The following is a 72089-nucleotide window of genomic DNA, read 5'->3' on the forward strand; positions in this document are numbered from 1 at the left end:
AGCCTGAGCTTGAACCTGTGATCTTCTTGTCCCAGCCTCCCAAGTACTCAAATTACAGGTGTGTACCACCAGGCCAAGCCTATATATGTTTTCTTCTAATATTTTTATGGTGTTATGTCTTATATTTAGGTCTGTCATCCATTTTGAATTAATTTTTTGTTTGTTACATACATAGTGTAAGGCAGAGATAGTTTCATTCTTTTGAATGTGGATAATCAATCTTCCTAGCATCTTTGCTGAAGTAGATTTTTTCCCCCATATAATTCAGGTGTCTGATAATGAGGTCATGGATGAAGGTGATGGGATCCGCTGGGAAAGCCTTATAAAGAATAAGGATTTGCGGCCAGGATATACAGAGGCAGGAGAAAGTACAGCTAGATTACCTGTAGAATAATATGAATGCCATTAATATAAATAGAAAAGTCAGGAGAAAAGTTTTTAGAAAAAAATGGACTCTATTTGGACATCTGAGTTTACACTGTCCAGATAAAAAAGGACCAAATAATAAGAGAAGATGCTAAATGATGACGTAACACCAGAAGTATTATTCATGGAAATGCAAATTAAGTATTTTAAGGAAAAATTAGAGATTAAGCGATATGAGATGAATAATCTCATTGAGAGAAAAACTGAGGCAGAATCAAGCAGATTTTTTTATTGTGTGTGTGCACACAACACACACACACACACACACGCATGCTGAGAACTGAACCCAGAATACTTAAGTGATACTAGAGATTAAATTTAGGGGCATTATGCCTCTTAACTGTACTTAGTGCATGCTAAGTATATACTCTACCACTGATCCAAATCTCCAGCCTTAAAATAGTTTTTTAAAAGAAATTTATTAGGTCACTTATTTATGCATTCTTTCAACAAATATTAATGGTGCCCTTGATATTCACCAGGAACAATGCCAAGCACTTGGATATGGAGGGAGTAACAAATAACGTGGTGTATACTTTCATGAAGTTTTCCATCCAGCATGGAGAGAGAAAATGAAACCAGCAGTCACAGTGTAGTGAGAAGTCCAGCTGAAGAAAGTCAAGGGTGAGACAGAGAGCGTTTGCCTCAGGCCAAGTGGACCAGGAGAGGTCCTGGATAAATTTTTGTCTAACCTGAAACCTGAAGGTTGAAAAGACAAAAAGCCCAAGAAAGAGCCCATGAGTGGAAGGGAATATTTTAGTCAGAAGAAAGAGACCACACAATAATGAGAAATAAGAAAATGATGTTTACCTGAAGAACTACTGAAAGACATCAGGTCTGGCTGGAGTACCCACACCTGGAAGAAACACGGTAGGAGAGGGGTGGGAGAGATGAGCAGCCAAGTCATGAAGGCCAGGAAGGGTAGATGCATGCCTCCTGAGCTTGCTTTCTCCCTCCACTAGAAGTCTCGTCATTTTGGCTTTTATCATTTCTCACCCACCTGAACCAGACCTCTTCAGCCTCAAGCTCTGCCTCCTTCAGCACCAGGCACTCCCTCAGAAGCCCCTCTGCTTGCCTAGATGTCCTCGCCCACTCCATTCATTCTCCTACTACTGCTGAAGAGTAGCAGGGGAGCACTGTACATTTACACTTGGCCCAGGGAAAGGGCTGGCCCGCTCTCCACAGCAGATTCCTGCTACAGTGCTGGATTTGTAGTCTTGGCTTCCTTAGCAGCTCCTGAATTGCTAGTCCCACTGCAACACAAACCCTTTCTCTCTCCTGGCAGAAATACTGACCTCCTCTATACTCTATGAAATAGAGTTCCAAAGGGTTGAGTAGTATGGGGGAAAGAGCATCAGTTTTAAACCAAAAAGGCTGAATCCTGACTCCAGCTCTGCTACCCATTGGCTGGATACTCATGAGTGACTAACAATTTCTTTGGGTCTCAGTTTTCTTACTTGCAGAATCAGGGCGATACTTACCCAAGAACTGAACATTTTATTTTATTTTATTTTATTTTATTTTATTTTTGCATGAGGAGCTTGGTGTCCTATACACTTGATTGGAGGGGACTCGGATCCTTACAGTGTGTTTCATGGGAGCTGAAGATGGGGGAACAGGAGGATCCAGAAGAAGGCAAAATGTAGTTTAGACAGATGGTACTGGTGGGTTCTGAGTGAGTGGACTAAAGGTAAACTAGTCTTGCCACATCCTGCTGGGCACATAGGCTGTGTCTTCAGAATAAGTTATCATCGCCCTTTGTGATGCTCATTAGCTGTGCAATGTCAGGTGCAGAGGTTTGAGGCCTGCCTGTCAATGCCCAAGGAAAGTCTGTCTGAGCCAACATGTTCAAGGGTCAAGTTACCTCACCAGAGTAATCAGAAATTTTAAATGGGAGCCCAAGCAGACACAGCAAGCAGATGGACAGATCAGAAAAGATTGTGAATCCAAGATGTGGACACAGGGAGGAAACAGAGTTTAAAGGCTGTGGTCAGCATCAGAACCAGGTGGTGATGTGTTCAGAACACTGCAGTCCTAATACAGTAGAAAATGTAATGAGCCAGGAATCTGAATATCTGGGTGCTAGGCTAGATTCCATGATGATCTTGGACATTACACTTAGTTCTTAAGTAGAACCCCCTTTTGTTTTTGTTTTCAATTACTGAAGTTTTATGTTTATTTTCTTTTTTAGAAATACTTTTATTAGTGCATTGCAATTATATACTATAGTGAAGTTCAATGAAATAAAATATGCACACAGCTCTTAATGTCTTCTTTCTCTTTTTTAAAAACTAAGTTCTTAACTTATCCAAGCCAAAATATTTTTATCTGTAAAATGAATAAAATAACAGAACATTTTTGTTGGAATATTTTAAGAATTAAATTAAACTGGGTGTTGTGGTACATGCCTGTAATCTCAGTACTTGGGAAGTAAAAGTATCACAGGTTTAAGACCAACCTCAGCATCTCAGCATACTCTCAGCAACCTAGCAAGACCCTATTTTGAAACAAATAAGCACCAGTACCAAAAAAAGAATTAAGGTTAAACCTTAGAATGGCCCCAGAACATGGCAAGCATTCACTGATATGCCTGTGGTCACTCTCAGCATTATTTCTATCTCATAGGGATTGCACACAACCCATTCAGATAAAATTGTTCTCACCAATACCAACCAGGGTTTGACTAGACTGTTATGTCTCATCGTTCTGGACCCTTCACTTTGCTGCTTGATCTATTCCATCACTCTCATCTCTCACATGATGTCTAAGGAGACATCAATCAGAAGCCACATAACAAGCTGATGGCAGCCTGACACTGATGTCATCAGCAGAGGGTTGTCTAAAAAGAAAAGGTGGTGCTTATTTAGGAGAGATGAAAGTGATCAGAACACCAAGGGCCACAGAGACTACCTAGCCCAGAGACCTAATCACCCTGCTAACACAAATCAAGTGTGGCCAAGAACAATATCTGCCAATTGAAAGTATGATAACATATACAAAAATATATGAAATATTTTTCACACACAATGAAGAGTAAAGAGAATTATCTTTAAAATTTGGCAATGACTATTCCTGTCTTAAAGATAGATTTTATTTTACTTTTATACTTTTTTTTATTTCCAAATGTTCTGCAGTACTCAGGTATTGGTAAGATAATCAGGGAAAAAAAAAGCTATAAAGTATAGAAACGAAAGGCTGAAGTCCCTCTAATTTGACTCTGATGACATCAATATTGTTTGGGGAAGAAGAACAAGAGGGAATTCAAGGCTGTATCCAAAGTTGTTTTCATTTCTGAGTCCCATATTTCTGTTTCCAAATATCTCTCCCTAGTGTGGTTCTCTATCACTAGATATTATAAAACTGTCTATCTTACGATGTATTTCCTCAGTTTAAAGCTTTATTTGAGACAGTGTCTTACACAGCAACAGTGCATCTCCACTGCAAACTCCATTTTTGCTCGTTAACCTCCTGTTCAAGTAGCTTATAAAGAATGGTGTCCTGCCATTTCTGATTTCACTAATTTCATTAATTAAGTATTCCTTTACTATATTTGCTCTCCTTAAACTATTTTTCACTAAAGCTTAATGAGATCTCTATGTTTCAGCTAAACCTATGATTTTCAAAGCATGGTCCTCGAGCCAGGCATGGTGGCGCATGCTTGGAGGATTGAAGGTTCACAGCAAGCCTTAGCAGCTTTCCAAGGAATTCAACAACTTGGTGAGACCTTGTTTCAAAACGAAATATAAAATAGGGCTGGGAGAATATATTGGAGGTTCAATGCCCAGTAACACACATACACACCCAAACACACACACACACACACACACACACACCAAAACAACACACACACAAACATACACACACACACACACACACACACACACACACACACACACACACACACCTATGTCTTGGGACACTTGGAAACTTGGGAACTTGTTAGAAATGCCCCTTCATGTTCTTGAGTCCAACCTTATGCCTGCTAAATCTTGAGCTCTAGAGTTTAACAAGCCATATATGGCTTGTTCCTGGTATGTGTTAATGTTTGAAAAGCACTGAGATAAACTGACCTGTGGATCTCTTCAAATAATCTCTTCAAACCCAGTTATCTTTAAGCCAGTCGTGGTGGTGCACAGTTGTACTCCCAGCATTAGGGAGGCTGAGACAGGAGGATCATGGTTCGCGGACAGCCTCAGCTACTTAGTGAGGCCCTCTGCAACTCAGTGAGACCCTGCTTCAAAATAAAGAATAAAAATAGGGAAGGGGGTATAGCTTGAAGGTCAAAAGCCCCTGGGTTTCATCTCCAGACCCACACAAAAAAGTTACATTTATATACATTATGGGGGCTTGTAATATGTCCACTGTGGTAGGATGAACTACATTTTCCAGAATTTCCTTACCTGGATGTTTCTGGTTAGGTCCAAATGCAAGATATTCTAGAGCAATATTGGGAGGGTGAAACTAAAGCCACAGCCATTTCTTAAAAATAACATAATTTTCTTTCCTTTTTAAAGACACATAGGGAGACCTCTGAGCTACACTCCCTGCCCTACTTTTTTTATTCTTTTTTTTTTTTTAACAGGGTCTCACTAAGTTGAGGAGAGCCTCACTAAGTAGCTTAGGCTGTCCATGAACCATGATCCTGTAGTCTCAGACTCCCGAATGCTGGGATTACGAGAGTGGGCCATCACGCCCGGCTTGGGAGACCTAATTTTTAAAGCTGTGGAAGATACTTGTTATGAAGAATTCTTTTTAATACTTGTGTTAGTACATTGTAATTACACATCACAGTGAGGTTCAAAGTGATACAAGCATGCATACACACATCACTTGTATATTTCCCTCCTCATCCCACCTCCAAGCTCCCACCTTCTCCCTCCCTGTACATTAGTGAAATTGGTAGCAACACCTTCAGATATGGACATAACATTATTTGAACTGTTTTTTTTTCCTCAATCTTCCTATTTCCCCTTTCCACCTTCCTCTTCCAATCTCCTTCTACCTTTCCATTGATTTCTCTCCTCATTTATCTAAAGTCCATTCTGTTTCTAATTTTTTTCTCTAGCTTTCACATTGAAAGAAAGCTTAAAAAGTGTGGCTGTCTGGAACCAACTGATCTCATTCAGCATAATATTCTCTAGTTCTGTCCATTTTCTTCCAAGTGACAAAATTTTGTTCATATGGCTGAGTAGGATTCCATAGTGTGCACATACTACATTTTATCAATTCCTTCATCTACCTATGGATACCTAATTTGGCTCCAAAATTTAGCTATTATGCATTGTGCAACAATAAGCATGGCTATGCATGTATCACTCTAGTATGTTGACTATAATTCCTTTGGAAAGAAAGTGGTATACCTGGGTCATATGGCGGTTCCCTTCCTAATCTTTTGAATAGCATCTGTGCTGATCTCCATAATGTTCATACTAATTCACAGGTGAGTACCACAGTGTATCAGCATTGCTATTACTCCAATCCTTGTCAGCAGCTGTGATTGCATTCTTGATGATGATGATGCACAGCCATTTGTACTTCACACAGGTTGTTGCTCACCTGCTGACTCACTTCGTGGTATGGAACAGCAGCTGGGTCTACAACGGCTCCATATTTCCCTGAATTCACCTTCCCTGACTCCTAGGCCAGATGAGCACTCAGCTCCTAGACAAAGGGCCCCAATTTTTGCCATGGACACTCATGCCACATACAGACAGTGTGTGGGTCCTGAGGTGCCTTTGCTAACTCTATTTCACACCCATCTTTTCCTTCCCACTGCGTTTCCTAGGGACTTCAATCTCCACATCGGATGCAAAGACAAAAGTCTTACAGCCTGAGCTGTACTGAGGTAGAAGTCTTCTCCAGGGCAGAGCATGTAAAGTGAGGCCTGGGGCGTGACTCCCCCTGCACCCATCACATGCCTCCGCCCTCATTTCATCCCCATTCCTCCTCCACACCTTTTCATGCTGGTGGAAACCCAAATTCCAGCTCCAGGAAGCTTTCCAGATGAATCCTATTCCAATTCTGTTCTTTCTTTTCCAATTCAGAAAATCATGCTGCCCTCCTTTGCATTCTGTCTGGCAATTGTTCTCAAGCTGTTCTACATATCCCTGTTTTGTCTTCATGTCTAGACTTTGAGCAACTTTGGGCCTGCAATTATGTGCCCCAGCTTCCAGCTTCTAGCAGAGCAAGTCCTACTGAATAAGCTTCGTAATGGGACACCTTCTCTCCTCACTATCTTTCTGAATGTCCTCCTTCTCTCCCAGTGTTTCATTCTAGCCTAATGACATTCATATATGCATTTCCTATATTGTCCTATTTTCTAAACTTCAAAACACATATCCATTTGCCTGCTGGCCATCTCCATGTGAATGTCCCTCAAGCAGCTCCTTTTCATTTAACACAACCCAAACTGAACTTGTCATATAGCCAATCTCAGTGTCCTTGTTTTTTGTGTCTTTTTTTTTACCTAAGTAAACTATATCTTCATGTACCAAATTGGCCAAATCCAAAATATGATGTGGGTGTTATTCTAGATGCCCAAGTCTTCCTTTCTCTAAATCCAATTCTATTATCAAATCATTTAGGTTCATCTTCTTTTAGTTTCTATATTATTTTCCTTGTTAACAGGTACAAAGTGCATAATGGTTAAAATCATAGCCTACAGATATGTCAAGCAGACTTGAACTCTACTTTTGTTCATTATTCTTTCAAAACCTCAGTTTACTCATCTTCAAACTGGGAAAATAATTGTGTCTATCTAAATAATTGTTGTGTGTATTGATATAGGCAATTCTTATGAAGCCATATACACCCTTGTCACATGGCAAATACCCAATAAGCATTAGCTATTTGGATTCCTTTGCTACTACTTTAAGCCAGGCCACTACCTCTTTCCTTGATCATATGACAGGTTCCTAATTGGTTTCCTTGCTATTTAACTTCCTTTTCTCTCTAAATTGTAGACAGAAAATCATCAAATGCCAAAAGAATGTTTCTAAAGTACCACTAATTATTATTGAATTTTATGTATACAAACTCTTTAGATGTGACAACCCTGATTAACAAATGTATATTGTCTGAATACCAAGAACTAGTAAGTTGGCACTATCTCTCAATTCTGCCATTTGAAACTTTAACACAAAGAAGCACCACTGCACACAGATTTCCAGGAACATTCCTGAGGATCCTCATGATTCCATGAGAAGTGCGCAGTATTGCTACTGAGCTATAAAATAAGTCTATTTTTCTAGGGCCACCTCTAGATGTTTTTGCCTTTCCAGCTCTTCTTTGTCACTCATACTGGAATGTCCTAGGATGGCAGAAAGAAGGTTCCCCAAACCTTTGTGAAGAGCTATTCCTTCACATAGCAGTAAATGACTGTGACTGAGACAGACAGACTTAACAGCTGCACAGCAGATGGCCCTCAGTCATGTTTTAGGTGACTGCTTCGATTGAATATTATAAAATTGGATGAAATTCTGCCAATTTTTTTCTTGCAATTATACAAGTGTGGAGTGAGGAAGTAAAAAGATTTAGTATTCATTAGAGTGAGCATCTTTAATCAAATCTTCCCTTTCTCTTTTGGAAAAGCTGCATGTTTTCTTAGGGCGCCAAGGCCCTTTATCCATACCTCTGATGCGCTCTGGCCTGCTATTAGAATGATTTATACACACTACTTACCCTCCCCACTAGACTGAGAGCAACTTGAAGGCAATTCTGTGTCTGATCCATCTTTGTATCTCAGCACCTCGCACACGCTCTTGCCTACAGTATTCAGTGATACTGAATTAATGAACAATCGCATGAATAAATATGCCATTGAAACTTTCATAATTAAATCATACTTTATAATGAAGTGGAGCAAGTCACTATTTAAAGGTAGTCTGTGGAAAATTATTATGTATAATGCCAAATCTCCTCTTTGTTTATCATATATTTCATATATTAAGTTTACTTAATTTAATACAATTCAAAAATGCACAGATTGAGCATCTGTTACCTTCTATTGACTGCTAAGTTGCTGAGTGAGACACAAAAAAGAATGAGATATGGTCCCTCTGGAAACTTTTATTTTCTGCTCCTTTTATAGTGTAGTTTACAGATTTTCTTGTGGAGCAGCAGGGTTCATGTGCCCGACCCCATCCCTGCTCTGGTTTGGAATGTATCCTCCAATTACATGTGTTGTAAACTGGTATGGTTTGCATATGGACTGTCCCTCAGAAAAACTCATGTTTTAGATGTGTTAGCAATGCAAAAATGTTCAGAGGCAAAATAATTGAATCCTGGGGTCTCTAACCTTATTATTGAATTAAACAATTTGAGTGATTTATAATTTGAATGTAGCCTGGTGTGGTGGCACATACCTAGTATCCCAGTACTTGGGATGCTGAGACAGGAAGATCACAGGTTTGACCCTCAGCAAGGGATAGAAGTGGTATGGGAGAGAGAACACCCCTGGGTTCAACTCCTAGTATAAAAATAAACCAATAATGGGTCCTTTGCGTGGGGAATCTGTAATCTGTTCCTACTCTTTCTTCTCTCTCTCTCTCTCTCTCTCTCTCTCTCTCTCTCTGTGTGTGTGTGTGTGTGTGTGTGTCTTCTGGTGGGCATGACCTGGATAGCATTCCTCCACCATGCCATATACCATGAAATTTCTGCCCTGGAGCTAGCCACCATGGACTAGATCTCTGAAACTGTGAGCCAAATAGACATTTCTTCCTCTAAGTTGTTCTTGTCAGGTATTTCCATCACAGAAATAATAAAGCTAACTAATGCAGAAACATAATCCCCAATGCAACTGTGTTGAAGAATGGGATCTTTAAAGGGTGATTAGGTCATAAAGTTCTTTCCTCAGGAGTATACCAATATTGTTATTGTGAGAAAGGGCTAGTTATTGTATGAGCATCTTGGTGTAAAAAGAAATGCATTCCTTTCTTGCTCTCTTACACCAATGTCCCTTTCCTTTCTAAAGGCTCTCACCTGAGGCTAGGATCCTGATATGGGCTTCCTGGTCTCCAGAACTGTTAAAAGTAAATGTGCTTTCTTTATAACTTACCAAGAGTATGGTATTTTGTAACCACAACACAAAAGAGAATAAGACAATCCCCATGGGAATATTAGCATGAGTGTGTGACTCCATCCAACAGGACAATCTATGTGGCTTTTGAAGCTAACTCACATAGAAGACTCAGCCCCTGCCAGATTTTGTAAATCAGGACACTCCTGTGCTTAGAACCCAGTCACCATGCTGTGAGGAAGCCCAAATTAGTTTCCATGGAAAGTGGAGAACCACATTTGAGAGATACATATAAAGAAAAACTGAGACCCCCAGTGACTGAACAGAATCAACCACCAGACCTTTGAGTGGAGAAGCCATTATACCAGAATTGGCATGATTGACATCTTGGGAAGGATAACTCTTTGTTGTATATTTGTGGGGATGGGAAAGATCCTGTGAATTATACAGCATATAGTGATATTCCTAGTTTCTACCTACTAGATGCCAGTAGCACCTTTTCTCCAAGTTGTGACAACCAGAAATGATTCCTGATACATCCAAATGTCTCATAGGAAAGAGCCAGAGTTGTTGCCAATTGGGGACCATTGCTTTAGATAATTCTAGTACCCATCTTTTTTGAATGGTTTTTTAGTCCATTAACTTCAAATGGAATAAAGGCAAGCTCTTCTTACAAGTCCTGCCTGGCCAAATTGGAGAATAGAAAGTAAAATAAACGTTGTTGTATAAGCCACTAAGATGGTTTGTGGCAAATATTAAAAACTAAGTTGAGTCCCTGACCTCAAAAAATGGTTTTTCCTTCCAGGGTGAAAAGTACTACATATCCAAATAATCCCAATTTGGGAAAATTATAAAATCTACTATAAAATTTTACTTGTGAGGCACAGCTCAGGTGTGTGTGTTTGAGAGAGGTTGTGCGTGTACAGGGAGGGATAGCACTCATATTGAAGACCTGGTCTGTGGTCATACTGAGCTATTAGAGCATCTATGTTAACCTAATTTCAGTATATGAAATTATACAATTTCCTAGTTTACTTATGCACTTTCAACTGGAAGTGGTAAACACCAGATTCTTAAATAACTCCACATCATTAAGGTCACCTACAGTAACACATGGCTTGTTTTCCTGTAAGCTGCATTAGATGACTCAGTCCCAGTGTATTTGGAGCAATTGGGAGATAATGGTTTAAACAGAGCAGTGGCAGGGTCATGTTTGGTCTGCATGGCACCTCTAATTTATCTTCAGATATCAAGGGGGAAAAAAGCATACAAAATGTGGATGTGCCATGTCTTGATGTAAAATATATATGCCATGTTCTAAAATTTAGATGTTTTTTAAAAAATTAAATTAGGACACAATCATACCTACACCTAGAACTTACGATTTTACTTCATTAAAATTGCCAGCTCCTTAAGGATGAAAGTTATGTCTCAATTGGGCTAATGACGACAACTCATTCAGTGCTTTCTCCTGGGCCCTGTGCAGTGTGTGCTAGGCTGTTAATCTTTGCAATAGCCCAGCAACTGGAGTTCAAAGAGGTTAAATGACTTCCCCAAAGAGCGATGAGATTGGAAGACTTATCTCTCTGGCTCCTAAGGCTGTTGTCTTTGTGCAGCACCAGCTTCCTTTATCCTTGTGCCCTCACTAGTCTACATGGTATGTAGTATATAGATATTCAAATGAGAGTGTAGTTATTGGTTTAAAATAGCTTTGCATCACAAATGTAACAGTTCTGTACAGAAAAGTAACAATATGGTTTATTGGGTTGAATCATTATGATGGTCAATCCATATTTGTTGATTGCCATACAATAGATGAGTAGCCAAATAAGTGATCAATCTACAAGGTAAGCCAACCGAATCAGCTTGACTCAGTGCAGCATGATGGATTGCCTAGCAATCAGTCACCGAATGGCAGAACCCATCTCCTAGGTAGACACAGTCTTAAAAGGGCCTGCTGCACTGTCATTATTTCCCTTTTTATGGAGGCAATGTTGTTTCAGGAAGGGGAAATAGAAGTCAGCATAAGCTCTTTCTCATAAGGAAAGTGATAAACTGGTTATGAGACACAGGCTGGGTCTGATAAATCTAGGCATAGAATATGCTGAATGTATAAGGCTGATTATAAAACAATCCCACTTGTGTTGTGGGTTATTATTAACACAACGACACCCACAAAAGGTGAGTAAATGAATGAATGAATGAATGAACAAATTAATTATATAAATATATTGGAAATAGTAGACTATACTAGTCATAGGCATTTGTCAACTGATACCCAATAATATAAGTGCCAAATGGACATGCCATGAGTTTTAAAGGTACACATAGGCCAATTGTATATAACTGACTATTAATATTCTGTACTGATAATAACTGGCTATTTGTTTAAGATATCTTTGTCCTCTTTCCACTTCTTTCTTCACATGGTTTGCTGTAAACTATAAATTCAACCTTAAGAGCCATGCTATGTACCTGTGTATGAGAGTGAAGGGGGAGAGTAAGACAAAAAAAAAAAAAGACAGAGGGAGGAGTTAGGCTGAATATGTAACTTCATAGATACATTCTTAATTTTGTATAACCTTTGTATGCTTTTTGGTAGTTTATGACCCTGATAACACAGTTTGGAGCTGCACACACCATAATCTTTTCACCCTAGCTGGAAGCAGTATCTAAATCTGACCCCTCTTCCTCAAATGGAAAAAAGTTTTGAAAAGGAAAGACAAGCTCAATGGCTCCCAGCAGGGGATGTCAAAGCCCTCTTAGGGGGTGTTAGGCACCTTCTAGATGCCATAATACAGAGGGCACCAATGACACTGACTGAATGACAGCAGGTCAGGAAAATATTCTACAACATACATCACCACTTTTCAAAAGGAAAAAATTTCCTGCCCCAAATGACAATACCATTGAAGAATATGAGCCAATTCTCTTTTTGAACTGCACAGGCTACTTGCTCAATATCAGCAAGGAGACCTAAACTCCAGCCACAATTACGTATAGAGAGCTTGCCAGGATTTGGATGGAAAAAAAAGTCCCGATCTGACAAAGAAAATTCCTTATGACAGCTTCCAACAATAACTTCTAAACTCTTCTCAACATGGAGAAAGCACCTCTGAGACCCGGCAGGCTTCAAATTTTTCAAAAGAAACAAACCCTAAGATTCTATTGTATCCCAGAACTATTCCCTGCTCAGACAATAGGCTTGGTTGAGCATATGGTAGATTTAACAAAGGGGTTCAGGTGGGTTTGCAGGGTGCAAAGCTCACTTAAAGGTGCTATAACTGTCTCCTGCCTCCTACCCTCAGTCTTGGGGTAGATTATGGTTCTTGCACATTTCTGGAAGACAATTAATGTTTTTCACTATGCAGGTGGGCAAAAGATTTTAGCAGATGGCAACAGGATGGCTGTAAAAAAAGGAAAGAGCTCTTGCAGATGGCACTTACTCCTTTCTGTGTTTTTCCAGTTGGAGGGGGAAGGGAGAGAAATAGTTGCAAAGACAATGCAGTAATATTGCCAACTTCCAAAGTATTATTCTCATACATTTTCTGAAGTCACCACTTTATTATCTTTAATCAACAGAGTACAGAAGGGAAATAAAGCAGGAAATTGAGAGAGGCCAATAGGAAAAATCCTTCAACATGCACAACGATAAATTCACCATCTTCTAAAATTACCTTTCACGGACATGAAGCTTGTTAATGTCGTAAATTTCCTCTGAATTTTTATCCAGGTGAAATAAGCTAATTACTGTAAGTTTTTTCTCATCGGGCACTTTTTACCAGTGCTGTGCAATTATTTTTGGTGCTTGACTTCCAGATATACACATTCTGCTCATCCTGTGACTCTGAACTACTACAAGTTGGTCACAACATTCTGGTAATGGTTTATGAGGTAGCAGCTGCTTTGCTGGTGATCTCCTGTTAAATGACAACACTGTCTCCCTTGGCAGCCTCATCCATGAGAGGAAAGGTAGTTAACGAAGACCCTGTGATGTGGGCAGCTTCTGCTGCTGTGCAGTGTGGGCACAGGTTTCCTACCATAACGAGCAGCCAGGGCCACTAATTAGGACCCAGATCTCTGAGTCTTCCAAGTTCCCTTTAGCTCCTGTTGTCATTGAAAAGATGGCAAGTGGCAAGTTACCTGCAAAATCCTGTCTCCCACACATCCGATCCTGGAAAGTCAGTCCCCAACGAATGATGTCTGGTCCCTTTTCCTATGCTGTTTTTAATGCTTTTATTGGGGCATTATAATTATACAGCATAGTAAAGTTTAAAGTCAAATAACATGCACATAGGTCTCAGTGTGTTTTCCCTTCAGGTTCTACTTGCTACCACCCCTCCTTGAACATAAGCGTGAGATTGGTAGTGACACCTTCATACATGGGCACAGCATAATTAGAATTGTTTCTTTCATCAGTCTCTTACCCTTCTGACCTCTCTCCCACTATTGCACTATTCTGCTGGCCACTGACCTTATTTATCTAAACTCCCTTTTATTTCCTATTTTCTCTCAAGCTCCCATATATGCAAAAAATCTGACTGCCAAGCAATTATACATGTATATCCATGTTTTATAGCAGCCCAAATCACAATAGCCAAATTATAGAACCAATATAAATGTCTTGTCAACAAAGGAATGGATAAAGAAAATATGATACACACACACACACACACACACACACACACACACATACACAATAGAATTTTACTCAGTCATAGGAACAACAAAAATGTGTAATTTACAGGAAAATAGCTGGAACTTGAAAATAATATGCTAAGTGAGATCGGCCAATTTCAGAAAGTCAAATATACATGCATGTATCACTATAGTATTCTGACTTTAATTCTTTTAAAAGAATGTCAAGGAGTGATAAAGCCACATTATATAGTGGTTTCATTCCTAGTCTTTTGTGGAACTAACATACTGATTTCCATACAGTTTCACTATTGTAGCTTGCAGTCCCAACATTGTGTAAGAGTTCATATTTCCCACATCCTTGTATTGTTTGTTTTCTTGATGACTGCAATTCTAACTGTAGTTATATGAAATCTGAGTGTAGTTGGTATTTATATTTCCTCGATATGCTGGTTTTATGTGCCTAGCATCACGTTTCTCTGTCTGTATTTTGATATTGGAAAAGGGAGTAAATGATGTAAATGCCTTTTAATTTTTACTTGATGATACTTAAATATCCATCTATTGATCAATTTAGTAAATATATACTGAAAACCTACCATGAGCCAAACTTGGGATGGTTACTAGTTGCAAGGCAAACAGAACAAGCTGTGATCCTGAAGTAACTCTAGTGGTAGAAGACAGAACAAGAAGTCAAGAGTTACAAAGACAGGCATGGTGGTGCATGCCTGTAATCCCAGTATTTGGGAGGCTGAGACAGGAGGATCACATGTTCTAGGATAACTGCAGCAATTCAGCAAAACCCTCAGCAAGTTAGAGATACCCTGTTTCAAAATAAAAGATAGCAAGGGCCAGGGATGTAGCTCAGAGGTAGACTGTCCCTGGGTCAATCCCCAGTAACACACACACACACACACACACACACACACGCGCACGCACGCACACACACACACACACACACACACACACACACAATTGCAGTGCTAAGTTGGTGAGGTGGCGGAAATGTTACTTAGATTGAATAGTTTTATAATGTATACATATATCACAGTATTGTACCATATATATATGAAAAATTATTTGTTAGTTAAATATTTTAAAACATAATTACAATGCAATATAAAATGTATGGTTCTTTTTAAAACGCACAGAGTTCCATGGTAATACTATTTCTGCTTATAGATTCAGAAATAGCAAAGCTCGTAGAGTGAATGACCTTTAAATAGTCATGAAAGATAATTAGGAGTGACTCCATCAGGAAGCCAAAGATGGCCGTAATGTACCAAAGCAAGACAGAGTCCATGCACAGGCACAAAAAGATAAGAGATTGCTAAGAAGACCAGGCAGATAGAAACCTGTGGAAATAGGTGCTATGCAGTATCCATGAAGCTAGAGACAGATAAAAAGGCCAGAGGAGTTAGAGCTAATTGGAAGCTAAGTAAGGATCAGAGTGACAAGCTACCACCCAAGTCCCAGTCACTCATGGCCTTAGTTTAGGGACCTGGGTGCAGAAAGGGAAGATGGGGCAAGAAAAATAGACTTTACTTCCTTTCAGTTTAACTATGTTCTCTCTCCCTTATAGTGAGAAATAGCATGAAAAGGTATAGTGCCTAGCAGACAATGGAATTTGTTTTCAATAACACTTTCCATTTTCACAAGCAACTAGAGAATAAACTCATGAACTTAAGTGCTGCCTTATGGAGCACAGTATTTCTTTGGCCATAGCATTCAGTCCCCTCTTTCCTGATATTCTCACACTACATTTTCTTTGGAGAGCTATCCCGTGCCCACTTTCAATTTGTGTGAGATCTATCCCTACTTTCAGAGAAGAAATCTATTAATCAGCTTATTATATCATCATACCACAGTGAATGGTCACAGTGACTGGTTCTACATAAGTAGATGACCAACAGTGGTCCAATCAGAATAAATCCTGTGGCTTATTTAAGAGTCAACGGGAAGACTTGTTCACTCATGTCCACTGGACCAAAGCACTGGAATGCTTAACGGCTGGAGTTATTGCCAGCTATCTTGCTATATTGGTAAACTTGATGCAGAAAATGAAGAAAAACTAAACCCCCCTCATATGTGTAGAACCCCTGGATCAAGCCACAACTGAATCCCAGACTGCCCTAGACATATATGTCAACAAATTCACATTTTATAAAAGCCAGTTTAAGTTAGATTTCCTGTTATTTGATACTGAAAAAAATCACTATTAACATAAGACTATTTTTTAATTGTCTTTTTAAAACATGGAAAGTTTTACTAAAAATAAATTTACTTCTGTAGTGTCATAAGGGAAAAACCATGCTGAATATTGAACAGGCAAAGAGTAATAGAACAGGATCTATAAAACCTGCATACTGGGCCTCAGGCGTGGTGGCGCACTCTTGTAATCCCTGCGCTTGAGAGGCGGAGACAGGAGGATCGGGCAAGTTCAAAGACAGATTCACTGGCTTAAGAGACCCTGCTTCCAAATAAAAATATAAACAATAGGTCTGGGAGTGTAGCCCGGAGGTAGAAGGGTTTCCAGGAACTCCAGTACCACACACAAAAAACAAAAATCAAACAAACAAACAAAAAAACACCTGCATGCTGGGTTGGATTCACCAGTAACTAGTTAAATATTTAAGAGCAAATTATTCCCTTTGAGTCTTAAATTATGAATACAAAATATAGACAATAATTCTAACTTTCTAACTCCCTCTCTATATTACAGCCATTTTGTGATAAAAATTAAATAAAATTATGAAAAAGTAATTTGTCAAATCCAAAGAGCTAAACTAATGAAATAGCTACTGATATGTTATTACTTTTTGTAATCCCTCAAAGATATTAATTTTGCATTAGCAATCAGTTTCCTTTTTCTCAGTTGTATAAAATAGGTCTAGAGATGTTGCTATCTAACCAGCACATGCTATAAAACATCAGGTTCCTAAAAGCTAAATGGAAGTCAGCATTACCTCAGGTCAGGATGCAGCTAAGCTCTAAAACGTGCTGTGCCCATGGAAACATGGTTCATGTTAATTGGCATTATGTTGGCAGTCATTTGGACCAAGAAAGAAAATGCTAGAAAGCTATGCCTTGTATCTACTTTGACCCCTCAAAGGTCCAAAAATAACTAATAAACAAAATAAAAACCAATATAATTGACTGCTTTCCAAGTTGTCAACCACATTTTCACATTTCACCTGGTTGCTGTGGTGACTTACATGGAATTAAAAATTAGTTGGCCTGTGCTAAGTGACAGTTTTGCTTCATTCCTCAATCTGAAATATATGTTATGTCACTAAGAACTACAAAAAGCTCATATGCCTTATATGCCTTATCCCCTTTCTAAATGACCTGCCCATATAACTGATCATCTAATCCCATCAGTTCCACAATGGAGATCTCAGAGATCTTAGCAAATCATTCATGTACCATGTAGTCTTCCTGAACACTTCTATAAACCTTACCTGTTCATTCATCTCCTCTATTTCACATAAAAAGCCCGGTGAAATTCCTAAACACAACAGGGAATAGCCACAGTATATCTCCAAAACTTTACTCATGTTTTTCTTCTGACTAGAATGTCCTCTCCACTAATCCATTCCATTTCCCTTCTCTTCCTACAAAATTCTATTTTTTAAAAATTTTAAATAGTAGATATATTAGAAATTATAATGTCAGTTGGACACTGACAAATGACAATATGACTAAGTCATTCTGGTTAATATAATAAAAATCATATTATTGTCCCATTATATTTTGTCTTTCATTTCTGTTACTTCTAAAAGAAATATTTCTCTAAAAGAAATTAGGTCAAGATTAATCAATTATGCCAGGCGTAGTGGCATATGCTTGTAATCCCCGCAGTTGGAAGGTGGAGACAGGACAATCGCACAGGTTTGAAGCCAGCCTTACTGGCTTAAGAGACCCTGTTTCCAAATAAAATATAAAATAGGTCTGGGAGTGTAGCCTGGAGGTAGAAGGGTTCCATCCCCAGTACCACCAATAATTAATTAATTAATCAATGATAAGAAATAATTGTGCCTTCTTGTAGAGGACCAATAAGGAGTGGAGTGGACTTTAAAAACCAAAGATCACAACTTTTCTCAAGTGGGCAGAGAACTTTCATATTTATACTATTATTACTCAGCCAATATTGAGGCTCTATATTAACAGATTTTTCAATTTTTCAAGATAAGACATAAGTACTTTTATGTGACATCTCCTGGATTACCATATTTTATTGGTTATATCTAGTCCAAAGGCAAAAGTATATAAGTCTCAGCCTCATGACCTTGTTCAAATATGATATTTTCTGTGATGCATTCTCTTATGCTCTGGCACAGTACAGTGCTCCCCTTCTCATCTTTGGTAAGCTGAATAGGAGAGTGCAATAACCACCATCTTGAACTACCAGTGCCAAGGTGGAGCATGGTGATATATGTGAAGAGAAAGGGGTGGGCTGGAGCCTATGCTGTATTTTCTTTACCCAGTTTCCCCAGCCCATCTTATTTCAGGATCATTCTGATAGAGTTCCCTTGCCAGCATCTCATTGTAAGTGGATCCCAGGGCATCTACTACTTTGCCTTCCAGCTATTGTGTAGAAAGCAGCTTACTCTATGCAGACACAGTCCTCATACATTGAAAAATTAGAATAATGCCCCAACTAACATATCTTTTAGCTGGACAATTTTGTCTTGCTAGCCCTCTGTTTATACAGATGTGTAAAGAAAAATGTCTTAAATAGATGATAAATAGATAATAAACATCATTCTTTAAAGACAATGCTTATCTTAATATTTCTAGAAAACCATACCCAATAGATGAGACAGTTACAGTAAGGAAACTGATAGTGCTCTTTACAAAACTGCTGTGGCAGTTTCTGCTCAAAATCTTTTTAAAAGAATTTAGAAAAAAATAAAATTGCTTCATTTCAGGTTGCAACCATTTTACACATACATTTTTTAAATATGTCACAGCAAAACCTAGTATTATATACAATTAATAAACACCAATTAAGAAATAAAACTACCATAGCAGTATGTCTAGATAACACTCATTAAAATCTTTTCATACAGGCTGTTCTCTCTTTGATCTGAGAAGAATCATTCTGGATTTTGGAGTCTTGAGTCATCCAACTTCAAGTTCCTACTCACTCCCAACTAGGCAGGCCTGGACCAAAATGCAAATGCTTCAAACCTGGTGTTAAACTGACTTTTAAAATAGTATCACAGTATTTTAACCATATAAAGATGAATGTCTGGGGTGTTTATTTAATACTGGCTTATTGTGTGTTTCTTCTGTTGAGAACCCTAGACTGGGGTAAGGAAAGAGTGAAACTGGAGTAAACCTCTTTGGAAGGACAATCAGATCAGAGGATCTGAAAGTGATCCAAAGGGTCAAAGGAGAGAAGGCCAGAGCCCTGAAAGAGCATGTGAATACTGGACCAGAAGAGTGAGTATACCTAATATTTAGTGTCAAGTTACCCTTCTCTGCTTTCAATTTCTCTTAGTCTCTAAATTGAAATCATTTTAAATGACAGCTTTTACTGTTAGAAGTGAGCTATCACAGCACAAGTAAAAGGTGCAGTGGATACAATTGGAGACAGAGCAAGAATAGAAGTTTATATGAGCAGAGCACAGTCAAAGCCAGTGTGGTATACACTGTAGGTTGATGTGGTATGTATTGTGGGTTGAAATGCCACTCAATCGATGTTTAAGTCCAGACCCGAGTACCTATGAATGGGACTTGTGATGGTTAGTCTGGATTGTCAACTTGAATGAATCATGAAACACCTAAGATTGTGAGAGACTTTGGGTGTATTGATAAAATGATTGATTTATATAATGGCAAACTGAGGTGAAGTCCTTCTGTGATGTAGGCAGCACAGTTCTGATAGGTACAGAACCTGGATAAAAGAAAGACAAAGTCATATGAACTCACATTTAGTTCTTCCTGAATAAAGTGTCAGCTCTTATCTGAGATATTGACCTTCATCTCCTCAAACTGAACCTACACCATTATTTCTCCAGAGAGTTTCCTGTATGTTCCATCTTGAACTGGGACTAAACTAGTGGTCTCTCTAAAGCTTAGACTCCAGCTCTTCAACCACTTGACCAAAGATGGTTCCCCCAGCTCTCCATGTGCAGTTGTCAACTTGCAACTACACTGCTTTGGACTGTAAGCTGATAAAACTTCTTTTACCACATCTGTGTACTGAGTTCTGTTACTGTAGTGAACACTGACAAATCCATGGCCTCGTTTATAATTGGGTTTTGAAGATAGTCAAATTAAAATGAAGTCATTAGTGTGATGCTAATACAATAGGAGTACTGTCCCTATAAAGAGGGAAGTTTGGACTCACAAAAGGATCCATAAAAGGAAAATAATGTGAAAATACCAGCAGAATGCCACATATGAGTCAAGGAAGACCTGAGGTTGCCAGAAGATGGGAGAAAAGAATGGAAGAGATGCTCCCTCACAACCCACAGACAGAAGGTTGATTTGGGGCTTCCAGCATCATAAAACAGTAATTTCTATTGCTTTAAGTTATATGGTTTGTGGTATCTTGTCATAACAGCCTCAAGAAACATTCAGTATTCCACTAGCTAACATCAGACATATCTGTGGGCTTGGCTTCTTGCAGTCACACAGGAAAGATCATACATACAGATATTACATGAACCTAGCCCCACATTTGTAAATTAGTAGGACTGTTTATTTTATTGTTGTTACATTTTTTTCTCTTCTTTTATTTGAGTTTTTTGTTGGTTTGGTTGTTTGTTTTGCTTTGTTGTCTCACCCTATCACTAGTTCTCTTTATTTTATTTTATTCTTCTCCTTTTTTAATTTTATTTTTTATTTTTTCTCTTCTCTTTGTTATTTATTTTCTCTTTTGTTATTTGTCTTTGATATATAATTGTTAGCTTATGTATCTTGTTTTGTTATTTTATTCATGTTTGTTTGCTCCTTCTCCCATTTCTTTTACAAACTTTTTCACACTAACCTATATACTCAATTCTCTCAAAACGTTGTTTTCCCTTACTCTAATTCTGTGTTTAACATTCAAGGTATTTCATATCTCGATACTTAAATACTGTACTAACTATAAGAGTCCTACTAATTAACATTCTCTCATTCTCAACCAGATACTACCTTAATAAACTTAAATTATTACTCAATTTAATCATATATTCTACCTTACCCAAACCCTGTACCCATCACCCCAGCTCCTCCCCCATTACCCGACCCTCACCATTTGAAAAATCACTGCTTACCTGCTGACATCTCCAAATCCCTATTGCTAAGATTGTATTAAACATAATACCCATAAAAGATGCAAAGACATTGGAAAAACAAGGCTGAGATCCTTAAAACTATGAAAAGTAGGAATGGTGAAGAGACAACAGAAATCATGAATACAAACCTACAAGAAATGCAAGAAGGGGACTGAATCCTGATCTACAATATGATGAAAGGCCTCAAAACAAGTGTATAGGAAATGGAGACACTAAAAAGGAATCAGAAAGAGGTCTGGAATGAAATGAGTCAGTAGTAAATGAAATGAGGACAGCAATAGAAAGAAATTCTGGAAGATAGATTGAATGGAAAGTAGAATATCACTGTTAGAAGACAGTTCATTCAAAACTGAAAACACAGTCAACAGCATACAGAAGTCATTAAAGCAACAAAATCTATAATCCAACAACTATGGGACAATATGAAACACCCTAACTTATGGATAAAAGGCACTGAAGAAGAGATGGAGGTACAGACCATGGGCATTTGTAATCACTTCAGAGAAAGAATTTCAGAGAATTTTGCAAACATGGAAAGAAACTTGGACCTAAATGTCCAGAACTCATGTAGAACACCATTAAAACAAAATCAAAGAAGGGCATCCCCATGCATTGTTATAATCAAAATGACCAACATAGAGGTCAAGGAAAGAATCTTAAAAGCATTGAGAACAAAAGGACAGGTGACATATAAAGGCAAAATAATAAAAATCACCCCACTATACAACCCAAGTCATGAGTGCCAGTAGAGACTGGCATGATGTGATTCAGACCCTGTAAAAAAACAACTTCTAATCAAAACTTCTATATCCAGGAAAAGTATTATTAGAAATTGATGGAGAAACAAAAGCATTTCAAGATAAGCAGAATCTCAAAACATTTATGAATTCAAAGCCAACACTAGTGAAAATACTTAAAGAAATAAACCACAAAGAAGAAAAAAGACACAACTTTCAAAACAAGAGAAGAGATGAAGTTGATCAGTGGGGCATCTAAGTAAAGAAGAAATAACAGGATACCAAACAGAAGACAGAACACAAAATGACAGGAAACAAAAACTATATTTTAATAATAACTCTGAACTTTGTCAAAGGACTTAACTACCCAAACAAAAGACATAGACTGGCGATATGGATTTAAAAACAATCTAAATATATGCTGTTTGAAAGAAACTCACCTTAGAGCCAAAGACATTCACAGACTGAAAGTGAGAGGATAGAAAAAGATGTTTCATGCTAATGGAGGCCAAAAATGGGCAGGGGTAGCAACGCTGATATCCAACAAAACAGACTTTAAGATAAAACACATCCGAAGAAACAAAGCAGAGCACTTCCTTTTGTTAAAAGGAACAATTCACAAGAAGACATAATGATAGTAAATGTTTATGCTCCAAATGGGTGCATCCACAATTGTAAAACAAACACTTTTGAACATAAGATCTCAAATATACACAAATACAATAATATTGGGAGACTTTGATACACCTGTCACACCAATAGATTGATCTTCAAGGCAAAAGATGAGTAAAGATTCATCATATTTAAAGAAATGGACCTAAATGAACCTAAACAAATGGACCTAATAGTCATATACAGACTATTTCAACCAGGAATAAGAGAATACACATTTTTCTCAGCAGTCCATGGAACCTTCTCCAAAATAGATCACATCTGGGCCACAAAGCAAGCACCAGAAAATTCAAAAGATATAATATAATCCCCTGCATCTTTTCAGACCATAATGGAATAAAAGTAGAAATCAACAACAGGAAATCCAAACAAAACTATTTAAATAACTGGAGAATGAATGATACACTATTGAACAATGAGTGGGTAAGATCAGAAATTAGGGAAGAAATAAAGAAATTTCTGGAATTAAATGAAAATAGAGAAACAACTTACCAAAATTTATGGAACACTTTGAAGGCAGTGTTAAGAGGAAGTTTCATAGCATTGAGTGCCCACATAATAAAAGAGAGTCACCGAGTAAACAACCTAATGACACATCTCAAGGATCTAGAAAGACTGCAACAGTCTAATCCTAAAGACAGCAGTAGGCAGGAAATTATTAAAATTGGAGCAGAAATAAATGAACAGAGAACAAAAAAAGTCAACAAAACAAAAATCTGGTTCTTTGAAAAGATTAACAAGATTGACAAACCCCTGACCAACCTAACCAAAAGAGAGAATCAACTCATATTATTAAAATCAGAAATTATAAAGGAGACATCACCACAGACAGTGGGGAAATTCAAAGGATTATCAGAAACTACTTTGAAAATGTATACTCCAATAGACTCAAAAAAATGGAAGAAATTGTTAGAAATAAGCATATATAACCTACCTAAACTAAACCAAGAGGACATAGGAAGCCTAAATCAACCAATAGCAAGCAAAGAAATAGAAACAGCAATCAAAATTCTTCTATCAAAGAAAAGCCCAGGCCCTGATGGATCTCCAGCAGAATTCTACAATACTTTCAGTGAAGAATTAATCCCAATACTTCACAAATTGTTCCAGGAAATTAAGAGATGAAATTCTCCCAAATTACTTCTATGAAGCCAGTATCACATTAATACCCAAACCAATTAAAGATACCTCAAGAAAGAAAAATTATAGACCAGTATTCTTGATGAACATAGAAGCAATAACTCTAAACAAAATACTAGGTATATGCATTCAAAACCATATCAAGAGAATTGTGCACCACGAGCAAGTCGGTTTTATCCCAGAAAAGCAAGGTTGGTTCAACATACACAAATCAATACATATTATTCACCACATAAATAGAACTGAGAAGAAAAACCACATGAACACATTGATAGATGATGAATAAGCATTTGACAAAATCCAACACCCATTTATGATAAAAAAAAAACCACTGCAGAAAACTGGAATAGAAGGAACATATTTCAACATCATTAAGGCAATATACAATAAACTCAAAGCCAACATCATATTGAATGGGAAATAACTGCAAGAATTTTCTCTAAAATCAGGATCAAGACAAGGATGCCCACTATCACCCCTCCTTTTCAATGTAGTCCTCAAGATTCTTGCCACAGCAATAAGACAAGAGAAGGAAATCAAAGGAATTCAAATAGGAAGAGAAGAGTTAAAACTATCCTTATATGCAGATGACATGATCCTTATTCCACAGGCCCGCCGGGTGTGGTGGTGCACGCTTGTAATCCCAGCATTTGGGAGACTGACACCGGAGGATCATGGTTCACGGACAGCCTCAGCTACTTAGTGAGGCCCTCTGCAACTCACTGAGACCTGGTTTCAAAATAAAAGATTAAAAAATAAATAGGGCAGGGGGTGTATCCCGGAGGTCAAATGCCCCTGGGTTCCTTCCCCAAACCCCCCCATACACACAAATACATACATACATACATACATACATACATACATACATACATAAAATTAAAAAAAGAAAAAGCCCAATGAACTCAACAAAAAGACTACTGGAGCTGATTAACCAATTCAACAAAGTTTCAGGATACAAAATTAATCTAAAGATATCAATTGCTTTTCTTTATGCTAACAATGAATCCACAATAAAAGAAATAAAGAAAAAAATTCCATTCACTATAACCTCAAAACCAATAAAATACCTAGGAATAAACCTACCCAAAGACGTAAAAGACTTCTACAATAAAAACTCTAAAACAGTAAAGAAGGAAAATGAAGAAGACCTTAGAAGATGGAAAGATTTCCCCTGCTCATGGTTAGGCAGAATAAATATCATCAAAATGGCCATTCTGCATAAATTGACCCATAGATTCAATGCAATTCCTATTAAACTACCAATATCATTCTTAATTGACCTAGAAAAATCAGTGATGAGTTATATATGGAGAAAGAAAAGACCCAGAATAGCCAAAGCAATCCTCAGCAATAAAAACCAGGCAGGAGGTATCAAAATCCCAGATTTCAAATTATACTATAGAGCAATAGTAGTAAAACCAGCATGGTATTGGCACAACAATAGGCATACAAACCAGTGGAACAGAAAATAAGATACAGAAACAAATCCATACAACTATAGTCAATTGATCTTTGACAGAGGGGCCAAACTCGTACGCTAGAGAAAAGACAGTCTTTTCAACAAATCATGCTGGGAGAACTGGCTATCCATTTGTAGAAGATGGAACTAAATCCTTATATCTCACTGTGCACAGGAATCGAGAGGGATCAAAGACTTAGAAATTAGATGGTTAGAAATTAGACTACCGGAGACTGTGAAGTTATTAGAAGAGGGCATAGGCTCAACACTCCAGCATATAAGCACAGGCAGTAGCTTTCTCAACAAGACATCCGAAGCTCAGGAAATTAAAGCAAGAATTAACAAGTGGGATGGCATCAAACTAAAAAGTTTCTTCTCATCAAAGGAAACCATCAATAACCTAAATAGAAAGTCTACAGAATGGGAGAATATCTTTACCAGCCACCACTCTGATAGAGGGCTAATACCAAGAATATACAAAGAGTTCAAAAGACTCTACGCTAGCAAAACAAATAACTCAATCAAGGAATGTGCAACTGAACTGAATAGACACTTCACAAAAGAAGAGATACAAATGGCCAATATATAGATTCAAAAATGTTCAACGTCATTAGCCATCAGGGAGATGCAAATCAAATCTACGCTGAGATTCCATCTAACCCCAATCAGAGTGGCAAACATAAAGAAATCAAATAACAACAAACACTGAAGAGGATATGAGGAAAGAGGAACTCTTTTACACTGTTGGTGGGAGTGCAAAGTAGTTCAGCCACCATGGAGATCAGTGTGGAGATTCCTTAGAAAACTGAGAATGGATCCACAATATGATCCGACTATACCTCTCCTAGGTATTTGTCCAAACTGTTGAAATCAGAGAACTACATTAACATATGCATACCCATGGTCATAACAGCACATTTTGTAATAGCCAAAATATGGAACCAACCTAGCTCTCCATCAACAGATGAATGGATTGCAAAATTATGGGAAATACACACAATGGAATTCTACTCAGCTATAAAGAACAAAATCATGGCATTTGCAAGAAGATGGAAAGACCCGGAGAGCATTATGTTAAGTCAGATCAGCCAAGCACAGAAAGAGAAGGGACTTACGTTTCCTCTAATATGCCCAAACTATGAAGTATTAGGTATACCAGAGGGACTCCAGACAATGGAGGTAAAACCTCACCAAAACTAGAATGGAAAGATGGGAGAGAAAGAAGGCTGAGGGTGATTAATGAGGGAGCTACATCTGAATTTCTGTAAAAATATAAATATAGCATGATTGACTTGAACACTCATTGTTGGGAGGGGAGGAAGGGGAAGTGGAGGGGAGAGAGGGCACCAAGCACAGTCTGAATGTATTCCATTTTCAATATTATCCACATAAAAATTAAAAAATTTAAAAAATAAATGTGCATGTATGACTCTACCACTTTGTACCTCATTAAGATGTATGAATACAGTGCATTAATAAAATATATTTTAAAAAAAGAAAAAAGAAGGTGTATTTATTTCGGGTCACCCCCCTATGCCATTTTGGCATGAGGCTGTATTTCTATTTTCTGTATTTCTATCTTTCTAATAAACTTCTTTAAATCTTAAAAAAAAAGAAAAAAGAACTAAAAAATAAGGACTGAGGGTGTATCTCAGAGGTAAAATGCCCTTGGTTACCATCCCCAGTACCACAAAAAACAGACCTGGAAATTATACCAGAGACCTTGCAGTTACTTAACAAAGGCATAGGATGAATATTCCAACATATCAGCATGAGTAAAAACTTATTCAACAAGACTACAGAGGCATAAGAAATTAAAGTGAGGATCAATATGGGGGATTGCACTAAACTTAAGAGCTTCTGTGCAGCAAAGGAAACTATCAAGAACCTCAAGAGAGAGTCTACAGGATGGGTAAAGATTTTTGCCAGCTATTTCTCTGATAGAAGAGTAATATCGAGAATATACAAAGAACTCAAGAAACTAGTCACCACAAAAACAAATAACCTATTTAAAAATTGGGCAACAAGTGAACTAAATAGATACTTTACAAAAGAAGAAATACAAATGACCAATAAATGTATAAAAATGTGTTTATATAAAGCTATTTCTGAATAAAGTGACATTATTTCATATTGAAAAAAAAGAAAAGGATAGCCCCTATGATTCCCAAAATGATCAAAGGTGCTAGGACAGAGCTAGTCATGGATGAAGGATTACTATCCAGAACGCAAAAGCCAGGTGTAGTAGTACACGCCTATAGTCCCAGTACTTGGGAGGCTTGAGACAGAAGGATCACAAATTCAAGGACAGCCTCAGTAGCATAGTGAGACTCTCAGCCACCTAGTGAGGCCCTGTTTAAAAACAAAAATAAAAAATAAATAAATAAATAAATAAATAAATAAATAAAGATGAGTGTGTACCTCCATGGTAGAATGACTCTAGGTTCAATTTCCAGTAAAACACATACACACACACACACACACACACACACACACACACACACACACATATACACACACAAGAAATCCAATAAACACATGGGAAGCTATTAAAGTTGTGAAACACGAAAAAAAAATTCATCCATATGGGCAAATGACTTGAATACTTTTCAAAAGAACAAAAATGGTTGGGCCGGGTGGTATATAATTAGCCTATTGAGTCCTTTTCTTAAAAAAGCCTGGTGAGATTATAACTGGGATTTGCTTTAATGTATAGATTTTTTTTTTTTTTTAGTGGTACTGGGGTTCCTAGAAGCTCTTCTACCTCTGGGCTACACTCCCAGACCTATTTTATATTTTTGAAACAGGGTCTCTTACGCCAGTGCGGCAGGCTTTGAACCTGCGCGATCCTCCTGTCTCCGCCTCCCAAGCGCGAGGATTACAAGCGTGCGCCACCACGCCGGCAATCTATAGATTATTTGGGGGAGATCCAACATACTAACAGTATTAACTTTCAATCAATGTACATGATATGTTTATTTAATTTTATTAGTAATACTTACTAATTTTCAGTGCATAGATCTTACATTCTTTGTTAAACTTTTTTCTGCATGCATTGCTTTTTTTTACTCTATTGTGAGTACAGTTGATTTTTAAATTTTATTTTCTCTTTTATGCAGTTAAGTATAAAAGGTACAATCCTGATAGAGGTGGAAAAAATTAAATTCCTTGCCTTGTTTGTAGTTTTAAGAGAAAGCATCCAATATTTCACTATTAAGAATGATGCTTATTTCCTCCTATGACCCTTTTTCTCTCTCACTTCCACATTATGGAAAGTATCAAAGGAACTCTAGTCAAAGAAGAAGAAAACACAGTGGAGCAAATAAGCAACGTAACTGAAGGAGATGGGAAGGGGAAAGAGGGAAATTCTCTAATATACATGATATACATTCACAAATAAAAATCAATCACTAAGCCAAACATGAAAAGGAAGGAGGGGGAAATGGGGTAGGAATTGGGAAAGGGCTAAATGAGTGATGTGTACATTTATGCCCTAACATCTTGTACTTCATTAAGATGTATGAATAAAATGTACCAATAAAAAATAAATAAATAAATAAAAAATAAATAAATAAAATAAGTAAATGTAAAAAAATGATGCTAAGTGTTGGTTTTCATAGACGAATTTTATCAGAATGAGGAAATCTTTATTTCTAGAGTGCTGAGAGCTTTTGTCAATGAATAAATGTGAATTTTGTTAAACTATAATGTTTTCTCCATCTATAGAGATGACCATAATTATTTTCTGTTATTACTATAGTGAATAAATATGATTGACACTTCATATTAACCGAGACAAGAGCATCACAGTTTGAGAACAGCCTCGGCTACTTAGTGAGGTCCTTTGCAACTCAGTGAGGCTCTGATTCAAAATAAGGAATAAAAATAGGGCTGGGGTGTCACTTGGAGGTAGAATGCCCCTGAGTTCCATCCCTAATACCACACAAAACAAGAATTTTATTTTAGGCTTGTTTGGATATTGATCCTTTGCAAGACTCAAAGGTGAGTTAAACATAAGAGTCTACAGTGTCTAGTAGATGATATTTAAATCCCTGTAAATGGATGAGAAAGCCTACAATAAGAGTATAAATTGAAAAGAGGCATGAAGAATAGATCTGAAGCACTTTAACATTTAGAAATGGGAGAAAGAAACAATATTAAAAAAAAAAAGCTCTGAAGCACTCCCATTTAGAGATAGGAGAAAGAAACAATAAAAAAAAGAGAAAGAGAATGGTAATGATACCTTCATATATGAACATAACATTATTTAAACTATTTCTTTCATCAAGCTTCTTTTGTTCAACTCTACCTCCCCCGGTCCTCTTTCATTATTCTATTTTTATACTTTATTGGTGCATGATAGCCTCACATCATAGTGCGATTCATAGTAGTAGAGACAGACATGCCCACAGAACTTGGTGGGCATTCCCCTGGCTCCCTCGCCTCTCCCCCATTTCCTTCCCCAAAATGGGTATTGAGACTGGCCTTGGTATTTTCACACAAATACATAATGTCAATGGAAAAGATCCCTGTCCATTATTCTACTGGTTTCTCTCCTCAATTATCCAGAGTCCCTTTTGTTTCCTATTTTCTCATCAGCTTCCACATAGGAGAGAAAACACATGACTTGGTTTTCTGAGACTGGCTGATCTAATTTTATACAACACTCACTAGTTCCATCCATTTTCCTACTTCCAATCTCACTAACACGTACAAAGTAGGGAGAGCTCAGTGGGATCCAGGGAGAAACACGCCAAGTGCTGTGTGCAGGTATGTTTGTGTCACTTTGAACCTCACTATGATGTATAATTACAAAGCGCCAATGGAAGTATTATCTTTAAAAACTAAGAAAGAATAGCCTGAAAGGGACGAGGAAAATTATAAAATCCAAAAGGGTGATTGTTTCATATCAAATGCAGCTGATGGTTCAATAGGGCGTGAACAGATAAGCAATAATGAATCTGGTAACATGGAAGCGACTGGTGACATTGACAGGAATCATTCAAAGGGATGAAGATGGGGTAGAACAACAGTCCTGGAGTATGGAGAATAGGGAGTGATGGGAAGGAGAAGAGGGCAATTTGCTGCTGTTTTCTGTTGTTGTTTTGTTTGTTTTCCTGAAGATTAGCAGATAAAAGTGTTACTTGAAGAACACAAGGAGACAAGAAACAATGAGGAAAAAGTATGTTTAGTTTCCAACTTTCAAAGTAGGTAAGAAAAAAAAAAGGGAGGAGAGTTTCAATATAAAGTATGTGTGATAATAGAAGCAAATGTGGACTCTGGATCAGACCAGTGTTTTATTTTTGTTTGTTTGTTTTGTTTTGTTTGTTTGTTTTTTCAGACTTCAACATTATCCATGAATGACCTGGCTCAGGACAAGTCATCTCCTTTTCTCAGGATTCAGTTTTTCCATCTGCACAGCAATATCTTTTGGAGTAGATCTGAGAAAAGGACAGTTTAAAGATTCCTCAATTTTTTTAACTTTTCTTACAGATTTCATAATAAACCCAGTCCCTAATTTGCCATTCTTATACCTTAAAGTTTATGGTAATTACATTTTATTGACGGTGTCTCTTAATTTCTTGGCTTATTTGCATCATGTAAGTAGCATTGAAATGAAATGCCAAGTGTACTTGAGTACTCTACAAAAGAAGCCATACAGAGTGAGAAGTCGAGTTATGTGAAAATAAACTGTAAAGAGGTTGCAGGCCAGCATGAGAAAGTTCCAGGGAGAGAGTGGATACAGAGTCAGGGGAATTTCCTGCACAGGGGAAATACAGGGACAGATTCTTTTTTAGATCTCATATAGTCTGCACAGTAAGTGGGAAGAGAGATGTTAAGGGTACATGAAGGTTAATCACAATCATCCAATCATATCATGGTAGATGAAGTACATTTGATCAACTATAATAACTAGTCACTAAAATAACCAGACCACATCAAATTATCTTGTTTGTTAAGATAAATGTATTGGATTAGCCATTTTACTAAATCTATGGATTGATATTTAACTAATTAAAACTCATTTCTTCTAAAAGAAGTGATTAATCGTGTTGATGATGCAGTGTCAAGTAAACAGGATGAGTTGATTTGGAGAGGAACAAAAATTAAATAGAGTTTTCTGAAAAGAATATGTATATTTGAATCTATTTTGAAATCAAGCCATCACCATGGACATGTTGAATTTCTAAAAATACGAGATGCTGGGCAGAAAATGAATAATTATATAGAAAATGAACCTTGCCCTTGAGTAACTTCTAAACAAATTGAAGATATAGAACAATGGTACACACACACACACACACACACACACACATATATATATATATATATATATATATATATATATATATATATATATATATACTTCATGCCTGATTTGAGAAAGGCTAGAAAATTTCTAGATATACAAAAGAAATGGGATATTACAGGGTAAATTATGTCAGAGAACACTCATAGAGGAAGTGGATTTAACCACATTAAAAGCAGAAATGAAAACATACTTGGATTCAAGGAACAAAATCCAATATAAACCATATGAGGCATAAACTAGAATTTTCACAAAATTCAAGTAACCAAAAGAAGTGGTGACTAAATTGTCAGGTACACAGGTGCCACAAGACCCTTTCTCTTTCTTATCTTTTTTCTTGGTTTCTCAGGTTTAAGTCTTTTTTTATTTTTTATTTTTTGAGACAGGACTCACTACATTAAGTAGGCTGGCCTTGAACTCCTGGGTTCAAAAATCCTTCTACCAGCTGGGCGTGGTGGCACACACTTGTAATCCCAGCATTTGGTAGGCTGAGACAAGAGGATCCAGGTTCGAAGACAGCCTCAGCTCCTTAGTGAGGCTCTTGGCAACTCAGTGAGACCTTGTTTCAAAATATAGAAAAAACATAGGGATGGGAGTATACCTCAGAGGTACAATGCCCGTGGGTTCCATAACAAGTACCTCAAAAAAAAAAAAGAAAAGAAAAAAATCCTTCTACGTCAGCCTCTCGAATAGCTTGGGCTACAGGCAAGTGCCACTGCACTGGTCTTTCAATTCACCTCTAGTGGAGGGTCAGAGAAGATACTGACATGAATATTTTCAAGGGATATAAATTAGATAGAACAAAAGTAGACAGGAGTGAAGGAAAGTAGAAATTACTAAAAGGGTCATCAGAACAGTTAAAATGTGTGTAATGGCAGGAAGGTTTGATGCATTGTTTTTCCAGGTACCTCAAATTTCATTAAGCAGTAAAACTCCCTTCTCTCACCAGCCAGCTGTCTGAAGGAGAAACTGAATGATAGGGAGGGCCTGCAGTTAGGGGGCATTAGAAAGAAGTCACTAAATATAACACAGAAAAAAAAAAGCAATTAGTAAAATAGAAAAAAATACCAATTTTAATGTATACTTACAGTAGCCAAGGTCACAAGAAAGATCATCAAATATGAGTCAAGTTATCAGAGGCATCAAAAGAGAAAAGAATACAGAAAAGTTCAGGGGTAAAATCATCTTTTAAAGGAGATTGAGGGCAATTAAAGTCAAATTGAAAAGGGATTAAGAAATAAGTGAATAAAAAGAAAATGGAATTTCATCTTCCAGCTATGATGGAGCAATTAGTACTTGAGTATCCCTGCAACCATTAAACAGTGGTAACAGTTTTTCAGGAAAGAAAAATAAAGCCTTGCTTTGTTGTATTTGCCTATTTTCATGGCATACAAAACTCCCTATTCAATTTGACTGATTTCAAGCTACCAATGTTTTAATGACAATCTGGCAATATTCCTAAAAATTCAAAAGTTACCTCTCAAAACTGGAATGAGCTAGCTTCAGCATATTATAGATTGCTATACAATGGGAAAATATTAAAAGAAACTTTTCATGCATTTCAATAAAAAGGAAAGTACAGGCACCCTGCTCTGCTTTACACCTGGAGACAACTTTCCCAAACAGGTGAAGCTAGACCTGGAGTCAAAAAGAATGCAGCTATCTATCTGAGCTGAGAAGCCTCACGTAAGTTTGGAGATACAGAGGGGCTAGAATCTGTGGACACTGTGGAAACCACGGGTAACCTCTGCTGGAACAAGTTCCAGAATCCTAGAAGGAGGGCCCACATGAGTCCCTGAGTGAAGGCTAGACTGTTTATATGCGAGAAATAGTTCAAAAGGTTTACAAGAAAGTAATTGCTATGGGGCTGAAAGGGAAACAAGATGCTAGAAGTTAAGCATAGCCTATAAACTAGTATTAGGAGTTCTAGACTTGCCCAAGTAGAGAAACCATCTTAACACACTGTCTATGCCTCATTAGCATTCAGTATCCAGCTGAGCCTTCAGAAAGACCCCACATTAACAAATAAGGAATAATGTCTTTAAAACACTAAAAGAAAATAAATAAATAAATAAATAAATAGCCGAGAATTCTGTATCCAACCAAAAAATATTGCTTTAAAAGATGAGGGTGAAATGAAGACTTTTTTTTTTTTTTTAATCTGATACCAGCATGGTGGAGCAGGTTTATAATCCCCGCGCTTGGGAGGCAGAAACAGGAGGGTCATGCAGGTTCGAAGCCAGCCGCGCGTTTTTTTGTTTTGCTTTGTTTTGTTTCCTATTTTCTTTTTTTATTGGTGCACTGTATTCATACATCATAATGGGATAAAAAAAACTTTTGTAGACATACATGCACACATTTCCCAATTAGCCCCTACCCGATCCCCACCCCGTTCCCTCCCCATCCCTCCTTCCCATGCTTGGCTTAGTGGTTGACATCTAGTATTATAGCAATTTATCCAAAATTACCAATGATAATCTCACAGAACCGTTTCATTTGTCTGATACCAAGCTTTTGATGACTTAAAGATAACATTTCAATATTTCTTTTTGGTTTATTTCTTACCAGAGAATATTTTTTTCTTTTTTTTTTTTAGGTGAAACGATTATACATTTATTTATTTATTTTTCAGAAAAAAAATCTATCCTAAAATGGAATATGGACTCCAGATACCCAAAACGATCTCGAAAAAGAACAAAGCTAGAAGATGTATATTTTCTGATTTAAGAGACCCTGTTTCCAATTTGTAAAAAGTATAAAATAGGTCTGAGAAGGTAGCACGGAGGTAGAAGGGTTTCCAGGAACCCCAGTCCCACAAAAAAAAAAAAAAAAAAAAACTGAGAAAATATATTCCCCAAAGACTAGTATTTCAAGAAGTGCTAAAGAATACCCTTCAGATTGAATGGAAGTGATGCCAGATGAAAACTCCTATCTATATCCTATCTATAAGAAATAAAATAAATAGAAATGGTAAAGATGTGAGTATAAGAACTTTTCTCTTAATTTTCCTTTAGAATAACTTACTGATTAAAATAAAAGCAACAATTTTGAAAGATGGATTTCTAAAATACCTCCAAGTAAAGCATTAGGACACAGGATAGTTATCCATTCTAATGACTTCAAGTTAATATTATTCAGGTATGGAGCAGTAAAATCTAAGAAGAAGTAAAAGGCAGTAAATAGTAAATCTGTTTTTATTTGTAGATAACATGAATGCCTATATGAAAGACTAAAGAAATGCATACAAATGAATTATTCCGAACAAAATTTGTATGATCACAGGAAACAAGGTCAATATAAAAATTAATGTATTTTTATGTAAAAATTGTACTTCTAGTAAAAGCAATTGGAAGTTGAAACTTAAAAAAGATATTATTTATTAATCTGGGCATGGTGGTACATGCCTATAATTCTAGCATTTGGGAGGCAGAAGATAGAGCTCTGAAATTTAAGCCCACCCAGCCTAAGAATTGTAAGACTCCATCTCAAATATATATGTTGGGATATATATTATATATTTGAGTGTATATATATACACACATATATATACATATATTTGAATATATATACATATAATACATATAATTAGACCCAATTTTATATATGTGTATATATAATATATATTTTTTGTTTGTTTGTTTTTAGGTACTGGGGATGGAACCCAGAGGCATTCTACCTCTGAGATAAACCCCTAACCCTATTTTTTTAATTCTTTATTTTGAAACAAGGTCCCACTGAGTTGCAAAAGGCCTCAATAAACAGCTGAGGCTGTCCAAGAAGCACGATCCTCCTGTCTCAGCCTCCCAAGAACTGGGATTATAAGTGTGCACTACCACACCTGGCTTTATAATATGTTTGTAAATACATATGTAATAGCACCATAAAATATGATAAATTTAACAAAAGATGTGTATGACATTAATTCTAAGAACTACAGAATATTTCTGAGAAAAAAATAAAAGAAAATTTAAGAACATACATCACATTCATGAATTAGAGAACTCAATATTAAAATGTCTGCTCATTCCAAATTGATCTATAGATTTCAATTTAATTCCAATCAAAATTCTATTAGGCACTTTGATAGAAATTGACAAGCTAATTGGAAAATTTATATGGAAACATAAAGGACCTCAAACAGACTAAACATTGTAAAATAAGAACAAAATTAGAGGATATTTATTACCTAATTCTAAGACTTACTATGGAATTTTGATCATCAAAACAGCCATATCTGTACAAATATAGACCTAAACATGAATAGAACAGTATATAGTAAATATAAGTAGAACACCAAAACATGAATGCAGACCCATTAGTAACTTTTATACTTTCATTGGTGCATTATACTCTTATATTCTCACATGTTAATGTAGTAAACAGTGGTGGCTCTCCCCCCGCCCCCATTCCCTTGCTACTCCTCCGCTTTCCCTGGAGAAAAAAGGTTTTTTTGAACAAATAGTTTTAGAATAAATGAAAACAAATAGAAGAAATGGGCTAAAATAAAATTGGATTATAAACTGTTTATTTCTGTAATCTCTCAAATATTCTGTTGACAATTTTATTATTGTTGACTCTGGGTAACTGAAACCATAGAAAGTGGATCCACAGATAAGGAGGCATTATTGTACTTGAAATATGCTAAGAGGGTAGATCTTACATATCCTCACCCCCCATCACACACAGACACATACAAATAGAAACCATGTGAGGTGATGGATATGCTAATTAGCTTAATTATGGAAATATTTACAAGTATATACTTTTACCAAAACATCAAATTGTACGTCTGAATGTGTACAATTTGGTTTTTGATACTGGGGATTGAACCCAGCAGTATTCTACCAGTAACATACACCCCCACCCCAGCCCTTTTAATTTTTTTTTTAATTTGTAACAGGGCCTCGCTAAATTTCTGAGGCTAGCCTTGAAACTGCAATTCTCTTGTTTAAGCCACTGATTATGTACAATTTTTATTAATTATTCCTCAATAAAGCCTAAAAATAAAAGAAATAAAAAGATAAGCCACACACTGTGAAAAATATTTATATATATGTATATATGTATAGTAACATATTAAAGAAAAAGCTACTAACTTTATAAAAAAAAAAGTGGCACGCATATGTAGAAAAATGGAATTAAACCCTAACTTCTCACCCTGCACAAGAGTCAACTCAAGATGGACAAAAGACCTAGAAATTAGAGGCGAGATCTTAAATTACTAGAAAAGGAAGTAGGACCAATTCTACAACATATAAACACTGGTAGAGACTTCCTCAAAAGACTCCAAGCTCAGGAAATAAAAACAAAAATCAATAAATAGGGTGGTATCAGATTAAAAAGTCTCTGTGTCACAAAGGAGACAAACAAGAACCTAAAGAGAGAGCCTACAGAAGAGAAGAAAATCTTCACCAGCTACTCCTCTGACAGAAAATTAATATTTAGAATATATAAAGATCTTAAAAAACTTAACCCCAGAAAACAAAAAAAAAAATAAAATAAAAAAGGACAATGAATTTGAATAGACATTTCTCAAAAGAAGAATTACAAATGGCCAATAAATATGAAAAAACGCTCAACATCATTAGCAATCAAGGAAATGGAAATTAAAACCACACTGAGATTTTACCTTACTCCAGTTAGAATGACAATCATAAACAATATGTGCAATAATAATTACTTGTGAGGATGTGGGGAAATAGGAACTCTAATAAACTGTTGGTACAACTGCAGATTAGTACAACTGTTATGGAATCAGTATGGAAGTTCCTTAAAAAAACATCAGGAATGGAGCATTGGCATTGGAATTGGAGTGTTGTGGCCCAGCCATAACACTCTTGGGAACTGAAGTTACTATAGGGGCACATGCATTTCCATGTTCATAGCAGCAAAATTTACAATAGCCAAACTATGGAAACAGCCTAGGTATTCATCAACAAATGAGTAGATTATGAAATTATGGTGTATACACAAAATGGAATTTTACTCAGCCATAAAAAATAACACATTTATGTCATTTGCAGAAAATAGATGGACCTCAAGCATAGTGTGAGAATTGAGATTAGCCAATGAAGGGCCATACGTTTTCACTCATATAAAACAATTCTAATAATCCCTTGCTCATGTATGAAGTTACCTACATCAATGTAAATATTATCATTGGGCGGGAATAGGGAGGTACTCACATAACTGATACCCACACACATTTGAGAGACACATAACAAATGCTGTGTGCACCTGGCTTTCTATCACTCTGAACTCACTATGATGTATAACTAGAGTTATACATCATATACAACGTGGGGGGAATGGCAAGCAAATGAATTTATGAAAATGAGGGAAATGTATCAAATATTTCATAATGGATGTTATGAAGATGGCCACTAAGAATATAGAGGTTCACATCACTAGAAGTCAGGGAAATACATGTTAAGAGCCTAGCTATGTCATGTAAATGGTGAAAATTAGCAAATGTAAATTACTAAATGTAACATGATTGTAGAAGAAAGAGAATTTCCATCCATCACTGTGGAGAGTGTAAAATGACACAGCTACTTTAAAACCAACTTGACAATTTCCTGAAAATATTAAATGTACTAACCACACAATCCACTATTTATAAGTATTTTTAAGTATTTCTCTAAAAATAAAACATTAGATAGATAGATTAGATAGATAGGTAGATAGATGATAGATAGATGTTTATAAAAACTCTTGTAGATGACCACCGCAGCTTTAATCACAATTGCCAAAAAGCTGAAGAATCCCAAACATCTGTAAATAGTAAGAGGATAAATAAATTGCATATATTCACACAAAAACATTTTAATATTTGTATACTGAAATATTACTCAGCAGTATAAAGAATAAACTGTTATAGTCAACTAGCCAATGACATCAAAGAATTATTTTTAAGTATGTCAAGAAAAATAAACTGTAGACAAAAAGTGCATGCTGAATAAGTGAACTTCAGGAACATGTAAAACAAACCTTACGTGATGGGGTCAGATCAATTTTTAAATAGAGCAAAGAGCAAGAAACAGATTGTGAGTGAGCATGAAGGATCACTCTGGAGTGATGGGAACGTATACTTTAATTGAGGCAGTGGTTATATGGGGATACTGTACACTTAAAGTTTTACAATCCAGAAAGGGGGCACATGCCTGTACTTGTGATGTTGGGACAGAAGGATCACAGCTTTGAAGACAGCCTCAGCAACAGTTGTGAAACTCTCAACAACCTAGTGAGACCATTTCACAAACAAATAATAAAAAAAGGCTTTAGCTCACAGATAGAATGCCCCTGGGAAGAAAGAAAGAAAGAAAGAAAGAAAGAAAGAAAGAAAGAAAGAAAGAAAGAAAGAAAGAAAGAAAGAAAGAAAGAAAGAAAGAAAGAAAGAAAGAAAGAAAGAGATGAAGTAAAGAGAGGGGAGAGGGAGGGAGAAAGGAAGAAAGATAGAAAGTTTGTGTGTTTGTTTTAATTTTTTAAATAAAGCTTTGCTCCAAGAAATTTGGTTTTAAAATAAAAGCTAAACCAGGCGTGGTGGTACACACTTGTAATCCCAGCATTCAGGAGGATCGCGGTTTGCGGACAGCCTCAGCTACTTAGTGAAGTCTTCCACAACTTAGTGAGATACTGTTTCAAAATAATAAAATATAGAGCAGGGGGTGTAGCTTGGAGGTTGAATGCCCCTGGGTTCCATCCCCAGACCCACAAAATAATTAAATAAATAAATATAATAAAAGCTAAGCAGAATAGTGGCTACTTTTTAATAAGCATCATGTATTCTCAGTCAATGTGTATGGTGTTCATAGGTATCATCACTCGATTCTTACTGCATCCTTCAAGGTAGGAGTTATAAAAACAGAGCTTGAGAATGGTAAAATAACTACTGTCCAAGGTTACCCAGAAGGGACCTGATACCTGAGACAGCACAGGGGAAGGATTCTATGAAAAGGCACACTCAGATGTTATTGGCAGAAGGACTGATGGGAACAAGGCCATTCCCTACAACTGGAGAAAGAAAAAGAGGTTTGTAGAAGCAAATATGTGTAAAGAAAGGGATCCCAGCAGATACAGGGGCTTTGTGTTTGATTTGCTTGGTCTTTTAAATGGAATAGAAGATGATATCGCCTGCTGGAGTCTGGCTGGTACTTGAGGGGAAATCTGGAATGGTTTCCAATTGGAAATGAGAAAACACTGCTCAGCAGCAACAAGGAACTGTTCTGAGGCAGAGAAAAATCAAGCAGGTAGTAGACTGAGTATATACGACTCTGATGCTTTCTCTGGCAGGTGCTGGAAGCTAAGAGCAGCAGTGATGATAGTAATGGTGGCCATAGCTGCAGAGTGAGTGTGTAAATCTGTCCCAGGCAGGAGTGACCCAGAGGCCTCTGGGAGTGGCTAAGAAAAGCCGTCTTAGTTGAAGTAAAAAATATCTAATATCTCATCTGTCCCAGCTGAGGGGGAAACTGGCAATTCTCTCTCTCTTTTTTAATTATAATATTTGACTTACTATAATTCTGTCAGACTACTAAATTGGAAATGGAATAAAATATAGTATATACAATTTTTGGCTGAGCCAATTAAAATATTCCACAGAGAGTCTTTCCTGCCCAAGCAACATTATGAACCTCTGAATAAATTGGGTCTGGGCCCTGGTTTGTTATTTTTAATTTGGACTAATGGAGTGGATATAAAAGACTAAAATTTGGAGCTGATTCAGTGACTCACATCCTGATCAAAATTCTAATATGTCAAAAATTGACATCACCTGCACCATCTTGATTTTCCTTACTACTGATATTTCCCCCATTTTTTTCCTTCTCAGACTTGAGACCATGGAGGTCTCAGACCTCATACCTGTCCTCCTTCACCCCTTGGCCACTATGCCTTTTTGCTTTTCCTCTGTCAAGACCACGCACTGTTAATAGGTATGTGAAGATGGTCCTGTAGTCAGATATATTTAGGAAACTTCATGTTAAATAGATTCAAGTCTTTGCTGCAAAACCTGTCATAGATTTTAATGTGCTCCCATGCATGGTGAATCTCCAAGGGTAAGATAAAATATCTGATCATGGAACCCCTGTGGTTGTATCATTACCTGAAATTCACCCGGGGAAACATTGACCTAAATTGCAGTAATTGCTCCCAGCCTTACTTTTTGCCATTAGTCCCTCTTGCTTGTCCTCAAATGAAGGTGTGGTGAGCACACAGTATGTATTGGCCACACACTATATGTATTAGACATGGCCTTGCCTCTCCTGGTGTGATCTGCAAAGCTCTCCTTTCTCAGCATACCCTAGTACCACCAGCAGCAGCAGAAGTCACATAGTCACATAACTAAAACAGGGATTTAGTTAGCATTATAACTTCTGTGACCCAAACACCTGGTATGCAAAACTTAGAAGAAGTCTGCTTGATCACAATTCAGAATCAGATTCAGTCCAGATTAGACTGGCTTCTAAGAGGAGCCAGGGCTGCAAGTCTTTGGGGCATCATGGCAGAGAGCAGAGGGAGAAGGTTAGAGCTTGTATCATCTCATGGAAGCAGAGGAGAGAAGAGATGGAAAGTGCAACAGCAGCCAACCCACAAAAAGTGTCCCAGGTTTCACCACCAACGTCCCTAATCCAGCAACCAATCCCCACCTCTGAACATGGCTACCTTCTCTAACACAGGAGGTCTATGAGACATTTTGATTCCAAATCACAACAAACGCTGTCAGCCATAAGGAAATTACTGTTTCCATGATGCAAATAGCTTTAGAGGTTGCATTTCAAGAGGAGTCAACATGGATAAATTTAAGGAATAGTTTTAAAAAAAAGAAAAACCTGAATACATCACTATTTTCAGAGGAAGAGGAGTCAATCAGGTATATCCAAAGATTATTGTCTTGCTTTTAAATCCTGAGGATCAGAGACTCAGGTGGTAGAAATCACTTGCTAAAATCTTCTCAGCTGGCTTAGACCTGCTGACAGCAGAGAGACACAGGACCTTTTCTCATTTATCACTTTACTTAATTCAAGAGTAACATAGTCTCCCTCTTACCTCAGATAACTAAAGCCAGTCAAGTGTCCACAATGGGGTCCTGGAATCAGCACCAATGGTCAAATGTTGCCTCTCAAACAAAACTGAGATTTTTTAATTCTTCCTCTGCTGGTATAAACATGCTACTCTTCCTTTTTAAAAATATCATGAGTCTAGAGGATGTTATATATGCCACATAATTTATCTAAGGCCCCTAATTTCCAAATACTTTGATCTAAAATCCTTTGAATATGTCAGGTCAAAACATGGTTCAAACCTCAATTATCTAGATAATTAAGTGTGTGGATGGGTTCTTGGTTTCAAAAGCATTGTGCCTGGAATAAAAAGAGTCTGTTTCTTTAAGTATTTTTGCAAAGGCTTTCTAAAGCTCGCTCCTGTTTTGTTGATTTATTTTTTTAAGAGAGAAGGACATATTGATGAATGAGTCCAGGCCTCTACAGGATCCCGGGAGAGAAAGGAGGGGCTTGTGGGAGAGGGAGGGGCAGGTGGCTTTTTCTTCTTCTTTGCACAGACTCCCAAACCCCCAGTCCTCCCCGATTACTCTCTAAGATGCTGTGCTTACTGTCTGAATAGGCTTCATGCCAAGAAAACCTTCTTTTAAGCCTTGAAGAGTTTCAAGCTTTGGGATAAAAAGTAAACAAGAACAGAAAGGTATGAATGGCAGGGGATAAAAGAAAATCTGAGGAAATGAGTGTGTTGCAAGCTGAGGGATTTCTGCATCCCCTAGCTACTAGGATCCATTGAAATTTAGAAATAAAAGGGATAGCACAATTGTCAAATGTCCAATCCAGAAAGGAATCTGCCTTTGGATAGGAACTATCCCAGAAATTTCCCTGCCTCTGATCTGGAAAATAGCAAGGAGACTGCTAGATTACCTGGATTGCAAAGTAAGTGAATGGATCAATCTTAAAAAATAAGCTGAAGACAGAACTGCCACAGCACTACTTTCTAGGGGTTTTGGGGTCCCTCCGGAGCCTTTCCTCCCAAGTGTACAATCAGAGCTATCAAATCTCTTAATTGTGCCAATTGAGAGGACAACCAATATTATATGACCCAAGTGGCAGGCGTTAGGGAGCAGCAAAACAGGAAAATAACAAAAGGGATGTTTTTGATAGAATGCAATATTTTCTATTTTTAAAATCAGCATTGGAAACTGCAGTACAGTTTTTCAAGTGGCCTTGGACAGACCCAGTTCCCCTCACTTTCTTGCTTGTCCTCAAGAATAGCTGTAAAATGTGCTGGGAATGCAGCACATAAAATAAGGATAGAAGGTGCTGGCCAGGACAGCATAGGCTCTGTCCCAGTCCCCTCTTAGAACAGGATGCCCTTAAACGCTTTAGCCCAGTGCATCCATGTGACCCGCAAGGTATATTGCCTGGAGCAGGCTAGCTTTTGGGGCTCCTTCATCTGTGGTGTAAGTGAGGCACATACTTTGGAGACTTAATCTGTTACGGGCAGCTTTCTAAGCCTTGGAGTCCCAGATCGCAATGATTTCTAGGCTTTCTTGTTCTCGCTGCCTATCTGAAAGTAATAAATCCCCTTCCTGTAATTTGTTGTATATGAATTTGTTGAGTCTCACTGGACTTAGACAAGTTGGCCTTGGTGCACTCTGAACATGTTTTACAGAAATTAGAAGAACGTTTCTCATACTTCTGCAACAATTTAATAAGCTCTGGATAAGTTAGCTATTGCTAAAAGAAATACTGTGCAACGACCATCCAAAAACTCAGTGACTTTAAACACCCATATGTATGGGACAGTTGGTTGGTGTCTCCCCTAGGCTGGCCTCAGCTAGGCAGTGCTGCTTCAGGTTGGGGTGACTGGAGCAGCTCTGCTTCACAGAGCAGGATTGAGGGAGAGCCAGGCAACTCTAAAACACTTACCTCTCCTTGTCCTTCCAGTCAGCCTGCTCACATATGTTCTATTCTTGCCATTAAAGAAGTATAGGAGAAGGCAAGTCTTAAGGGGTGCATTTCAAGTCCCCCCTAAAATGTTGTCTGCTAACAAGGAGTTGCACAAAGCAAGTCAAAGTGCCAGGCTCCAATTCAAGGAGTAGGAAACATTCTTTGACTTTAACAACATTTATCAATATTCACCATTAAAATAATAGTCATATCACCGAAGGTCCTCATTCTGTATTTTAAGTGCCTGTTTTCTTGTTCTGTATGGAAGAATAGTTTGCTGTATATTTAGTTCTTTTTGAATTATGAGTACTTCAAACAGCCAAATTATTTTGGTATTGCCCATGTTGGAGAACATAAAGAAAATCCACATTGGAAGATCGCTGGCTTTCTCCTTTCTCAATATGAGCTTTTCTATGTTTAAGGCCTCCTTAAATTCACTTCTCTGTAGGAACAGCAGGAAAAAAATGTGAATATGGATACTAGAAAACAGTTTCCAGACCCTGTTAGGGATTGGTCCCTTTATTTTTCCTAAAGCAGTATCTGCTATCTCTGAGAAGATTCTACAGCCCTCTTTGCTGCTTTCAGAATTGTCCTTGAGTTTTCATTCCCTGTCAGCCAGAGGGGACAGCAGTGACAGCTGAGAGCTGTTCTTCATTACAATCAGGTATAAGCCTGGCTCCAGCCAACACTCTTGGGAGACAAGCATAGAGGGAAGGCTCTCACATCTAAGCCCTGGGAGACCAGTAGACTTAACCTTGAAGGAGAAAATAAACAGAAAAAGAAGCTGGGGGTAAATCAAGAATAGCCACGCAACTCCATGGTTTTTACCTTAACTTTTTACTAAGAATTCTAAATGATCCTTTCTGAAAGTGAAAACAGCCAGAGAGAAAGTTACAGAGGTTGGTGCAGAGATTTGTTTTACCAGAAGCCAAATATCCATAACTTGCCATAGGATACAAACTGACTAAGGATTCTTAAAGGACCTACTGTGAAAGACTTCATTGCCCTGGAATAGTCTTATCCAACTAAAATGAGGGTTTCCATAATAAATGATTTACCTGGAACTACCTATTGAGTCAGTGCAGGTCATAAGGATATTTTGAAGTGTGAAGCTCATATCTTCCTGCTTGGTATGTAATTTAGAAAGCAGGTATGTCCATGTATTGATTTTGTGCCGCCTCATCCACAGAGCTGAAAAGGCTCCTAGGGTACATCACACTCAATGCAGGCATCCTGGGTACAGCCTGTGCAATAATATGGAGCTTTTTCAGATCTGATTTCCATTTACGGTTGGCAGATTCCCAGTTTAAAAAGGTGGATCTGAGAAGCAATCTCCTGTAGGGAGCAGCAGTTTCAAAGAGATAATATTAAAAGGGAGATTTCCTTGCCTTTGTGCTCACTTAAGAATGCAGATGTGCTGAGGAATTGCCTCCTACTAATGTGGATCCTGGGTGCAGCATTCATATTACCAGGGTTAAAACCAGGCTTCCCTGCCATTTACAATACATACATCCTGAATCAGCCCAGCTAACTAATGACCTGACTTTGCAAGGTATGCCCTATCCATCCCTCTCTCAGCATTTTCCAAGTGCTGCCTCCATGCCATCAGCCTTTGCCTTCCTAGAAACCCATTCACATGCTAGCCCCTGTTTAACCTTATTTAATGATTTGGAAATTGAATGCCCCCTAGCCCTCACATTGGAAATGGGGCTTGGTTGTAACCTCAAGAGTGGATAAGTCCATTGCAATGGATTTATCTGAGTGGTGGCCCAGGATAGTGGGATATAGCTGGAGGAGGGGATGCAGCCTTAGGAATTATGTACAGTCTTTCTTCATCCTGATGGTTCTCTTGCCTTTGGCCTTTGTGGTGTGAGGAGCAAAGCCTTGTATCTCACTTTCTCTGCTTCTTGCCACCATACCCTGAGATCCACGGTTCCCAGTCTCACATAGACTGAACGTGGAACTTCTAAGAAAACTATGAGCAAATGAATCTTCTTTCTGCCAAGTCTTTAGATTATAGCTGTGAAAATGCTGACCAAGATAAAAATTGGTGCCAGAGCAGTGGGGTCACAGCTGTATCTTAAGTCTGACCATGTGGACTTTGAGTCTTTAGAACTGGTTTGTGAGAGGAAATTGGAAGGGTCAGAATGTGACTAGAAAGGCAGACAGTAGAGACTGTGCGCAGGGGATTGGAGAGGGTAAAGAGGACTCCACGGGAAAATGTAGTAGCAGCAATGTGGGTTAGACTTTGGCAAAGAGATTACTCACATTTTGCCTGTGTCCTGAAACTTTATGAAATGCCAAATTTAAAGACAATAGACTGATTAAACTGGCAGGGGAAATCTCAAAACAGCAAAATATCCAAACTACATTATGTATATTGCTACCGCATTCAGTGAATTCTACACCAAATTTCAGGAGCCTTCCTATACCTTGACTTTAGTTACTCAAGGTGTTATTTTTCTGAACTCATATTCAAATGCACTTTATGTTCTATTAAATGGAATTCCCCATTGTTCCTCAACTCACCTTACCCTTTCCACTGCCTTTTTCCTTATGACATTTTCTCAACTAGTAATGCCCTACCCCATTTCTTCCTACTTAAATATTCTAAAGCCTACTTTATGTACTATTTCTTCTAGAAATCCAATTAAAATTGGTACTCTAAACTCCTTTAAACTCTGGACCTTAATTATATTTCCCTATGTGAACCATGTTATCTCTTGTATTATAATGGCATGTCTTTCTGCCTTTGTACGTTGGAAAAACCTTTACCTCTACACTGTCTTCCTGTTCATAAAACAGAATTCAAATTAGATGCTCAGTTAGTAGTTGTTAGTGAATTAATTGATCAAATGCAAAACTGGAGGCTTAAAAAAGTTAATTTGCCTTCCTGAGTATCAAAAACATAGCCAGGAAATACTATTAGTTGGAAATAGAAAAAAAATTCATCTTTTCCTAACTCTCATAGAAAGTAGAAGAGACATTTTAACAGCAGTTTTACTACGTGGATTACCAAGGTATTTTACTGAATCAGATTTTGTGAGCCTAACAGAAGTAAGTTAAATCTTATTTTCCCATAAAAGCAATCTTACAAAATTGGTTTCTGTTCTTAACCAAGGCCTGGTGCCCAACTTCTTTATATGAATGGTCACAAGCACTGTATTTAATCAATTATAAATGTTACACCTGTACACTATATTACATAAAACTTTCTACAGTGTATATAAATCAATTAAACAAGGCAACACAGCAGCCTATAAAATAAAATTTTATTTAATATGGCCCATCATAAAGGTCTACAGCATGAAGTTTTCATCTTCTTTAAAATCCCTGCTAACATAAATCAGTAGGTGAAGACACTCCTTTGACGGGGTCATAGTTTCAGAAAGATATCTTTGAGGAAATCTTTTTAGGTACCTTTGCTTCATAGTGGATTAAAGACTGCCGTGACTCAAGGAGAAAATAATTCAGGAATGTAGCTCTGGTTGCCTCTATTTCTTTTTGACAATTTCCCTGCAGTGAGTACCGCTATTAGCCAGCAAGCTTGGAGTTCTCTCCATATGAAGTCAAGGTGGAGAATGCCTTTTGAGTGGTCTCTCATCAGCACCAGCAATTTTCCTGTTACTTGATTGTAATCTGGTCATGAAGACAGCCCTCAGGTTAAAATGGATCCATCCATTTATTCACTGATCATGGTGTCTTATATTTAATCTGATAAAAACCTGGCCCAAAGTTTTTATCAGATAAAAAATTAAACATAGAATTATCATATTATTTAGCAATTCTACTCCAGGGTATATGCACAAAAGAATTGAAGACAGGGACTTGAAAAGCTATTTGTACACCCGTGTTCAAGGCAGCATTATTCCTAGTAGCCAAAAGACAGTAACGAGTCAAGTGTACATCGACAGATGGAAAAATAAAATGTGCTGTTTATATGCAATGGAATATTATTCAGCCTTTAAAAGGAAGGAAATTCAGATATATCTTATAACATTAATGAACCTTAAGACCATCATGGTAAAGAAAATAAGCCAGTTGGGAAAGAACAAATGCTATATGATGCCATTTATATGTTGCCTACTTAAATACATAAGAAAAGTAGAATCATAGTTGCTACAATTCGTGGGAGGAAGTGAATAGGCAGTTATTATTTAATGGGTCTAAAGTCTTAGTTTTTGGATAAAAATGATTGACAGCAGTAATTATAGCAGAAAAATATGAATGCCTCTAAACTATATACTCAGGAATGGCTAAAATGTTAAATTTATATTATGTATATTTTATAGGACTTGAAAAACAATACTATGATATATGCTTATTTATATTAGATACTCTAATTCAATAGGGAACACATGAGGTATTTGCCAACCAATTTAACCCAACCACTTCCTTCCTGATGCATAGGAGCCAATAGACTAAGATCATGTAGTTGATTGGTGTTAGACACAATAAAGTTAACTTGCTGAATTTCAAACCAATTCTTTTAGATATTGTCCAAATACAACCATTAGCTAAGACTTCTGTCTATTTATTTTGAATAAAACAAGGGCTTCTTGAAGAAAACTGTGATGAACTGTAACGAAGCTAATGCCTGAGTGGTTGGCACATAATATACAATACAAATATGAAGTGGGAGCAAGGCATTATTTTGGTGCATTTGACATGCATAATTTGCTGAACTGATAATGCTGATTATTAACTAAAGCAAAGAGCAACAAATTATGGCTAGAATGCACCAATTACAATTTTGACAAAGACACTATTTCTTCACCACAAGAGAGAATATCTGTGTATTTTATTTTATTTATTTATTTTATTTATTTATTTATTTATTTATTTATTTATTTATTTATTTATTTTTGGTGGTACTGGGGTTCCTGGAAGCCCTTCTACCTCCGGACTACACTCCAAGACCTATTTTATATTTTTATTTGGAAACAGGGTCTCTTAAGCCAGCGTGCCTGGCTTCAAACCTGCGCGATCCTCCTGTCTCCACCTCCCAAGCGTGGGGATTACAAGCGTGCGCCACCACGCCCGGTGCTTGAAAATCTGTGTATTTTGAATGTGCATAGCTGTGTGTCATTTAGACCAACTGGATTTGAATGCATATAATCACCCAGAACTCACTGCTGCCACATATGCTGGCCAGCTAAAGATGGTAACAAAGTAATAAAGTACTTCATTCTAAACAATAAAGGACAGTTTCAAAAGCAAATTCTTATACTGTAGTCTCCCTTTTACATTGTTACCCTTCCTAAGGTTTCAATTACTCAGAGTCCACCACCATCCAAAAATGTTAAATGGGATATTCCGGAAAGAAACCATCGATAAGTTTGCATCATGTGCCATTCTAAATAGCATGATGAAAGCTTGTGTTGTACACTCCATCCCTCCCAGGACCAGCATGTTACAAACCTTACCCATCTGTTTGGTTATTAACTCTCTCTTGTGGTATCACAGTGCTTGGGCTCAAGTAACCCTTGTGGAGTAGCCCAATTCCACACCACAATGCTTATTATTCACTTCACTTATTCTTATCACATAGCCATTGTACCATCTTACATCATGACAAGAAGGGCACATATTATAAGATACTTTGAGAGTGAGAGACTATATTCATATAACTTTTATTATAATTTTGTTGTAATTATTTTATCTTGTTATTAGTTACTATTGTTAATCTCTTACTGTGCCTAATTTATAAATTAAATTTTATCACTATTTTTTATATATTGGGAAAGAAACATAGTACCTATGAGATTCAGTACTGTCCAGTTTTAGGTATTCACTGGTAATCTTGAACAATACTCCCTAAGAATAAAGGGAACTACTGTTGATATTAAATATTCTCACTGATGTAATGGCACATGCTTGTAAACTTGGGAGGCTGAGACAGGATGATCTCAGGTTCATTCCCAGCCAGCCTCAGCCCTTAGTGAAGCCCTCTGCAACTTAATGAAACCCTATTTCAAAATAAATATTAAAAATTAGGGCTGGGGGGTGAAGTTCAGGGATAGAACACCTCTGGATTCAATCCCCAGTACGGCAAAAAATATATTCTCTTTTAATGCACACTAAATCTATTACAAAAGTTTCTACAAGATGGAAAGCACAGAGCATTTAAAATTAAATAACACACACACACACACACACACACACACACAATGTTAGCACCAAGTCTCATCTGAATTTCATGTGAGTAGTGATTTTATCTAACTCTCTACAGTATCTCCTGTGTCTATAATAGCAGAGTGACTGCACAATATTAGTTGAATTAAAACAAAATATATGTAGTTTTCACTAGGGATCTCTGGTCAGACATCTTGAGCGAGGTCTGCATGGGAAATAACCAGTCACAAAAGAGGGATTAGATGAGCCAACAAAAGGGAACCAGGCCCAATTTCCCCTTCTCCAGGTGGAATGGACTTGAGACAAATAACCGCTGATAAAGTATAATGTTGGGGGACTGCAGGAATTTCCTACATGAGGGACATGGAAGGTTATAATATGGAATGAGAATAAAATGACAAAGAATTTAGATGGGCTATATTTAGAAGCCCATGTAGGCAATGGCTACTCACTAAATTCCTGGAAAAAAGAATCATGCCAGAAAAGCATTCAAAAAATGGAGACCAAGACTCCAAGTAAAATATCAGGAAAGAAAAAAGAAACTTAGGATAAAAGCAACAAAATAGCCGGGAAGGGTGGTGCACACTTGTAATCCCAGCATTTGGGAGGCTGAGACAGGAGGATCACGGTTTGCAGCCAGCCTCAGCTACTTAGTGAGGTCCTTTGCAACTCAGCGAGACTCTGTTTCAAAATAAGGACTAAAATAATAGGGCTGGGAGTGTAGCTCAGAGATAGAATGTCCCTGGGTTCTATCCCCAGTACCGCAAAAAAAAAGAAAAGCAACAAAGTAAATCTACATTTCCATATGGAAACACATTGTGAGGGTTACATTAGCAAGATAGTTATGGCTTAAATCAAGTCCTACAGGGTGGGTCAGAAAAACTTATACTTTTTCTCTGCCTGGAACTAGGGATGAATCTAAGATGCCTGGCATGTTCATATAATACCTGTTAAAAACAATAAAGGGATCAGAAACTAGAGAACAGGATCTATACTGATCCATAATCTTGTCTTGGTTTTCATCCTCCTTCAACACCGCAGGACATCCTCCTGCCTTTTCCTCTGTGTTTCAGTGTAGATCTTCAACTCCATCTCAGTCAGGAAAGTCAAGTTGGAAGAAAAGGTAAAACTAGGCATGCTCAGATGGAATGCACAATGAAAAGCTTTTCCACTACAGAGTCCGTTGGCAGAGCACTCGAGAAACATGAGCTGGAGGTGCAGAAATACTCCACGAAAATAATTGGAGTCGTTATTTTCTTCTTACTTATTTTGCTGATATGATTTCTCTAGTCTGTGCTAAATATCCTAATGGTCTACTCTTAATTGGTAGTTTCTCTGACTCTACCTAATTAATGTATTCAAATATTCTCAACACTTGTCTCAAGTATAGCCTGAAAAGTAATAATAAGAACAATAATATATAGTAGTAACAATAAATACAACTTTGAGCACCCACTATAAAACTCATAATGGCCATATGATCAGGTTATTAGGCATCTCAAATGCCCTTGTTTTGTTGATTGTTAAACTGAGACACAGATACCATAAGTAATTGTGACCACACTTCTAGTAATCTGGGATTTGAATTCACAATTGCCACTCTAGAGCCCTTGTTCTAAACTACTCAATACACTGAACTGCTGTCCCTAACTTTTATCAACCTTTGATAAATTTTTAGTTTCTGAACGTAACCTCTAATCTAAAAAAGACCCATTTTTGCTGAGCATGATGGCACACACTTATAATTCCAGTACTTGGGAGGCTGAGACAGGAAGATTGCAGGCTCAAGGCTAGCCTCAACTACTTAGTGTGGCCCTCCACAACTTAGTGAAAACCTGTTTCAAAATAAAAAATAAAAAAATGGACTGGGGATGTAGCTTGGAGGTAGAATGCCCCTGAATTCTACCCCCAGTACTGCAAAGAAAAAAGACCCATTTTTTATTTCTTTTAGAATCTTATTAATTCAATATAATTATACATCATAGTAAACTTCAGAGATGCACACAACATCTCTTAGTGCTTTTCCCTACTAACCCCATTCTATTACTTTCCTCCTGCCTCTTCACACACACTAGTAAGGTTGTTAGTGATACTTTGATATATGTACATACTATTATTAGATCAGTTTCCTTATCTTTTAAAAAGACGTATGTGAAGGAAACATGAATGCTCATTTTTCAATACCGCTCGGCAGTACACACCACAGTTATAAAGTAGAACAATGAATCAATCAGATCTATAGAGCCACATAGCCATAGCTCCGACATTAAGAGCCTACCTGCTTCTTACTGCTGAAGAACTTTATAATCTTTCTCTCTGTGTCTGTCTTCTCTCTTCTCTTCTCTTGTCTTCTCTTCTCCACTTCTCTCTTCTCTCTCTCTTTCTCTCTCTCTCCCACTCTCCCTCTCTCCCTATCTCCCTCTCTCTGACAGAAACAGATTTATTTTAAAGAGTAGATACACATATAAGGGAGAATGCGAGAATGTGGACCATCTCCAGGGAGAGAGAGAGAGAGAGCAGAATTTTATAATCTCTGAAACTTAACTGCACAATAGAACTTTCTATTTTGATGAAAATATTCTATGTCTGCTTTGTGTAATAAGGTAGACAAAAGTCACATGTGGTGATTTAAACTAATTAAAGTTAAATAAAATTAAAAACAGTTCTTCAGCCATACTAGCCACATTTCAAGTGCTGAATAGCCAAATGTGTCTATTTAAATTTAAACTAAAGTTAATTAAAATTAAACATAATTTAAAATTCAGTTACTCCGGTATACTAGTCATCTACCTAGTGCTTCATAGCTGAATATGGCTCATGGCTACTATGGTACAAAACACAAATAGAGAATGTTGCCCTCATTATAGAAAGATCTACTTACTGAACACTACCACTATAAAAAAGAAGAAGAAAACATAATGTCCTTATTTTTTAAAAAAATGTCAATTGTATTAACTTCTAAGTGAAAAGTTAGTCATTATGAAAAAATAGTGGACAATACTCTATTTAAGAAATCTTAGCAACTGAAGACATATGACATATACCTAAAAATATACTCACAACTAAGTGGATACTTGACCTTAAATTGGATTAGAATTCATATCTGATTATAACACTGTTAAGCGATGTCTTTTCCAATGGAGGGTAAAGTGTTAGGCACAAAATGTTTCCACTTGAGAAATTTTCTATGAAAGAAAGTTAAATCCATTAAATTTGTAGGCAAAGACAATCACTGTGGGTTGATATAGCAGACTCTCAGGGGTAAAAAAAATGAAATTTAGGACAGCAGAGATACCATTGAGGTGAATTATTTTGCTCCAGAAGGCCTCATGCTGAAATTTATTTCTTCTTCTTGGTAATGCATAACACAGAAAGTCGAGTGTGGGCTTGTATCAGTGGGACCATTTAAGCTGATGCATTAGAAGATGAACAGGGGCTTCATCTCGTTCTAGCTGTGGGCCTATTGATGTTCTCATTAAGAACTAATATTCTCGGTGATTTGAAATTCATCATAAATATTTAAGTGGCATTACTTCTAAAATGAGAGCTTCTTCCCTGCCCTTCATCCATGAAAGGGCCTCAACCCATTTGTGACTGTTTCCAAAGAGGAGGGCAACAGGTGTTCCCATGATGCTGGGGCCTCAATATTCATGTGGATCTGAAATACTCTCCATGAAAATGAAACGTTCAGATGGTGCAGTTATTTTGTTTACATACCTGGATTAAGGATTTATATATTTGGAGTTGCTTTTTCTGTAACATCTTCAGAACTCTGGTCTTCATAATATAGGCCTGGAAAATACACAGACACTTTCATTTCTGATTGTTGTCCTCTTCACACATGAAACAATTTAAAGACAATGGTAGTCATGTTGGTTGAAAGAAGAAAATTCTCTAAACAAAGCCAAACTAAGAGCTAACATTGTTTTCTTATACTTTTATTGGTATATTATATAGTCTCAGATCATAATGTAGTTCATAGTTACAGTGATATACATGCACACAACTCTTGGTAGGCTTTCCTCTGGCTTCCTCCCCATTCCCACCTACCCCAAAGAGGATACTGAAATTGACATTGTTATTCTCACATAAATACATAATATTAATGGAAGTGATTCCTTCATTAATTCTCCCTCTACTCCCACCCCTTTCCCTAGACCACTTTCCTGGCTCCAATGGAGTTTCTCTTCTATTATCTGAAATTTCTCTCATGGAATTCAGATTACTCCCCAGCTTCTGCATAAGAGAAAAACATGGCCCTTCCTTTCTGTGACTGGCTGATCTCACTCAACATAATGTTCTCCATGTACATCCATTTTTCTGCAAATGACACAATTTTGTTCTTTATTGCTGAGTAGAATTCCATTGTGTGTACATACCATAATTTTGTAATCCACTCATCTGTTTATGGACACCTAGGTTGGTTCCATAATTTATCTATTGTGAATTGTGCTGCTATAAGAATGGGTATGCATGTATTACTATAATATTCTGATTTCAGTCTCTTTGGAGAGATACCCAGAAATTGTTTAGCCAGATCATATAGTGATCTATTCCAGTTTTCTGAGTAACCTCCACATTGATTTCCATTGCGGCTGTACTAATTTTCTATCCCACCAACAATGTAGAAGAGTTCCTATTTCCACATCCTTGTAAGCATTTCTTATTGTTTGACTTCTTGATGACTGCCATCTGATTGGCGTTGGATGTTATCTCAGTGTAGTTTAGATTTGCATCTTCATGATTGCAAAAGATGTTGAATATTTTTTTCAATGTTGAATGTGTTTATTCTCCATTTGTATTTCTTCTTTTGTGAAATGTTTATTAGTTCAACTGCCCATTTCATGGTTGAGTTTTTTAATGTTAAATCTTTTAAGTACTTTGTATATTCTGGATATTAGTCCTCTATCAGAGGGATAGCTGGCAAAGATTTTCTCCTATTCCAAAGGCTCTCTTGATGGTTTCCTTTGATGAACAGAAAGTTTTTAGTTTAATACCCTCCACTTATTAAATTTGTTTTAATTTTCTGAGCTTTAGGGTCTTATTGAGGAAGCTTCTACCTGTGTCTATATATTGGTGTTTTGGATCTGTTCAGACATTATTTTAATCTATCCAGAACTTGTGAGTATATCAGGCTACATCCTAGCCTAGCTTCTAAAATGCTGCATCCCAGGTCTGACTGGAGCATCCCAGGTGAGCACTGCCAACCAAAATGGGTGAGAGCTTTGTTTTGCTTATGGAGGTTGGCCAAGAGACTGGCACAGTGCTCAATTCCAAATGGCTGCCTTTTCTATTCCATTTTCCTCACTCAAACTTCTTTCCCTGGTATTTTTTCTTTCTTTATCTAAAAAAAAAAACATTTTTAACATAACCCAGAAATAAGCCTTTTATCAACAACTTCTCAAGGTTTCTTGTATTCACTAACTCACAGGAATCCTTAGTTTAAACCTCCAAAGAGTAGCCATAGTAATAGTCTAATTATGATCAGTGTTATTGTAACCATCAGCCATTCATCCACTCTTGCTTCCACCTTGTTTTGGTTTTGTTGTGTTTCCTAAAACTATCCTCCCAGTATTCCCCTCATTGGAGTACCTGTTAACTCCTACCTTGGGAACGACGGCCCTGAGTTGCTCCTAGCTCTGGGTGCCTCTCAGTCACTGCTGATTGGATTAGCAAGGATATATAAACCAAGATGAACTGGTTAAATTACTTCTTTCTAAGAACTTAGAATTGGATTAATCAGTCTGACCTTGTCTTTGACAGAGTTGAAAACTTTAGGAGGTATGAGTTAGCTACCTTCTTCTGGCCATGTGATGAAGAGCAGAAAAAAATTAAGATAATTTGCAGGGTGTTGTTTGAAGTTTTGGTAGTTTTTCAGGAGATAGCTACTATCTCCTCTGTCCCAACCATCACACCCATCATGAACATACATAAATAGCCATTACCTCCAAGTTACACCCTTAGTGTTATTATTTGGAAGCAAAGTCTCACTATGTTGAACCTGATCCTCCAGTCTCCGCCTCCCAAGTACTAGGTTTACAGGAGTGAACCACCATGCCTGGAAACTTCATCTCTTATTTTAGTGTGTGTGTGTGTGTGTGTTTGTGTGTGTGTGTGTGTGTGTGTGTGTGTGTGTGTGTGTTTTGTGGTGATGCTGAGAATGAAACCCAAGTTTTTGCACATGCTAGGCAAGCATTCTACCAATGAGCTACATTCAAAGCCCTACCTTCTCTCTCTTTCATATTTATTTATTTATTTATTTATTTATTTATTTATACTAGGAACTGAACCACCCAGGGGAATTCTACCTCTGAGCTATACCCCCAGCCCTATTTTATGTTTTATTTGGAAAGAGGGTCTCACTAAGTTGTTGAGAACCTCACTAAGTTGCAGAGGCTGGCTTTGAACATGCAATCCTCCTGTTTCAGCCTCCCAAGTACTGGTGGATTACAAACATTCACCCTCAGTTCTCAACAAGACTCTAAGATTGCTCTTTCACTTTTAAATGATGGTTTCTGTCTATACTTTTGTTCCTCCTTATATTAAATACAAAGATCCCTCCCACTTTTTGATTTTTGATTCAGGCCCATACCTTTTGCCTCCTGAGTAACCCCAGTAGTTATTTTTCAGTTATCCTTCAGTTACCTACCAATGCTTTCATTCTTGTCCATTTCTTCCAGAGATCCCTTCCAGTCTACATATAATATAAACATATTTACTTTTGCACTTCTCTGTTTGGCTTTGACTTGAGTATGTCCCCCAAGGAGTCCTGTGTTGGAGGTTTAGCCCTCAGTGTGGCAGTGAGGAGGTGGTGTACCCTTGGAATGTGTGCCCTTGAAAGGGACAGAGGCAGTTCTCTTGTGGAGCCCCCGAGTCACTGTCTATCTTCCTACGTAGCCACAGGATTTTTTGCTTTGTATGTAAAGTCATCTGCCATGATGCATTTGCTTCTGGCACTGTGACATTATCCACCATGAAGTTCTTACCAGAAATGATGCCACAGCACTGAACCTCCAAAACTATGAGCTAAATCATTCTGTCAGTTTCTGAACTTAAAAAATTTCATTATAGAAATAGAAAATGAACTAATACAGTCATCGAACTACTAAAGAAAGAAGCCCACATTTTGTAAACAAGCGACAGAGCTCTGGCCATCTGCAAACCACTGTGCTGTGAACTATGTAAACATTACCTCACTTAACAATGAGCCCACTCCGCTGTCCACTGCACAGCTACTTTTACCTCTTGTCCACCTTCATGTCCCATTAAGCCCAACAGGCTATCCTCCACCCTCTCTACTTCGTAAAAGCATTTATCCCCAAAAGCACTTGTATGTATCCTCCTAAGAAACAATTCCTAAATTCTATTCTTACTTCTCACTCTATTTGGCCTTTATATTACATGAAAATAATGGTTTGTTTTCCATAGTAGAAAGAATAGTGATCGCCACCCCCTGCCCAGCAAATTTTTTCAAGTCTTAATCCCTGGATCTTGTGAATACATTACATTTCACAATGAAAGAGACTGGGCAGATATGATCAAGGACCATGAGTAAGGGTAAGTTTCATGTTCTATCCAGGTTACAATCTAATAACACAGGCCCTTGAAAGACAGAGAAATGTGATAGAAAAGAGAGAGATTAGAAGGGTAAAATGAATTCAACCAACTATTCCTGATTTAAAGGTACAAAGAAACCATGAGCCACAGGAGGCAGACAGCCTCTAGAATCAGAGGCCATCTGGAAGCAGCCAGCAAGAAAATGGGATCTAAGGCTTATAACAACACAGAGTAAGTTCTGCCAGAAACTCTAGGGAACAAGGAAACATATTCTCCTCCAGAGACTCCAGAAAATAATGCAGTTTTGTGACATCTTCATTTTACCCAGAGAAATCTTTGCCAGAATTATAACTTTGAGAACTGGTATTGAAGCATTCTTAATGCTGAAACTACTAAATTCATGATAATTCTTATGGCAATGATAGAAAATGAAATTCTCCCTTCATCAAATTCTTCCTTTGGCTTTTATAATGACACATTCCATGGTTCCACTCCATCTCCTTGAATTCTTCTTCTTTGGGTTTTATTTACTCATGATTCCTAAGCATAGATAGTCCCTAAATTTTAATTTTCATTCCTGTTCTTCCCCTGGAAATCTTATAAGCTTTCACAACCTGAACAACCACTCTACTCATGTGCAGCTTTAGGCTATTCTCCTGTCTCTGACCTCTTTCACAGATCCCTGGTGGTCATCATCACTAACCCAGCCATTCAAAACATCCAATATTTCTCAAAATGAAATCATTGGCTTTCCCTCAAAGGTTGCACTACTTCCTGTTTATTCTATTTATTTACTCATGTTGCCCTTCTCTCAGTTACACAAATTGAAAAATTCCAAATCATCTTCAGTATCCCTTTATACTAAATTCTCAATACTTTGATCATTTTCCAAGGCTTATATATCTCTCTTTGTGTTTCCTTTTGCCTAGTCCTACTGGCCTGCTATATCAGCCAGATTTAAACAAATAAAAATAGAAACTAATTCTTTAAAATAGACTAAACAGAGAAGTTTAACTATGGAGATGATAGAAGAACTGAGAAATAGTGAAGCATCGGAGACACCAGTACAATAAGTGAGTTGCTACCTCCTTACTTAGGAGATGAAAATGGAAGATAAGGCCACCAATGGTGAGGAGTTTCCATACTACCAGAAGTACCAGTTGAGGCAGAGAGAGAAAAACAAGTTACCCAGCTCTTTCCCCTGTCTTCCATTCTTCTATCAGTGCTTCTCATTGGCCACACCAGCAAGAAGCCAGCTGACAGCTGAGATGAAGCCTGGGAAACCCAGAGACACTAATCACATCAGTTCTGATCATGGGAAGACAGAGGAGTGAATCTGAAAGCACAGGAGCAGCTGACTGACATGTACCCTAGAATCATTGCTCGTTTCCTTGTACTTTGATTATCTGTAATAGCCTTTTAATTGGTCTCCCTGACTGGTACGATCATGTTTCTCCACACAATCTTATAACATTACTGCCAAATTAGTCTTTTACATGACCAATATAATTGTATCACTTTCCTCTCCAATTTTTAATAGTTCCAAATTACCTTATTTTAAAATATCCTGACCCCATAGTATAGTATAGCAAATGATTACTATGATGGCACCAGATAAAAAGCACCTTTTAGTAGACATGCCCTTATATAGTAAAAGTGTAGGCTCCTCCACCAGCTCTAAGCTTGGCCAACAGGACAGTAGCAAGCATGCTGCAAGCAGAATCTTGGTGTGCTTTTGAATATTTGGGCTTATTCTAACAGAAGGCTTTCTCTTGGACCTCAGCCACTGCATAAAGCATCTAAGCTAGGCACATGAAAAGAGTCATGTTGAGAGAGAGAAAGAGAGAGAGAGATCTCAAAGCCATCTCTAGTAAGTATCAGCTATGTGAGCAACATCAATTTGGATGTGGCCTCCTACTAATAGTTTGACCACAGCCATATGATCCATCTAGGTTAGTTCTACAGAAGACTCACCCAGCTGAGCCCCAATCAACTCAGAATCATAAGCAGGTTAATGGTTGTCTTCTTAAGCCTCTAATCTGTGGGATAGCATGTTATACAGCAGTAGAAAACCAAAATACTTCAGCTGTTTCTGTAATGGCATAAGATTTAATTCCTATAATAAATCACTATCATAATATTTGTACTAGTTTTGCTTCTTTGATCAAACCCTGACTCTATACCTGGCATCAAAAACGTTCTACGGTCTGGCCCAGCCAGACTTTCCTTCTTATCTCAGACTACCATCCTCAGTCATCCTTACTTCAGCCAATCAGATCATAAGTTTCCACTCAAGACTCATTTTCACATCCACATCTTCCTCATCCAGACTGTGGTCCCAGCTAATGTTCACACAAGTAAACATTGATTTATTATCATCTCCTACAGGAAGTAGTGTTTGACCTCCACAAATAATTGTCTCTCCTCTGCAATATACATATTCTATATTTGTATGTACCCACCTTGCAGAATGATTAGCTCCTTGAGGACAGGACTAGGATTTGTAATGCATTTTTTTCAAGATACTTAAGAAAATATCTTATAGTGTATAAGCAATGCATGTTCACCAGGAAAAAGAAAGCCTCACCGGGCATTGACAAGATTCTCACAAAATACTTGTAAATTGAATGACATATTCATGTGACATGTTATAGGAACATTTTTCTTAAACACTGTAGTTCCCAAAGTGTGTGAATCCCTGAAAGTCATCATTACAAACGTTCCTACAACTCATTTTCTCCCTTTTTTCTTAATATGGCTTTCTTTCCCCAGGCCTTACTCCTATTTTCTTACCCACAGACAGGGAGCCCTTTCCAGGCAGGCTGCTTCCTGCACAAATCCCTGCTTGTAGGCCCATGGAGACATAGGGTCACCACAATTATATTAATCTGACCTCTTTCTTCCCATGGAGGTTCATTTCAATGCATGAAACCAACAAAATCATATGTTTTCAGAGTCCTAACCCTACAGGAGCAAATTTTAATTTCATAATTTAAAACTATGAGAACAACCAACTTCATGGTTAGTCTAAAATATCTAGGAATCATTGCAAATATTTTGGTGATATTCACTAAAAAGGGAGGAAAGCATATTAGGCAAAATTGGTTAAAAATGAAAGCAATCTTCGTGGAAAATTAAAACTTAGAGCCTGACAATGAGTTAGTACTCCATAGGATGATAATTTCTAAGAGTGCCATTTAGAAGAATTCACCTATCAAAATGCCCTTCTTATTTACTCTGTTATTATTATTCTTTTCGGAAAAATATGAGACTTGTGCAAAATTTTAAATTACAAAGCATATTTGTACTGCATATAATAAAATAGAAAAAAGAACAGAACTTGAACAATGGTTTGATCCCAGTTCTACAAGACATTTACTAGGGAAGTTATTTCCACTCCGTCATCTTCCAAGTTTTCTCACCTACAAACAGGAATGACCACACTTCTACACAGGGCTGTTACGAGAGTTACTTGTATTTAACTGGAAAAGCCCATTGGCTGGCACACTGCAGGTGCCCAACTGCTCAGGAAGTGTAAAGGTTGGGAGGGATCTTAGTGTTTTTCTCTCACCTGTGCCCAAACTGGACTCTAGCTGTAGTAAGTATCCTATACCCTACTTTTTCTCAGAGGATCAATGGAGTCATTTATGCATTTACTTGCTTTCATTAAATTTGTTTTTTTAATTTGTTTTTTAATTTTTTTTTACTTACCTAGTGACAATGCATAGTTCCTGAAGTTTATATATCATTTTGTTTTGAGAATCAATTAAACCTCGGGACAATGCATATTCCAGTTGTCAGGTGGGTTCCAAGGCCCTGCCAAGGCCCAATTTCTGGAACTGAAGGAATATGAAAGTCCCAGAATTTCTGTTCCCAAGGAGTTGACATTCTGTGGACACATCACATACATTTATAAAATTGGGGATGGGGAGACCCATACTTTTTCTAGCATTTTAAAACCTTTTCGTGCTTTCATAATAAACACTTTTTTATCTCTTTAAAATCTCCCATAGGTCTGAGAGAGTATGGTACTAGTATGTCAGTCATAAAGATGAGGATATTGATACTCCAAGAGGCTAAACAACCTGCTGAAGCCACGTAAGTGCTTAACAGCAGAACTCAGACTAAGCCCTGAGTCCTCAGTGCTCTTCCCAATAAGCATTTATTCCCTTAAAAAACTTTTATTTCATAATGTTGTGGTTTAGATATGGGATGTCTCCCAAACACTCATATATTTAAAGCTCAGTCCCCAATGCAGCTATGTCCAGAGGGTCACTAGGGTATGACTTGGGGACTATATCTTGTCCTTACCCCTTCCTTGGTCTTTCTCTGATACCCAGCTGCCATGAGCTGAGAAGTTTTGCTCCATCATATTCTTCTGCCATAATGTACGTTCTGCCTTACCTCAGACCCAGAGCATGGAGCCAGTCAACCATGGACTAAGACTTGAAACCATGAGCCCAAACAAATTCTTCTTTGAGTTGTTCATACAAAGTATTTTCGTCACAGTGAGAAAAAGTTGAGTAACACACTTAACCTCCATAATATGCCCTAAAATAGAAGACCACTGGAAAATTTATTCATTCAGAAACATTTGCTGAGCCTCTGCCTTATGCATGGCCCTATGCTGGGTGCTTTATGGGATAACAATATGGCTGCAAGAAGCTATGATGCCTATAGAAAAAGCCAACATCAAGGAAGTTTAAGATAGGAGATTGTTTCTGTTTATGAAAATCCAGACAATTTTTTAGGAAGCACACAGCTCTCTAGTGGGCCTTTGAAAACTGAGTAAAAGAGCAAGTAAGTGAATTCAGATCATAGACTCAGGCTTGCAAGAAACTCAGCTCGATTTTCTTATACTTCAACTCAGTTTCTGTTCTGAGCACCCTCTCAACATGGGAACAGGTGCCTAATTTTAGTAACTTTGTATAATCTCAGTCTATTTAGGAAATAATGGCTAATTTTATTTCTCTATTTTATTGGGTCATGAAGTACCCAGACACTTGGTTAAATATTATTTCTGGGTGTATCTGGATGATGTTTCTATATCATGTAAATATATGAATTAGTAGGCTGAGAAAGTCAGATTTCCTTACCTCAGACCCAGAATATGGAGCCAGTCAACCATGGACTAAGACTTGGAAACCATGAGCCCAAACAAATTCTTCGAAAAAAAAGGGACCTCATCCAATCACTAAAGGCCTAGATAGAATAAAAGACTAAGTAAAAGAGAAGTCATGCGCTCTCGCTCTCTCTCTCTCTCTCTCTCTCTCTCTCTCTCCCTCTCCCTCTCCCTCTCCCTCTCTCTCCCTCTCTCCCTCTCTTTCCCTCTCTCCCTCTCTCTCTCTCTCTCCCTCTTTGCCTGAACTGGACTCAGTCTCAGACTGGAATTCATACCATTGGTTTTTCTGGTTCTTAGTCCTTTGGTCTCAGAATTGAACTAAATCTCCAGCTCTCCTATGTCTGCCTGGAGATCTTGGACTTAGTCTTGTGGAAAGAGTAAAATATCAAGCTTCAGTTTTCTTTGGTTCTTTTTTTTTTTTCCTAATATGAACTATTTAGGCAGAATTTTTGCCTCAGTGACCTTCACCTACAGATGTTACTCCCATGAATATGTTATATGACCATATAGTAAGGGTCTTTGCAGATGCAGTTAAGATTATTAAAAAATTGACTTTAAGGAAGGGAGATAATCTTGGGTTATCTGAGTGAGACTTATCCTATCTTATGAAGCCTTAAAAGTAGATATCTTTCTCCAGTGCATAGCAGAGAGTCAAAGTAGAAGTTCAAACCTGATGTTGGCTTGATAGTGAAGAGGGCCATGTGTCAAGAAAATGATGACTTCAGTCCTGCTACAACAGAGAACTAAATTCTGCCAGCAACTTGAATGAGCTTATAAGTAGAATCTCACTCAGAGCTCACCACTACCTTGATCTTTTCCTTGTGAGTCTCTGACCAGAGACTCTAATTGAACTACCCCATGCCCAGATTTGGATGTACAGAACAATGGGCTATAAATGAGTATGTTTTAAGCCACCAAGATTGTGGAAATTTTCTATGGCATCAATAGAATAATAGGAAAGCAATGCAAAATGTGTGTGGGGGGTGGTGGCAGGGCTGGGGGTGAGTTTTTTTCCAGCCTGTATAGAAACAGTCAGAAAGGGTAGAATCCACATGAATCATGGTGTGCACTTAAGTGTGCTCCTAACTTTACTCGTGGATCCAGATTTGACTGGTCTTTACTCAATAAAGGTTAAATGTGTTAAGCATTATAATAAATGCCCTCTCCCATGCGGTTTTATTCATAGTCTTAAAAAACTTTTAAGGCATATGTTATTATCTTCATTTATACATAAGAAAACTGAAGTTTAATGAGATTTTGAATCTCAATGATTATCTCACAATAAGTCATTTAACATTCAATAGGTCCTTACTGAATACCTAATATATGTCTAGCTTCCTAGGAATAAACAGTGAACAGGAAATATTTAATCCCTAACTCATTACTTAAAGCCTAAGGTGATCATTTTTACATTAACTATGGCAGGATGATTAAAAATAAGAAATCAACATATCATAGCTTAAACTATATTTATTATTTTCTAATTTTCCCCTGGGTTCCCAAATGGAACTGGTTTAAACTAAACCACACTCCCCACCAGTTCCAATAGGCCTTAGGGTGGGTGGCACCCAGCTGAGGTCAAGGACAGCCCAAGAGAGATAACTAGACTTTGTGTGTGCGTGCTTGCGTGCATGCATGTGTGTTTGTGTGTGATACTAGGGATTAAACCCAGAAAGTTTCTAACTCCAAGCCACATCCCCAGCCCTATTTTACTTTTATTTTAAAGCAGGGTCTTGTTAGGTTGAGAATCTCACTACTTGCTGAAGCTGTCCTCGCACCAGCAATCCTCCTGTCTCACCCTCTCATGTACTGATGTTACACATGTACACCACCATGCCTGGCTGAGAGCTGGACTTTTATGGACTGTGGAGCAGAAGGGAGGAAGCACATTAAGTGACTACATATGGTGGGGAAGAAGGGGTCATCCACCTCAACTTCTCAAGGGTAAAAGAGCACCATGAGTTTCCAAAAGAGACAGACAGGAGAAGTGACCCCAGTCCTTACCTTTGTGAATCAAGGCCCCTTTATTTACAGATCAAGGTCCTTGTTCACTTTTACCCTGATTCGAGCTCCTTCTGAGTGAGCGCCACTGCTCAGAGCAGTTTGTATTGATCAAAATAGATGGAGTGTCTTTTGTTTGCCAGTGCCTGAGATGCACAGTCACACAGAGTGGGACCCAGTTCTGGAAGCAGGGTGGTATTTTCCATGACTAATAGCATTTGAAAAGCAACAAGGAACAGAAGCAAGATGAATAGAAAAAGAACAGCTAAACTCACAACAAATTACCCTGGCTAAGGCTGATTCTTTTCTTTTCTTCTTTGTCTATTTTCTTTTTGGTATGGAGATTGAACCCAGGAGTATTCTACCTTTAAGCTCACCCCCAACCCTTGCTAAGTTACTGAGGCTGACTTCAACCTGCAAAGCCCCTATCTCAGCCTCCAAGGCTGGTTCTTATTAACTATGTTAACTATCTTTCTCCATACCTGGATCCAGGTTTTGCAGGTGAATAAGCAATGATCACCAGTACTTTCATCGTCAATGGAATCTGTAGAGAGGTACCTAAAGAAGCAGTACATTGTTTTGCAGGAAACACATTGACAGTAGCTGCTCCCACCACGACCTCCACCCACCCACCAGGGGAGAAGCTGCTCAAACAAGTCAGATTTCCCAACCTATTAATCACAGAAACATATGCCCAAAGATAGTAGTAAACATCCCTACCACTTGCTTGTGCGTGTGGGTATTTGGGTGGACAGGGGAGAGGTAGAAGGGAAAGCTGGAAGGGCAAATGGAATTCCTTACATTCAAGAAGTAAGCTTTCTGCCTACACAGGAGAAAATATTTGCCAACATTTAATATGCTGCACAATGTGCCTGTTTATTCATTGATAAATGAAATGGAACTCAAAACTGGGTGATTAATTCTGGAAGTCACGATTCTTTTGCTTTTAGTGTTTGGTATTCTTTTATGTTCCATGTTATATGGGGTAGAACTTCAGGTTCTTAAGCAACCAGTTACAAAAGTACTTAAAGATCCAGAGGTGTTGTTGTTGTTGTTGTTGTTGTTGTTGTTGTTCTGAAAAAAATAACATTGCCTGTAGAAGCTGGTATTGCATTGGAGGAAAGAGCCAGCCTTCTGTCTGGGTAAGATAATAATCCAGTTTTTAAACTTGGACAACATAAGAATGATGCTTATTTTTTGAGAGAAAATGTACAAAAAAGAAATGTGTTATTCAACAGACTCCAGTTCTCCATGCCTAAATAGCTGTTATTCATTATAGTTTGCCATTCTAAGTACAGTCTATGTATTTACAAACAAATGAAAATGTATGTATTTACAGTTGTGAACTAAATCGTGTCTCTCCCAGTTTCTTATATTGAATCCCTAACCCACAATATTGGTGGTATTTGGAGATGGGACCTTTCGGGAAGTAAAGGTAAAGAGGTCGTAAGAGTAGGGTTCTAATCCAACAGGACTGGTGTCCTTATGAGAAAGAAACAGCTCAGGGCCCGTCCCCACAGGAGCACAGAGGAAAGGCCTGTGAAGATACAGGGCCAAGGCAGACCTACAAATCCAAATAAGAACCCTTACCAAAGACTGAACGTGCTCGTGCCTCAATCTTAAACTTCAACACCTAGAACTGCTAGAAAATAAATTCCTCTTGTTTTAGCCACCCAGCCTGTGGTATACTATTAAGGCATCCTGAGCAGACTCAGACACATACACACACACACACACACACACACACACACACAAACACACACACACATTCTCGTTAGTTTCTTTTTTTTAAACCCAATGAAGTATAATACACAAACCCCTGTGCATTGATTTTTTTTACAATTAACAAATTCTTTGATTTAACATAATAACCTCCAGACTCATCCATGCTGTTACAAATGACAATGTTCATATTTTTTAGCTAAACAGTATTCTGTTGGATATATGTACTACCCTTCCTTTACCCATGTTTATCTTCTGATGAACATTTAGATTGATTCCATATCTTGGTTATAATGAATGATGTTGAAATAAACATAGGCATTCAGGTGTTCCTCAAACAGAATGATTTGATTTTCTTGGATATATGCCCAAGAGTGGAATTGCTGAATCATTCAGTAGTTTTATTTTAAATTTTTTGAGAAACCTCTACACAGTTTTTCTTAATGGCTGCACTAATTTACATTTCTACCAGCACTATAAGAGTTCCCCCCTTTTCCTCATCTTTACCAGTGTTTGATTTTTATTTTACTTCTGAGAATAAACGTTCTGAGGTATAATGATATCTCATTGTGGTTTTGCTATACATTTCCCTGATGATTAGTGATATGTGTTGGCCACTTGTATGTTTTCTTTTGAAAAATTTCTTTTCAGTCTTTAGTCCATCTTTAAATTGGAGTATTTGAGGTACTTTCTCTTGAAGTTGTTTGATTCCCTTATAAATTCTGAATAATAAAATCTTGTCAGCAAATATCTTCTCCCATTTTATAAATTATCTCTTCATTCTATTGATATGCCAGAAATAGAAAGACAAATACTACATGATCTCACTTGTATATAGAATCTAAAACCTTTTCTCACAGAAGTTGAGAGATACAATAGTGGTTACCAGAGGGCTGTGGAGAGGGATGGGGCAGTGGGGACAAAGTGACAAATAGAAGGAACAAATTCTAGTGTTAGCATGACTATAGTTAACAATGATGCACTATATATTTCAAAATAGCTAGAAAAAATAACTGAAAGAGCTCAAATGTTCTCATCACACACAAAAAATGATAAATGTTTAAGGTAATAGATATATTAATCACCCTAATTGGATCATTACACAATATGTGCATGAATAAAAATATCGCATTGTACTCCATAAATACATATAACTATATCATTCAAAAATAAAAACAAAACAAAACATCATTAATATTTCCATATCAAGACACAAAAAGCCAGGTCAGGTTGCACATGCCTGTAATCCCAGTACTTGGAAGGCTGAAACAGGAGGATTTCAGCTTGATGCCAGCCTGAGCAACTTACCAAGAACCTCAGCAACCTAAGGAGATTCTGTTTCAAAATAAAATAAGACCGGGTGTGTAGATGGAGTATGCCTTGGGTTTGTTTTGATCCCAAGTACAAAAAGAAAACAAACAAAAGATATAAAGAAGCCGGGCGTGGTGGCGCACACTTGTAATCCCCACGCTTGGGAGGCAGAGACAGCAGGATCGCGCTGATTCGAACCCAGCCTCGCTGGCTTAAGAAACCCTGTTTCAAAATGAAAAATATAAAATAGGTCTGGGAGTGTAGCCCGGAGGTAGAAGGGTTTCCAGGAACCCCAGTACCACCAAAAAAATAATATATATATATATATGAGCTTTGCATTTTTTTTATTTCTCAACACCAAAATACTATTCCACTGAATGGCTATGATTTATTTTATTCATCCCTTATTGATGAACAATTTGTCCTTTGTCTCTTTCCAAGATTGACAGCACAAACAATGCTGCAGTAAATAACCATCATGCATAGAGTGATCAGGAGAGCTGATGATACTGGCTCGTGTTCTCTCAGCACTGAAGTGAGGAGTTGCTGCCCTGTTGAGATGGAGCACATGCTCCCGCTCACCACCGCCACCCAGTCGCGCTCATGCCACAGGTTACTGCTCAGGCCCCAACAGACACAGGTGCTGTTGGCCCTCTTGTACATTCTCTGGTTTCACTACACCTAAACCTAAATTAACAGAAACCACAGTGTCTATATAATAGCTTAGCTCATTCTTACAACTTTCTCAAAGAAGGGAGGGGAGGAGGGAAGGTGGAAGAGAGGAAGGAAAGAAAGAAGGAAAAAAGGAAAAAGGAATGGAGGGAGTGAGGGAGGAAGGGAAGATAAGAAGACCAGTGTTTACTATGAACTTAAGGTTATGCTTTCTGCCTTTATAGAAAATCACAACCGGAATTGTCTATTTAAGGACTTTAGTGTCCCTCATAAGGGCTATGACTAAAAATACCATTCACTGTGTTACTCAAAGTTCCTTATATAAATTCTCAGTCCATAAAGGTCTGCTTACATTTGATTCAAGAATATAAAAAGTATGAAAGGTTCAGTATGGGTCTATATAGTGCCAGTACTTGTGAGGGTTAGACAGAAGAATCACAAGTTCAAAGTCAGTCTTAGCAACTTAGCGAGGCCCTGTTTCAAATGAAAAATAAAATAGGGATAGAGGTGTAGCTCATAATAGACTACCCCTGGGTTCATCCCCAGTGCTTAAAAAAAGAATAAAATACATATACATATATATGGTGAATGCATCTTCTTTCTCTTGTCAAACTTAAAATGAAGTAATGAACAAACTTCTACTCTTCTATTAAGAAACAAAGGAATCTTTTCATCAGACTCAATGACTCAGTGTCCCTGAGATTTGGCACTAGCCTCTGCTGCCCAGGTACGTTCGACTGCTCACATTTTATTTCTGTCTAATGAGTGGCCACCATCCTTCAGCCACATGCCACCCATCCAGGTTCCGTTCTCCCCAGCTAATTTCAGAATGGGCTATGTATGCCCCCTTATGTATGCCCCATCTTAATGGCTAAAACTCATGTCATTTATTTCATTGACATTTTCATATTCAATAACATAGATAATCCAAGTTTCAAATATATTCATTTCCCCCTGAGGGAATTAATAAACCTTTTTAATCCTGAACAAAATAGAAATTACAGGTAAAAATGTATATTTTTGTCCTGGATTAGCCTTCATAGAAAAAAAAAAGTCATGAAGAGAGTTGTTATTTTTGTTTTGTTTTTGTTGTTCTTAGCACTCAGGAGAGTATTTCTTTTTTGGTAATGTCTAAAATTTTGTTAAGATTGTTTCAGTTGGAATCTGCACCATCAAAATAGGTGAGTACAAATTTGAAACAATAAAAAGAATACCATATTTTTAAAAATAAGTGGAATCATTATTATCAGATGCTAAAAGTACAACCTAGTATAAAAGCTAATTTCACATTTAATGACTTAATGAAAATTCTGATGAAAAATCTGAAGTCTGAAATCTCCACTAAGCAATAGGTTTGTCATGATTACTTGTGAAGTGGGTCACCAGTCATTTAAGTCTTTAGCATTTTTCTCAGTTTCAGGATCTAACAGGACAGTCATGAAAACACATGGGAAAGAGCCATTCCTGAGCCCAGTCAGCCTGGAGAACTTGCTGTGGCCATTTCCTGACCAGTAGAATGTGCTGCTAGAGCTCTAGGCCATGATAGCAAAGGAAAATAATATGCAAACATTCTTTTTTTTGTGTGTGTATGTGGGTCTGGAGATGGAACCCAGGGGTATTCTACCTCTGAGCTACACCCCCTGCCCAATTTTTTATTCTTTATTTTGAAATTGGGTCTCACTGAGTTGCGGAGGGCCTCACTAAGTAGCTGAGGCTGTCCGCGAACCGCGATCCTCCGGTCTCAGCCTCCCAAATGCTGGGATTACAAGCGTGTGCCACCACGCCCGGCTTATATGCAAACATTTTTACAAAAGGTTAAAGTGACATAATATATGTTAATAATAACAATAAAAAGTCACTATGTACCAGATAAACTTCGTTTTTTGTTTCGTTTTGTTTTTGAGTATGTGTGTCTGTATGTGTTGGTACTGAGGATTAAACCTAGCATCATTCTACCTTTGAGATATACCCCCAGCCCTATTTTATATTTTATTTTGAACCAGAATCTCACTAAGTTGCTGAGATTAGCTGTGATGCTTCTGTTTCAGCTTCCCACTGTTCTGTGATTACAGGCATTCACCACCACACCCATCTTACATGTAGCCTTTTAAGTAATTTACCTATACTAACTCATCCAGCCCTTACAACTCTATAAGGGACCAATATTATCATATCTTCATAGTTTTTCATATAAAAGAACTGAGGAATAAAGCAGTCTTGGGAATTGCTAAAGGCCAACAGAAGAATCTAGAATATTGGCTCAAAGGTCCAGGCTCTTAACCATGAAGCTGTCTCTCAAATGTAAGACATTATTAAAATTAACAAATTCCAAAAGAATACCCATTTTGTCAAACTTATTGGAAACACATCTTTCTTATTTTCTTTGCAGGTATCAGCCAGGTTGTATTTTCTTTGTTTTCTTCCTACAGGACTGGTTCCTACTAAACAGAAATGGATAGAGGACAAATAATTCTCAAATTTGCTATGTTGCATTTCTTAAGTGTGTTAGAATTTGCGATGTATTTCCATACCCATTATCTAACTTTATGAAAGAAAGAAAAAATACCATTTTCCTTAGCAAGAGGAGGAGGATATAAACGACTGAGTAGGACACAGTTAGGACTATAACTCACATCTTCCTGAACCTCAGCCCCAGGCTCCACCCACAAACCTATCCAGCTTTCCATCAAACTCTCACTAAGACAGCATGGAACGGGAGTGCCATTGTTGCATCTTTTGGTATCTGCTTTTGCGTTTATCTTTGTGGGAGAGCAGAGGGCAGGGTAAGAATGCTATGTTGTGGTTCTTCTCCTCCATTTTCTCCTCCTCTGGTTCTCCAAGAAAATGCTAGAAATATAGCTAAGGTGCCTCCAAGCCCTATGTGTGGGATTCGGGGGTAGCAAGAACACATATGATAATCAAGATCCAAGATCTCCTGTCTTCTGCTGTTCCCACTGGTGTGCCTATGGGTGAGGCTTCTTCCCTTTCACCTTTCCTCAAGACCTGAAGTACAACACGGAAGGGGAAGGAAAGCTAGGTGCCTTCTGGTGCTTTTCAATCTTACCATGTAGATCGTGGCCTCTTTTCCTCCAGGCAGCATCCAGGAGACCCTTGCCTCTCTGCTTTGCTTCTCAAGGATGGCAGAAGTTGACCAAGAGGTAGTCAGTGAATAGAGAGGACAGCAGAGGTCATTAACGGAGGACACGGCGAATCAGGTCATAGGACACTGCCTTTTGGAGTAGCAATGAAGAATTACTAAGGAAAGTATGAAGAAGGCAACGCATTTTCACTGATCAATAGAAGCTCAGAGGAAATAAGTGATTCTCTGACAAGTCCTTCACAAACCCACAGTGCTTTTCCAAGACAAGCCCTTTAACCTTGCTTCACAGGAAGCCCAGCCCCACTGTCTAAGCCTCAGAAACAGAATCAAACCAGAAGTCATGAGAAATGTCAAAAAAAAAAAAAGAGTTGCTTCACTAAGATGAAAGCATGGGACATGATGGTCTCAGCCAAGATGGGCAAGTTTGTCCGCAGTATCATCTCTATTCACCCAACAAACACAATCCTTCTGAGCACCTGACCAATGTTCAAAAAATTCATCAAGCCCACTGCGTTTCTGATATGCCGCTTAAAATCGCTATCACTCCCAATACCTTTGACATGCTTACTTCATTTGTTGCTCTTGGATTTCTGTAACACAATTCCGGTGCATCTGCCTCTCCACACAGGATTCTTGTAGGCTTCAGCTTTAGATGCTCTGCTTATTGGCCAGGCTGGGTGGATGGGGATCCTCCAGCTGGCACACAGATCCCTTGTCCTACAGTTCTGTTGCAGAGTCACACTCAGAGGCCTACAGACCGATGGGTGCCATGTGATACGGTAAAATAAACATCAGCATTGGCTTCGACAGCAGAATTGGGATCCCAAACCC

Source organism: Muscardinus avellanarius (assembly GCF_963383645.1).
Source record: "Muscardinus avellanarius genome assembly, chromosome: 5".
Classification (NCBI taxonomy): domain Eukaryota; kingdom Metazoa; phylum Chordata; class Mammalia; order Rodentia; family Gliridae; genus Muscardinus; species Muscardinus avellanarius.